The following is a 72,089-nucleotide window of genomic DNA, read 5'->3' as shown; positions in this document are numbered from 1 at the left end:
GTGCCACTCTTAGGGATGAAATTGCAGATAATGGTGGGTAGGCCTCAGTGCTGTTAAACTTCACTTAGTTTGGAATGCTGGCAATGAAAGGCCAATTTAATTTACATTTTTGGCCTTTTCTAACTTACTATAACTGAAGAATGAGTTCCCAAAGGCATATAGAGAGTAGTTATCTCTGCAGAATGCTATTCTGGCTACTGTGAAGAGGAAACAGGAACACATAAACTGCCTATTGATTTGCTGCATTTTTGCAGCAAAAGTTTTGATAACTCTAGCATTTGTCTTTATGTTAGGAGATGCTGTGGCCGTCTTGCCACTGTGCTGTGTGGAGAAGGTAGAACTTTGTAAATGTTGAAGTTTGGTTGCTTAGTCTCTTTGAGGGAAAATAAAAAAATGCAAAAGTGTATTTAAAACTGTCTCAAACTGCAGCAACACTTAAGTAATAGAAGCCGAATCAATAAATATATCAGTGACACTGTAGAATCCCCCCCTCTTGTCTCTGCATCTGGTAATGAATGAAATTTTTTCAGCCTGAAAGCATGGAGAACTCATGATTCTAACTCTTTTTTTCCCTCACAAGTGTCACTTTGAAGAAGATGGTGCAGGTACTAGGCAAGCAGGCTAAAGCTACAGGCCTAGTGAGCACAAGAGTGAATGCATCAAGCAAGTAAAACCAGGCAAACTACAGTATTTCATACCCTTATAAATCAAAATGATGGCTCAGCCTTTGCTTTGTGCTGTAGGGGACAATATGATGCATAGCAATTAACAGATTAATTAAAGAAGTTACAATATTTTTTGATTAAGGTTTTTATCTATCTATCTATCTATCTATCTATCTATCTATCTATCTTTCATATTTTATCTCCATCTACAGGAATTTAAAATCAACAAAAATAAACTGCTCAGTGATGTAATTTGCATAAAAATTCAGTAGTGTTAATGCAGATAAATCTAGGCAATAACAAAGAGATATTCTGGTACACGAGGTGCATGGTAACCCTACACATAAAGAAAAGTAAGACGCAGTAGGGATATTTTCTGCTTGTTGGAGAAAAATCCTGGGGAAAGATGCAATTGGAAAAAAAATCATTCATACACACACTGTAGATTGAAAAGTGTGCTGAGCAAATATAGGAAAAATTATCCTCCATTCCCAGACTGTCTGGCAAAATTAGACACCCCCTCCTGTGGTCCTTTAAGTCCAGGGCTGGTGTGACTGTTACAGTCACACTGCATGCAGTCAGGCCTGGTGATGACATAACCTGCCAGCTGGAGGGGACTTCCCCGAAGAAGCCCATGTCATCACTTCTTCTCAAAACACTTCAGAGGCTTTCAAAGACTTCTGGAAACTGGATATAACCAAGAGCAGCTGTTGTAACAGGTGTGTTGTTCAGTGCTCCTTCAGGGTTAGATCCACAAGGGAGTGAAACCACCACTAACTCCAATTTTTAGGTGCTAGCTCGTGAATCCATGATCCTTATGTCCTTGTTTTTTTCTTTTTTTTTTCAGCTGTCGTCTATCTTTGCATGTGCATAAAGCCCATCAGAGCTGGGTAGGCAGAAGAAGCTGCCAACTCAAGGCCTAAACTAGGATTTCCCTCTTCCTGGTGAAGGCTGCCAGTGGCTGGGGTTTGACTCCTGCCTGTCCTTGCCCGTGCAGACATTTTACTGTGCCACACAGATGAAAACAGCCTCAACATGGGAGATGTCCAGAGCATCTTCTCCTCTCTGATGGCCTAGAGTAAGATGGACAGCCTCCTCCATCACAAGGCACATCTTGGTGGCTCTCAGATGAAAAGAGGGAGTCAATCCCAGTTCACGCACAGTAACCACATCATAGATAATGGAGCTACTGACAGAGGCAGGCACAAGATACACCTCCCACCCAGGGGATCACACAGTGGAAGCATGATGCATTAGCTGTGAAATATGTCTTTTGGTGATTCATACTATAAATTAAAGGTTATCCTAATTCTTTTCAGTACAAAATGTACTTTAAAGAATTATTCTTCCGCTATGAATCACCAAACCAGTCTTCCCTTTAAGACAGCAACTGCGACCAAATTGCAACTGGACAGGAAAAAGAATATAATTTAACTTCTCCACTTATTTTGAATTAGAGAATATATTCTTTTTAAGATTATATTTTCAAGAGAACTACACCTCCAAAAACTGAATTCAGGTACCCCTAAGTGCATGCTTTTAGGCTATCCAGCAAGGATACCTATTTTGGATGGGTAGGTCTTGGTGTTGCCCCAGCCTGCACTGAGGTGGGATGAGGGCACAGCTGGCTGAGTAAGGAGCAGTTAACCAGAGGAACTGTGGGTTCAATCACCTCTCAGAGCCATTGTCAGGGGGAGTGAGGAGGAAGTGGAAGTCTCACTGTTGCATGAAGATATCAGATGGGCAATTTGGGGGAAAATATGGAGGGGCATTCAGAGCCTAGAAGTTTGTAGTATACAGCTGGTACTCTCAGGGAAGAAGGCAGGGAGAGGTAGAGAGGTGGGTGAGTGAGTCAATATTCTCTTAGGCTGCCTTCTTTTGATCAAAAACTTTGACTAAACTGCATATTCCTGCAAAAAAACTGAATATGCAGCTTTTTCCTAGGGAAATATTTCAACTAGTCTTCTTTAATTTCTTGATTTTTAATTCCTAGAGTCTTAGAGCCTTAAATGCAACAGTAGCAGATTTTGTTTACAGGTACGATCTTCGGCCCATTGACAGATCTGGCAGTGTGCTACTTCTGAATGTTCAGATTAGATTTGAGGTTTGGGCATGGGGACAGAGCAAGACGTCTTGATTTGAACTTGAAAGCAAAGGATGAGAGGAGTAGTGGGGAGAAGAACCACCCCCACACTAAACTGAGTGTGAATGGTATAGTTATGCACCAGAGCTGTTTTGAACAGCAAGGTCTTCTGAACTCTACAAAAGTAGGTGCAGTCCATCCCTGCACAGTTCAACTCCTTCAGAAGGATTTGACTCTCACTGCTGCATTGTGTTACAGAACCACATATTCATCAGCTATTCAAGCAGAGATGAGCCCTGGAGTCTATTCAAGGCTCAAGGTGACGGGCTGGGTATGTGGAAGAGAATAGTTTAGAAAGATGAGGATATTTATAATAGTTTAGTCACCCCTAAGACACTGTCAGGCACTAGATGCTTAGGTGGGCAAATGCTATCTTCAGTTTTATGACTTTAGATTTGAAGACATATTAATTAAATTTCAAATTAAATGAAGATAATTATAGAAGGAAAACAATTCAAAACCTTCTGAACAAAGTAGAAGGATAAGAAATAAAGGAACTGCACATGTTGAATTTTACATGAGTAGAAAAAGTTTTTCTGCATAAACATTTATTCTTGAATTGTTTATATTCATAAGTCATTCAACATTTATTTTTGTAGTCTTAATGACATATACTTGTTTGGCCAGAGATCAGTATGCAGGCCGTAAAGCTTGGAATGGTAAATTGCGTTACTCTCCAAAGCATTACTATTGCATTGCTATTTCTAGCTAAGCTGCTATTGCACAGTACTGTGGACATGCTGAGATGCTCATATAAACACATATCATAATACATAGGTATATCGAGTGTAGGAGATGTAGATGAAGAATTGATTGACCCTTGGAGAAGAATTTATGCTCCCAGGTCTGTTTTCATGTGTGTGATTATGAGAATTTTCCCTGTCTGTCCTTCTGTTCTGAAAAGATGTTCATGGAACTGAGCAGCAGAAGTTTCAGTAATAATCCTTTTAAGAAAACTTTATATTGTTCAAGAACAGATGCATTAGTCACATAATCAGTCCAGTGGATGTTTAGGATAATATGTAGACAGTGTTGATGTAAGCATTCTAAGAGTTGCAGGTGGTGGTAGTAAAGGACCCATGATTCAGACCCATGTAAAAGAGCAGACAGCACAATGGCTCTGTGAACACTAATCTTTGTACTTTTCTTCAGGTGTTAATTCCACCAAACTCTTTTATGGAGTTTTCCAAAAGCTCCATATACCTTTGCTAACCTGTTGTCTATCTCTTTTTCAATTTTACTATCCGAGGAGATGATACTTCCCAGACAATTAAACTGGGACTGACTTGAGCTCTGATTCGCCAATGATGATATGGGGATGATGGAAGACTTCCTGTGGTGCAGGTTGGTAGAAAACTTCTGTCTTCTTCGAGCTGACCTCCAGCCCCAAAGGCTCAACAGCCTCTACAAAGCAGGATGTTAAATGCTGCAGAGCTCCTTCTGTGTGGGCAATGAGGGTGACATCGTCAGCAAAGAGCAGCTAACAGACAAGGTGATTTAAAGTCTTAGTATGCGCCTTCAGTCGCCTTAGGTTGAATAGGCTTCCATCAGAATGGTATCAGATGTACATACCGTTTTCTTCATTGAGGTCTTCTGTGCCCCTTTGGAGCATCATGCTGAAGAAGATTGTAAATAGAGTTGGTGCAAGAACGTAACCTTGTTTCACATCATTGGTTATTAGAAAGGGCTCAGAAAGTGCATTGCCATATCTGACTTGGCTGCGCTGATCCTCATGAAGCAAAATGATCATTTTGAGGCACTTGGGGGGACATCCTAATCGTTCCAAAATCTGCCACAGACCTTTTCCGCTCACAGTATCAAAAACTTTGGTGAAATCAACAAAGGTTATATAGGGTCCTTTGTTCTGTTCCCTACACTTCTCTTGCAGTTGTCTGAGAACAAATACCATGTCTGTGGTGCTCCTATTGGCTCTGAAACCACATTGGCTTTCAGGTAGAAGTTCTTCTGCAATAGCGGGTATTAATCTGTTCAAAAGTATTGCAAAGATTTTACCAGCAATGGAGAGCAGAGTAATACCTTGGTAATTTGAACAGTTTGATTTATCTCCTTTCTTCTTATAAAAGGTGATGATGACTGCTTTACGAAGGTCTGATGGTAGTTTGCCTAGTTCCCAACAGCACACCACAAACTCAAGAAATTTAACATGGAGTGCTTGGCCTCCATGCTTCCAGACTTCAGGTGGAATTCCATCAACCCCAGCTGCCTTGCCAGTTTTTACCTGCTGTATTGCCTTAAGAGTTTCTCCCATAGTAAGGACAATATCCAATTCATTTTTCACTGGTGGTTGTGTAATGTACTAAATTGCTGAGTCTTGAAATACATGGCTAGTACTGAAAAGTCTGAAAATTTTCAGACCATCAATTCAGAACGGCAATTTTATCTATGAGAAGCATTTGACCATCTGCACTGAGTAAAGGGCTTTGAACCTGGTGTGTAGGTCCATACACTGCTTTCAAAGCCTCATGGAATCCTCTATAATAACCTGAATCTGCACATAATTGAATCTTTTCTGCTAGATTGATCCACCACTTTTTCTGGATGTCTTGAAGTTTCTGTTGGAGCTTACTGCATGCAAGATGAAAGGCTGCTTTTCTTGCATAACAAGATGGCTGAGCAAGCATGGTCATGTTGCTGAGAACACAGCTGTGTTGGGCAGGGTACATCTCCAGGATGGAGGACCACCGCCTTCTTAAGATTGTGCTCTATGGCAAACTTGCCACTGGATGCCACAAGAGAGGAGCCCGAAGAGTTGATACAAGGACTCCCTGAAACAATATCTCAGCTTTGGCCATATTGATCACCATCATTGGTCTACTCTGGCTTCCAATCGGGAGACATGGAGACACACTATTCATAACTGTCTTGGTTTGAGTTGCCTCCCCTGGGAACTGGGGGCCTAGAGGTGATGGGGTCCCAGGAGAGTTCCCCCTGAGGAGCCAATCACAGCTCTTCTTGTTCGCTCCTGTGAAAATTAGATATACAAAACAACTGGAAACTCTTGGCAGTCGGTCTCTGTGTGTGAGAGTGTGAGAGAGAGAGAAGCCAGAGGGGTGGACGGGGGCTCCCCACTGGGAGCTGGGCCGTGCCCCATGGCCCTGGCTTGACGGGCTGGAGGCAGCATGTAAGAGTGTGTGTGTGTTGTGAGAGAGACTCACAACAGCTGAGGTAAGAGGGAGAGAGGCAGGTTTTTGGCCGGGCCTTCTTCCCCCTCCCCAGCCAGACTGCAGAGCTCGGGACAGGTCATAACTGGACCTAATGCCTGTAGCCAGCTAGGGGGCTTTTTTCCCCCCACTGCATGGGGTGGATTTTAAGGTTCAGTATTTTAAGCTGAGCCAAGGAGATGGGCTGAAAGAAGCTCGGTGCCAGGAGAAGAAGAACTCCAGGCAAAATTGGAGACAGGCCAAGCACGCTCGGAGGAGCCTACATCAGTTTTGGATGTGGCTATTGAAATTGAAAGCTGCAGCAGCTGGAGAAGAGTGAGAGAGTCAATTAGCAGCAGGCGTGTTCCAGGTAAGAACTTCAAACAGCATCTTACTCCTGGGAGGAAACCTTCACGAAACCAAGGAGGAAGGACTCAGAGCTATCTCCTTGGACCTTGTGATGAAGAGGAGACTTCAGCACAGAGTTGAGACTGGTGGGGGGTGGTCAGAAGGAACTCTTTTCCCTGATACCCCAATGAGAGAAAGACTGCTTACCTATCAGCCTGAGGGCCTCTCCTGAACCGATTGTGGGAGGGGCTCGAGGGGTGATAGAAGTGTGTTAATATTGTGTATATATAATTGCTTTTAGTTTATACAGTATTTATTTTGTATAGTAATAAATTTATATATATTCCCTTCCCCATATGGAGATATGCCTGCCTGAAAATTTCTCTTCAGTGTTGAGGTAAACTGGGGGGGGGAAGCTTGGAGATCGGATTTTTGTGGGGTCAAACCCCCACAATAACGCTGCTGCTTCTTTTGAGAACACATGCAGAATCATTCTTGAGGAGAAAAGACAATGCAGAAAGAACCACGTCTTGCCAATACCACCTAAGGAGACATTTCACTGTGCCTTTTGCAACCGGACTTGTCTATCTCGCATTGGCCTTTTTCACCATCAGCACATTTGCAGCAAGCCTGGGTAGAGTCCTTCTCAAATCTTCATTCACAAAGCCTAGCTGTGATGATATCATGAATATTTCCCCCAGATTTTTCTTGAATCCAAAAGCATGGACTCTGTGTCTTCAGTTTTGTTGTGATCTGCACACCTGCTGTGAAACACAGGTACATTTTCCTACTTTCAGAGAGGATTAGAATTTATATAGAACCATCTGACAACCTCATAATTCTCTTAGAAATGATTGGGTTAGAACTTTGTTTTACATTTTTTATTAGTATCCCTTAAAAGAGCAGGATAGATTTCTTGGCAAGACTGTAGCAGCTTCATCAGTAGAGATCTCCTAGAACTTGCTAGACAAACATCTATTTCAAGCATCATAAACCAAATTAATCCTACTTTTGGTCAGAGTGATGAATTAGATAGCCCCTAGCACCACTTCCAATCCCATAATTAGATCATGTTTCTTGAAAAAGAGCATATAATATGATTTCTGGTTCTGAATCAGTCCGTAGGTTGACCCTGTTGACCAGATGGTCACTTTACAGAAGAATCAGAGGGTGTGCGGAAAAAAAATAGGCAAGGGTATTTACAGGTGGATGCTGAATAAAACCTCATGGAGAATATGATGAATAGCAGCAGGAGAGTGTAAAATGTTCTATCATCTGAGAATCTAAGAACTAACTCTTTAGCCAAGCATGTAGCCCCAGATGCTTCACAGAGATCAAAAAATGCAGAAAGAACAAATTTTAACTCCTCTTTGGAGTGGAGTGAAAGAAATTTTAAGAGTGCAGAAACAGTTTTTGCCATTCTTCTCAGTAGTTTGAAGAGGAAAACAGACACATGGTATTTACCACAGTGCTAAGGTTTTAGAACTGAAAAATAAGGATTATCAGACAAGGTCTGGAAAATTTGTTAGAACATTTGTTTTTCACCCATTATCTGTTAGCCTGTGAACACTGAGAATTGTACCACATTTCATAAGTTCAAAATCCTTTATATGGAGTAGAAATTACTCCAGCATTACTACAGCAGCATCTGGAGACTCTAAAAGAGTTTTTGTCTTTTTCTGGGTAAATACATACCTGCAATGCTCCGAAGCAATACATTTCCTCTAGAATTCAAATTCCAGTCAGAAAATCCAAGAATGACATTTCTAGTTTGTCTGGTGTTTGGTTTTTCTGTCTGTTTGTTTGTATTTCAGTGATAGAGTACATACATTGCTTGAAAATCATCCAGGAAACCTATATAATACATATCAGAACTGAGTTCATTACTGCCAGATGTCCTTCTGTAGGTATACAATAATTTTAATTATAAGTAGACAGTAATTTTGCAATTAGATCTACAGGCTGCAAGAGATCATTTGCAGGGATCCATGATAGGTCATACCTCTGCTCATAAACCATTTAGGAACAATGAAGAATGGTTGTACATATATTTGTACTTATATTGTTTGTTTAAATAGACTCCTGTATGCACCTGAAACTGAGCTACTGTTTACACAATATATGGCTGTTTAGTATATTTGTCAGAATAGTATCAACAGTGCTGTTTGTTGATAAGAAAAAAGTGAGCAATTGAAGTAGAAGGCTACTAGAGAGAAATATTTCTTGTAATGCCTTAGTAGATATAGAGGGAAGATTTCTGTATCAAATGTCTTAAGTATAGTCTGTAGATACTTCAGAATATTGAAGGAACTGCATTCCCAGCTTGGGAGGTTTGTCAGGAGAAATTAAAAATCTGCTATTTCATTTTAGAAGGTAATTATTGAAGCGAAAAACTTCATCAAATTAAACTGTAAGCACTTGGCCATTCCACGTGATTCCATAATTTGTTACTCTACAAGGTTATAGATTACCATGACATCAACAGGTCCCAGAAGACTCAGCTTGGTTGACACAACTGGGAATGACAAAATGACAAAAATTTAAGAATCACAGAATATTCTTAGTTGGAAGGGGCCCACAATGATCATCAAGTTCTTAAGTGAATGGCCTGCATGGGGATCAAACTTGTGACCTTGATGCTATTAGCACCACGCTCTCACCAGCTGAGCTAAGAAAGAACATATGGAGAATACTGAAAAGCAACAAGACCTGAGATGCTTCCTGTAGCCACACAACATATCACAAATACTGCATGTGGTCAAACCAGCATAATCTGTTTGATGAAGACATATGAAGTAGATGGAATAGGAAAAAGATATTTTGTGATTTACATAAATAATTAAAAATTTTTCACTTACATTCAGTGTTAGAAATATCAAAAAATAAAATCTACAATATATATTAAGTTTGTGGACAAACTGAAAAAGAAATTAAAAAAAATCTATTTTCTTTCATCTGAGGGAGGTTTTAGTTATGTTGAAGGCACTTCTTAAACTGTAATATAAATAAGTTTTACTATCCATTGTCTACCTGGTAAAATATTTTATTTGCAGATAAATGAGTGTCTATACACTCTAAATAGGATTTTTTTTTTTTAAGAAATCTGGCTGATCATTACTTAATTATTATGACACTTATTTATTAGAAAATGTCTCCAGTCCTTTGGCATTGTTTATTTAAGGAAATTAGCACAATGAATATAATTTTTAGAAATCTCTACCTGAAGAAAAAAAGTTCCTGGAATCGATTAAAATTATGGGGGAGAGCTTATTTGCTATAATAGTTAGCAGTTTTTGTTTATACTAGTGCCTTATAACACTTCCATAGACAGGGTAGCTTCATCTCTGTCAAAATGTATTTGAGTTTGTTCTATAGGCCATGCTCCTGCCAGTTGCCAGGCACAGAGGGACAGATAGTTGTGGAAACCGAAGTACTTGTTCACTGGTCAAGTATAGGGTTCCTGAAGCAGATCTGACCTGGACTGAAGCATGGGTCTATTTATATCTTGATGCCTACTGGGTTCCCAGTTCAGCATTCCTGCCTTGCTGCCAATCCATGGGTTACATTTTCCAACCAGTTTATGCTGTGAGAGACCTTCCCAACTGCTCTGTCAGTTACAGTGGGAATCAGATTACGCAAACATGGCAAAAAAATGAAGTGCAGTGAAGACGAAGGTGGAAACACTGGCTGTGGAAGGGACACCATCTGTCCAGCTGGGGGAACTCAGGTTTAGCAATGGCTGGTCGATGTGGTGTATTGGTAAAGAAGAATAAAACTTGATTTTGTGCTTAGAGCACAGTGCCTTCACTCTTCTTGGCCTGTGGGAAAAAAATTCCCTGAATGAGCCTATTTGCAACTCTTCACTCAGCAGAGGTATCCCCACCTGCTGTTGTTTGCCTCCAAAGGCTTCTCTTGGATAAAGTTTACACTAGTGTTTAACCAAGGCAAATGGCAAGGACACTCAGAAGTCTTACTCATTCCTGTCTCTGAGCAGGAACTCTGAACCAACTGCCAAACACTAGAAAAAAAAGGTCAAATTATTGCACACTGGAATATTTTTCAGCTACTGTTACCTATCTTGAAGGTTAAGCAAAAGGAATGTGACAGAATAGAAGCAAAAAAAAAAAAAAAAAAAAGGAATAGTACCGCCAAGTCATACAATTATAATTACAATTTAGTAATTAGAGTACCTAGCCTGTAGGTACCCATCTCCTGACAGAGGACAGAAGCAAGGGGTTTTTTATCTTACCTCTCTCCAGGTGCAGTGTGTGCAGGGGGTTGTAAACCTTGGCATGAAGCCTTTCATTGCAACTGAAGGACATCTTAGGCTACACAGCAGAGAAAGAGCAAGTTATCAAGTGAAACAGAGAAGTCACTGGTTCCCGCACAGGGCTGAGAAGCAAGGAGTGCACCCCCGTGATGCCCAGGACCTTGAAAGAGAGGAAGCTGAGACTTGTCTTCCAGAGATGGTAGTGCACTATGCTCTGAGCAGGGAGCTGCAATTGCCGTACAATAACATCACAGCATGAAGGAATTGCAATTCAAAAATTTTTGCTTCAGGAAGAGAGCCTTTACCACAAAGCTAGAGACAGAGATTGGCATTTCATGTCACTCACACAGATGTGCAATCATGAAATAGTAAATATCTGAGAGGGACAGGAAAGAAAAAAGAAAGAAAATGGAGTGGTGAGTAGGTTTTCCAGCTGAGAAGAGTGCACTGGCCATGCCAGCACATTTCATGGCAGCTGGGTCATCTGAGGAGGAGAAAGCATGTCTCTCTCCTGTTTTCATGTCTGAACTGCACTGGACAGCGGAGGGAGCATAAGTTTGCATGTGTGGGTTTCCTGACTGCCCCAAGGGGCTAGAAGGCCCTGAGATTAGCTCATTTGGTTAGAGCATGGTGCTAATAATGGCAAGGTTGCAGGTTCAATCCTAGAATAGGCCATTTACTTAAGAGTTGAACTTGATAATCCTTTAGGGTCTCTTCTAATTCAGAATATGCTGTGACCTAAAGAAGTTGGGTGCTCATCCACATCCAAAGCCAAAAAAATTTGGCAGAACCTGTCTTTCATATAAGAGTTTCACTTTCAGGACTCTCTTTGAGGAGAGAGAGGAAAGTTTAAATTCTATCTTCTTTGATTCAAAGTCATATTTCCCATCTCAGAGATACGTTTCCTGAACACTGAGGTCTGAATGGGAGGCGACATCCTTAGCTGAAACATACAGGTGAGTGAAAACTGATGCAAGGTTTACTGGGGGAAAAAGAGGAGATGAAGTGCATCATATAGAGCCTGATTTGAGCACCTGGGTTCCACGTCCTTAGTTTAGAAAGGAGGTGTCCTGGGCTACAATATTCTGTGCTAAAGAACAATTTCTGTGTTTTATATTAAGGAAAAACTCAGCAAACCCCTTTATACAGTGACACAGGTTGGATAGCGAGAAGAGTCAGAGTCAGAGAATATAATTTTCTCTTTGAAGCAGGGTGTGCTTCCACAGTTGAGACATTACTGTCTCATTATCTCAAGATGCAGCTTGTTTGGATCTGAAGACTGAATTGAATTGCAGGTTGTTTTGCCTGGGTGAAAACCTCCTACCCTCCTACTGTGAGGCTATTAAAAGAAAAGGGACGTTTGTTCTGCATCTTGTGCAAGAAAGTGTCTCCCAGTATTTCTTGGAAGGAATTGTTTCCCATTAGATTGTTTCAGGAACCCTCCAGCTGAGCCTCCCAGAATAGATCTCATGTTAAATAGCAAATATTAAGTAGAAGAAGAATGCTAAGTAGAGCAAGGCCCAGTTTCTGAATCTAAACGGGCCTTAGGCATGAGTCACAGAGACCTGGCAAACCTGAGGGTGTTTTAGACCCATATAAACTTTATTCTCCTCCTTCACTTCTCGAAGTAGAGTTATGCACGGTAACATCTTTTAACTTCTTAAATATTTCCAAATGCTGTGATTCTTTGCTCTGTTTTCATGTCCAGATATCTTCTGTTGAACCCTTGAACTCAGTTCTGCCTCTAGTTTGTTCTTTATTAGTTACCCCAAGCTGAGATCCAGATTCCTAACTGCCTGCTCAGAAAGAAGGTGAGTCTTTGGCTGCACTTAACCTCACCTTGGCCTGATTTTCTTCAAAAGGCCCTAGGTTAGGCCATATGTGAGTAGGGATTGTCAGGATTGCAATTGTGGTTGCAAGTGACTAAGTCCTTCTTAAAGCCCCTACTCAGCCACTATAAGGTTGAAATCAATAAATTAAAGCCAGGAGGTTCTGAGGCAGATATGAAAAGTATGAGGTAGGGAGTTAAAATAAATGCCTTATTGGTGGTTCATTTTCATAGGGGGGTAGGAATTCATTCATGCTGGAAACCTTTGTTATGGGAAGGTATGAAGTCTTTAATTAAGATGATAAATATGGTAATTTTGAGCTCTGTTAGTTTAGAATAACAACTTTTTCTCTCCTCACTCCACATCTGAAAACCTTTAAACTACTTCAGTGAACTGCAGCCTAAGTAATCCCACTCCTATTTTTAGGGACATAAGCCCTGGCTTCAGCAGGGCCATGGCAGTTAGAATAAGAAGATTTTGCAAGTGTGGAGGATTTGCCTTTGCAACAGTTGTATGACAAAGCAATATAGTTGCCAGTGATAACAAGGAGGAGGAAAGAATTTATCAGTTATTACATATTCATATTTGCATTTTTTTAACACAGAAATCTGCCAAAATATATGCAAAATTACTTTGGGTTTGGTTTTTTTTTTTTTTTTAATTACTCAGAGCTTCCAGTTCCACAAATGTTTCACCTCGCTGCAGAGCAGAATAGATGAGTACTGGATGCCAGCACTGTCCTAGAATTGAGAACACTAAGCGTCACACTTTTGGTCCTGTCTAATCCTCTGGTGTGGAGTTAACCTGCTGAGACCTAAAAGCTCCTCTCTTCCTGGGTACTGATCTTTGTAATTAAGAGGAAAGCAGCTAATTAAGTACACAGATGAAGGGACATTTTATTATTCAGGTCTTAAGTATCTGTACTAGCTTTACTCTTCCTCTAAAATCCATGCTCTGGCTGAGGAAGTGAACTAGTGCCCTTAAATTCTATGACATCAGCCCTGCCCTGGTGAACCTGCAAGATGACTAATGAGAGAAATTACTGAAACAGTAAGCCATCAGAGGATACCACAGAAGGCTCAGAGGTAAACTTGTTATTAAAGCAAAAAATGCCAACCTTCACCACCCCCCCAAAGCCTCCCCCAAACAAACCACTCCAAACTCAAAGCTCTGTTATAGTCCAACCGGTGAAACACACAGGGTTTCAGAACTAGGATGGATAACACAAGGTCAGAAATGTGTAGCTCTGTATTTTCACTGAGTTAGGATAAATGTGCCCTTTCAGTTGCAGGAATTTTCAGTGTAAATGACAACAGAGACACCAGATATTCTTGGTAACTTTCATTTAAATGTTCATCTGGCCCTGCTTACATCTCCCTGAAGTTCACTCTTTGTAGATTTTTCAGAGATCTCCTTTGTTGACACAAACATTTACAAACAGATCATTTCAGACCCACATCATTTACAGCTCCTAAGGGACACATCTCTCATCCTCTTTATGCCACCTTATGGTATGAAGAAACCATCAATTCAGATGGTTTGATTTTTCCCTCCCCACATGCCTCCACTCTATCCCCTCACCCCAAGATTAGAGCCTTCTTCAGTTTCTGCTTCCTTCTTCCTAGACTGCCCTGAGCACCACTGTACATGATGCTCAGGCAAGGCCAGACTTTAAGATAGAGTGAAAGTAAGTAATTTGATGTGAATAAATACCAGATAACACAAACCAGAGAGAAGGATTATATCAGAAAATGGGTTTGAGTGCTGAAAATAAGTGTTCAACTTGAAAAGCAGATTTCTGGTCCCAGGTCCTGCTGTGAAGCCTTCCTTAGAGTTTTCAGTCCATTGGCTAATAAGACAGTGAGAAACTGAGAATTACTGCCCAGGATTACCAAAACCCATTACACCTTAATATTCCCTGCTGGATCTTCTTTTCTCCTAAGAATGTCGCTCAAGTTTCTTGCAATGCAGTGCAGGAAAGACAGCATGTCCCCAGCTGTCCATCCTGTCAGGATCATGTCAGTCTCTTGGATATGTGGGTTGTACTTCCCTCAAGCTGAAGGGTCAGCAGAATTTAGGGCTATGTTTCCTAACTGTTCTGCCACGGAAAACATCTATTTCTACTGCTTCAACTGTAAACAAATGGAACCCTTCATTACTTTGGAAGTGTGTTCAATACCTCTGCTGGAGTGGGTTCTTCAGCAGGTGTGGCATGTGTGCTAGTCATTGGTGTACATACAATGTGCACCTAAAAGGACTCTTAATTAGGAGGCATCCAGTGAAGTTTAGATGCCTCGAAGTTTAGGTGACAGGAGGAAGGGGGGAGAATGTTGCCTTCTAATTTATGAAAGTTTCAGTTCCTAGAGAAGCACTTATCTGGTTCTTTGAAGCCTTACAAATTTAACTTTGGAGTTCTTCTGCCCTCTGAACCCTAAATAAAGAAATAGAAGCTTTTTGTTTACTTCTGCCTTTACTAACAGCACTCTGGATGGTTCAGTTCATCCTCTGTGGAGCCTCAATGCTTTACTTACTGTTGTGGCACTCCAGTCTGACATGTTTTTAAACCTAAACATCAGCATGACAATGCAGCAGAATATTAGTTATTTAGTTGTAATATAAAATTAAGGAAAAAATATTTCTGGGTAATTTCACATAATGTCAGAGACCCTATTCTGGCACAATTCCATGCCTTCCAGAATATCCTCCCATTAAATTGATTACAAAGCTTATATGCACTAGAAATTGAAAGGCAATGTGGGTTTATCACTTAATCTTCAATATTAGCTTTTCCCTTTTTTTTGCATGGGATGCTTTAGTCAGGTCTCTTCAGAGATTCTAAAATTTCTTTCCTGGTTTTCCATTTTAGAGTTGTCAGTGGAACAAGCATTTGTCATAGATCATTTTGACCTTAGGTCTCCCCATCAACGATGTACACATTGACCATACTCTAAAATACGTTCAGCTTTCTTTTGAATCTGTCATGACTTTGCTAATCTTCAGTTCACCCTCTATGTCACTCAGAAAAATTATAAGCCTAGAGAGTCTGCAAATGCTGAGCAGCATCTCTCTTTTTTTATTATTTTTCATTGCAGCAGAGATTTGTTTTATGCACGATCATTTTAATTTGTTTATCAGGATATGAGTTAGGCATTTTGAATAAGATAAACACTGAGCTGAACTTTCACCCAAACAGGAGCTAAATTAATCTTGATGTTAAGAAAATAGTCTTTAAAATACTAAATCTCTGTTTTGCAGAAATGGGGCAATTTCACAAGAAAATGAGAATGAGATATTTACAAAATCATTTATATGACACACTCAGCTGATCTTCATATTAGAATAGGCTTTTACTTTTTCAAGATTACCCATCACTGATTATATTGGTTCTGGCTTTTAATGTGCACAAAAATAAATTTCTATAAATCTGGTTCATTGGGTTTTTCACACTATGGTTTATTATATTGCTACCTCTTAGCTAGCTCCTGTTCTAGTGAGGTAAATCTCATGGGAGCTGCATTTAGATCAAACTATGCATACATAATATGCAGCTGACATTTTATATGAAGTGCTAACAGAAATGGCTGATTTTGCATCTAGTGAAGTTGATAAATGCAGAATAAATCCTGAAATGAGTATTTACACATGGGCATTATTTTGTTGTGCACACATACCCTTATGTGGCAGAAGTTCTAGGGACAGGCAACACTTCTAAGAGCTATGAATATGAAGACAGCACAGATTTTAGGAAGAATAACAATTCCTGAAATGTAAGAAGTAATGGTTCCAGCTTCTCAGATTACTTGTGCTAGGATAATACTGGAGTGCTATGGTTAATAGTATACATGTTTACTCCTAATAATATCTTCCTATTGGAAAGTACAAATTTAATGAAAGCAAAAGGGGTTAGTTGAATTTGCTAATTTCACTGAAATGTTGGTGAGGGGATGGGAGGATGATTTTTATATAAAATAATTTCATGCCTTAAAAATATTCTCCTTCCTGATCTGTAATATTTTGGGGTTTTTTTTCATTATTAACTGTCTTTTGAATTTTTAACATGCATAAAATCATAGACTTACAGAAAAATTCATGTTGTAAGGAACTTCGTCCAGCCTCCTCCTCATAATAGGCTCAACACTATACTCAGATCAGATTACAGTGTAAAAAACTGTAGGAAAAATTAAATGTGAGACAAAACATTGTGTTTAATCATAAACCAAGGAAAAAGAATAAATGATGCTTTCAAGACAATTTGAAATTGTCTGCTTTCTTTCTGGTAGGTTACGATCCAATATTGAAAAGATGAGTTTCCCAGGATGCAGAAACTCTTTTATAACTAATTTATAACTTCAGTTGACAGCATCACAATGTACCAAAGCCAATACAATAATACAAGAATCAGATTCAGCAGCTAAAAACCTCATGTGTGAAAATTAGGGCTAGTCAAAGGGGTACATTGTTGTAAATGTTATAGTTGATTTACTCAGAGTGAATGTTGACTTTCTGTATAGACCAGAATAAGTTTCTATCGTAGAAGAATAGCAATCCAAATTGCATGCTCAGCTCAAGCACAAATAATATGTCATTTCAGCATCAAATGGAAAAGTGTATTCCAAATAGTGAGGTTACCCAAACTCTTCTCTTTGAATTTCTCTGCAGCAGCATTTTAAGACAGAGCTGAAATTCTGGAATCAGTGCTCCTGGTTCCCCCAACATGCTAAATCCCCTTCATTCATCTGGTTCTCACACTCCTGGCATCCTTCTTGCAACAAATCAAAAATTAAAAGGATTAAGTGCTATCCTGAAAAATATAAAATGAAACCAAATGAGCCTTTCCATGTCCCTCTTCCCCACATAGTTGATATTGCAAGTTGGGAAAGGAGCATTGTCTTTAAAAAATCAACCTTCATGTATAAAAGGGGTGGATCTATTTTAAGCACCTAATACAATCCAAAATGCTTCCTTTTAGTGTTTTGACACTTTGATCAGACAAACTACTGTAAGCAACTTCGTACAATATTTTAATGGAAGTATGCTATGAACAAAAAATTCCTGTTGCCAGCATGACAAGAAAAGACAGGAAAGGCAAGAAAGCAGTCAGAATAAAGAGGAATAATAATAAAAAAAAAAGTAATAACAATGAAAGTGAATGGAGAAATAAAAAAAACCTCCAAAATAAATGGTAATGGAAGGAAATTAGAAGACTCAAAGATGAAAAGTGCAATGAAGCAGCAAAATGGGGAATCAAAAAAAAATAGAAAAGCAAAGCAAATAAAAGTGAATTATAGAAATCTATGTGCAATCACACTGTGCAGAAATAAAAAAAGTGGAACATCTAGGGAGATAAGGAAATAATCCAATAATAAAAATATGAATGTAAATTTAAATGTATGTTTTTGGAAGATGGGAACAGAAAACAAATTCTATAATGTAAAGTAAAAATGAAAAGCAATGGGAAGGCCAAGAATTTTGGACGAAATTTCTTGTTGACCTTTTAAAAAATGTTTCAGGCTCACTGATTTTAGGATTTTGTATTACAGCTGAAAAATCTTTCCATGGTAGTAAAAGACCACCACTTCCTCAGCTGCTCTCCCTGTTCTTTTTTTTAACTCTAGTGCTGGAAAGACTTGTTGGAAAGTGTCTCCTTGCTGTAACAATGCTGAGTCTGAAGTACCTGGGCTGAGGTCAAGACACAACCTCCGCGTTTGAAGGTTTGGGTTAGTTCATCCACCAAAAGCTTTAGGGAGAACCAAGACCAAGAAAAGAATGTTTATTGGATTGCAGCAAAAAGGGTGTTTTCAACAGCAGAAGCAAATAGAGGACAAAGGGAAAATAATCAGACCTGTTGACACTTCTGTTAGATGTTCATCCTTCTTAAATACTTGCAGTAATCTCCTTTGCTTCCCTGGGGAGGTGCAAGGGAGAACTCAAAAAAGTTCTCAGCGGGGGGGGGATTGAACAGCAAAGTTTTACTTGCAAAATTTTAGAACACTAAGGTAGAATAAGGTACTTGGCAAATTTTAAAGCAACATTCAATCAAATAAGGCACTTTCTCAAAACATTGACTTAGCAAACTCCAACCCATTCAACTTTAAGCTACCTAGATTTCAAAAAGAGGAAATTAGGAGAAGAAAAAGAGAGAGAGAGAAAAGAAAGGAACAGAGAAAGATTAATAATCACCGCTTGAATCCAATGTGATCTCAGGTACTATAAAATACAAAACAGCGGGCTATGACCACATGTACCTGTGTGCCACTGGTTTTATCTGATCTGGTCTCCTGAGACTCTCCCAACCCAAGTGGGGTTTTGGGGCTTTCGGTGTGCCAGTGGCTCAATAGCCATTCTGGGGCTGGACTAGAGACCCCAGGGGCGGGTTGTGGAGAAGTGCACCGTCTCGCCTCTGCAGAACTTGCCCTGCCCTCCTCCCCTCTGCTTTAGTTGTTTTGAGCCATTAATCATTTGCTTCAGTCTCTCACAGGGGTTCTCCCACCATACTACTCATTTGAGCATCTGAAAACTCTTGTAACATAGAGAATGATTATGATGCCCCAAGAGACTGAAAAACTTGTTCAATATCACTCAGAAACCCTTTAGCTTAGCAGAAAGCTAACACAAATGTGTCCCAATCCTGTATCACAGACCACTCGTATTTTTCATGATTCCCCATGCTTGCTCCCCTGATTTCTTTCACCATCAATAAAGGTTTCCACCTACTTAATCTAGTTGCTGTTTGGTCTTCCTCCACTTCTCCTCTTTCTTTTGTAAGCGACACATTGGTACCTGTTCCTTAGCAAAGGGGACAACTAGGGAAGGGAGCTTAGGAAAAGCAACTGGGAGCTGCCCAGAGGTAGTCAGTGAAGAAAGCTGGGCTAATTTAGAGCCAGAGCATTGAATAACTAGCAGAGACAAGTAGGGAACCAAAAGCAGTCAATGTGGATAACAGGTATGGTTCAAAAATGCTTTATTGATAAATAAGAGAAAATTAAGTGTCCCAAGGCTGTGTTGTCACTGGCTTGCTGTTCCGAAGGGTTTGTTTATATCCTTCCAGAAAATATACATTGAAGCCCTGAGATTCTTAAGAGTGCTACAATCTACATGTTAACACAGCCACGTTTTTTCTCTCCACACCATGAACTATGGTGCCTGCAAAATACGTACAAGCACCTGCTGTGGTAGGAAGTGAAGGCCGTGTATTAATGCGAATTGCCTTAAACAGCAAAGCCTCTGCTCTCCCTGCCTGCCGGTCACTCAGATACTCCATAAGAACAGCAGGTCAAGGACCACTTTTCTCAAACAGATCACAGATTACCTTTTAACCTGCCACAAGCTGCTCATCCCATGCCTTCCTACCAACCTGCTTCCACAGCCAAGGAGTCTTGCTCTCTGTATGCAGTGGAGCCTGTGGAGCACAGCACATACTGTGACAAACCTAGTCACTCACCTGGCACATATTTTTAACCAGCGATAAAAAAAAGCCCACATGGTGGGTAGTAGGATCAGTAGTGTCTTGTGCCTGCACTAAGATCTCACAAAGACGCTAGTCTGCTTGGTTTCAGCACAGCAGCAACCATGGACATAGGACTTTTGGAAAACAGCTGGTACCCAGTCAGCCAGCACAAGTATAGTAAGCTTCAGCCTGCAAAGGGTCTGTATCTGTATCTCCATTTCCTCCTATCATAGTCTTGTAAAATTGCTTCTTGAATCTTTCTACCATACAGCTACCTTAATGTAAGTGTATGCATCTCAAAATGCAGATTTCAACTGTGTTTCACAGATCCAAATGATACCAAGAGATAACAGATGAAGGTAGCCTGAAACACATCCATGAAGAAGGGTCTATCTCTCCAGCAGAGCACTGTTAGAGCTTTTACAACTCCCAGAATTCAGATCTAGGGGACAATTTCCATCTTCAGAGAGACTTTAGTACACATGGATTTCAAAAATATAAGTTAACACTAGCTTACCTTTTTGTTGTATGGTTTTTGGAGGTTTAATCATATTCACACATTATATTTTGGGAGACTCCCATTCTGTGTGAATAGCATTTTTTGTCAAAAACTAGCAGGGTTTATTGAATGAATATACACAAATATGTATAGATATATTTTTTTAATCTTGTGTTGAAAATTATTGAAAAAGTACCCCAAAGAAATAATAATATGCTGACATCTACTTTTCTTGTTCTACCCCAAGAAAAATTGATTAAAACTGTCTACAAATCTCACAGCAGTGAAAAAGTTTTCTTTTTTTCAATGACAATTTTGTCCTATCAGCTAATAGGATGGGAAATTAAACTACAACATACATTACTTTACTGCATTGCTCTTTAGGTATGTGAAAATATTAGCTTGTGGGGCTTCATGAAATCTAGGAGCAACAGAAAAGGAGTAATATAATTATCTTTAACCATATTAAAAGCTAAGGAAAAGAGTGTGAATTTGTTTTATTTAAACTAAACCATATTAGCAGCTTATGCCCTAAGCAAGGCCATTTTAGCAAATTCTATCAAATGAAACCCAAGTGGGATGAAGTGCCAAGTATTTTGCTGCCAACTCTGTAAATGCTGGCGACATTATCCTCTTATTTTGCCAGTGTAATAGAGGATCAATTGTAAGATGCTACAGAAGATCAGCTCCATAATCATGAATTATGGTTTCTGTATGAACTACAAAGAAAAAAAATTAGTAAAACCTTTCATAGTTTCAAATGTCAAGCCTGTACAAGGGCGATAAATGTACTGAAGATTCATTGCTGTTGGCATCGTTGTTGATTACAATAAGTACAGTGTTGTTACAGTTGGGAAAAAGTAAGGCAAAAGATTGTGAAATATAATAGCATTAAATGATGTATTAAACTTTACTGCAGTGTTCAAAGACTGCAGTGTTCAGGAAAGTGGAACTGTATACTATACAATTAACATGAAAACATCATGACTGTAAAAAAATTAAAAAAAATTCCAAACACATAATAATGCTCTAATCCTAGGTTTGATTATTGAATATAACAGTCCACATGATCTGAAAGTACGTTGATTTGGACAATTTGGGTTGCTTGCAAACCTATCTGTAAGCAACTGCAACAGGCCTTACTTTATCCATTGAACAAATAAGTTAGTCCCCTTTGCTACCTAAAACATCCTTTTTGTTAAGTTGGAGAAAGCAGCTTGAAAAGAAAAATCATCAGATCCCTTGAGAACAACAAAGAGGAAATTTCTCCTTCTTATTAAGAGCTCTCATGTGCAAAACAAGATTGGAACTCCAAGGTAGAGGTATCACAGCAGTGGGGAACTGATGTTATTCATCAAGGCTGTACCGTTGTCTTTTTGCTAAGATAAGTCTTGCTTTTGGGCAGAAAGGGAGATTCAGACAAAGCCACAAGTGACCCTGGCTTTGTGATTTTTATTGCTATATTTATGATGAAAAGACATTTGTGCTTTAGCCTCTGGGGGGTGTACCAAATTCCTTGAAAATATTAGGTCAGCCATTGATTTATAGTTTTACTTCTGAAGTTTTCTGGACAAAGAAAAGTAAGGCCAGTACTTTTGTAAATGTACATTGCATGTACCTTTCATATACAACATTTCAGAAAAAGAAATAGAGCTCTATGACTTGAGGCAATATTCTATTTACAGATAGTTTATTTTTAATTATCTTCTGCCTGTAATGCTTACTGTCAGACTATATCCTCCATAAACTTACACAGATTGGTAGTGGTTGAAACAGAAATAAAATGGTTTGAGTTTTTCTTAAACCCTTGGCTTTTTTAGGGCTTCACACTGCAAATGGAGAATATGGCATTACAACTAAAAAGTTTTGCTATGGAAGGCTGTCGTGGAATCATAAAAAGTTTATTGGTGTTTGGAAACTGAGGTTTTCCACTTATGGCAATAGCTGATTTCTCAGCTGGACAGTCACTGTGGTTATTTTTCCAACATAGCTAGCAGAGGATGATACCACTCTCTAAGCTACATGTCTCAGTGAAGCCTGATTGCCTTTTCAGGGCTGGCTAGTTTTGCTTTCTTAACATCTGGAGGGAGTATTATATGATTTGGACTTCAGTATAAATCAGATTAATTGCAATGTGCAAGTAGTAATTTGTATTTATGTACCAAAGTTTAGATTTTAGGATATTACACAAAATCCCAGACTGCCTCATTAAATGCTTACACTGTAGTATTTATTAACTGGTTTTCTGCTGACAGCAATTTTATCATACATTCATAAGGAGGAGTTGTACTTCTGGCATATATATGTGTTTGTTATAATAATCACAGAATGTCCCAGAAGGATTATCAAATGTGCCTGTTTCCACAATCTGTTTATGTAATGCTTATTATATGCGCAGCATATATCTACTTTTCAAGGAAATTGCAATAAAATGTGCAAATAGTAATCTCTTTAAGGCAAAGACTTCTTATTCCAAGTGCATTGCCAGCAGTCAACAATAAAAAAATGAAGTAATACATATAGAGTGTTGTCACAAGATACATCAGATGTGATCACTGCTACAAGACTCCTCTACCTAAATGCATTTTTTGTTAGGCTGTCCTCAAGAAAGCAAGCCTTTTGAATAGGTTTAGTAATTTTCTCTGCAAAGTCAGGAGATGTGCAAATTAGAAGTTGCCGAAAGTATTTCACAGGCCCCCACAGACTAAGACCTAATACTTGTCTTTAAACAGACAAAAAATCTCAAGTCTAGCAAGTAGACTAGAGACCTGTCAAGTGATGAAATTGAATGCGAATGTAAAAGCTTTTCTCTGCTAAAAAAGAACACAGCCTTTAGATTAATATTAGCAAACTCTACTATGTCACATTGCTACAATCAGCATCTCTCTGGGAAATAAGAATACATTAGTTCAGGTCAATATCTGCACTCCCATCAGACAAAATTACCTAACTGTCTTTGTCTGATAATGATAATGACATTGTTAGCCTCCAGGGAGTTGACGTCACACAACCAAGCAACTCAGGAAGAGCACTGTGTATAAGTGTATAAGTGAACCAGCAAAGACCTCCACGGGTATGGACTGATTCAGCTGAGGGATGCTATTCCAATGCTGCTGTGCAAAAATCCAAGTATGCCCCAAGGTACAATTAAAGAAAAAGAAGCAAATTGCAAAAGAATGTTTTAGTCATATAAACAGTTGTGAGTGACCCATCGGAAAGGAAAGATTTAAGGAATAGGAGGAGTACCTGAATCAAATCTGTTGTATTCAAATCACATTCAGATGTATATGTGTGTGTTTGCAGTTGTGATGGCTAACATTCCTTTCCCCTGTAAGAAATTGAAATCCTTTCTCTAATCTCTTTCACTGTTTGTATCTATCTACTTTTATATATGCACCTGCCTGCCTACCTATAAGTACATCTACACCTTCCAAATACAGCTAGGAGAAGGTAACTAAACATCCAAACCTGTGAATAAGGCTAACTGTAACGTATTATCATCATTGAAGTAAAGGTGGAACATGAAGTCTTTTGCCACTACATAAAGAATGACTGTGTACTGTTTGCACACTCTGTCTATTTAATAAGAAGGGAACAGCCAGTTTATCAGAGTAATCATGGAGGCTAAGGCAGGAGGATTTTTTTGATGTCTGTTCAAGGGTTTACATGAAGCTAATTTTCTCTGTATATTGCATTTATTTGATTAAAAGAGAAGTTCAGTCAATATTGCTGTAGAAAAGCTGAGGCATGTCTGAACTCATTAAAACAGGGTTTGTACACTGACGCTGATGAAAGACCTGCTGCTGGTGCTGCTGCAAGTCCATTTAGTTTTTATTTGACATCAAATTGCTTTGCCTGTACTGTCAGAGCTTGTATATGAAGCTGCAGTGCTATGAAAAAAGAGCATATCTAACAAGGAGCCAGGGATTTCTCAGATGACACATAGACACTGCCTCATTTGCCTGGTGTGTGGTATAACAGGTCTGGGTTTTCATTCACTTTCTTCCCCATCTCAAAATGGTCTCTCCATGGTCTCTTCCAAATAGCTGCATGTGGGAGAAGATACCTGTAATACAGCTTCTCCTACCCTCAATCCACCTCACATATGTTTGAGATGTGAAAAAGAAATGGGGCAGTCACAGACATCCAAACTTGGCACTTGTGAAAAGGAAGTAGCTCTGCTAGAGCTCAATCTTCTTCTGCCAATGGTTTTCAGCCCACTGGGCTGCCAGGAAAATCTGCTGTCAGCGGTTGCATTTTACCTAACCTCATAACTGCGTGGACAGACTTTTTGTAGGGCATTCATGAAGGCTGACTTAGCCTGCTCAGGCTCATGTCACCAGGCTGCTTCTATAGCCTGGGCTGGAGGAGTGAAGCATGCAGGACCATTTTGGGATACTGTTTCTCTCTGGTGACTGTAGAGATGATTAGCCTCACTACACTAAAGTTAACTTCAATGAAAACATTTTTAGTTGGACTTTTATCAAAACGACTGCTTCAGGGTCAAGCAGATTATATTCCCATAGTTGTATTTTGACATGCTGTTTTGCTTTATTTCTATCTTCATGGTGTTCCTTAAGCACTGCCCAGAATTTTTAGAAGCTTCAGATCTAATCTGATTCATCTGTTTTGAATAGCCTGGCAACATTAGCCAGGGAAGATCCTTTTTATTCCCTCTTTTATCTGCAAGCTAGGTTTCTAAAAGGATTTGCACCACTCTGTTCATCTGAAGGTTTCTTCATCAGTTCCCTTTAATGAATTCTGAACACACTGGTCAATTCTGATCCTGTTTGCCAGGGCACAGAAGTCTCAAAAATACTTGCTTATTGGAAAAAAAATGCCAAGGAGAGGCTGAAGTATTGGGGCTTGATTAAACTGGATAGGAGTGTCCCCCCGTACCTATAAGAAGGTGGAGATGGGCTCTTCACAGGATTGAAAGGCAGAAGAGGCATAAAATGAAACAGAAGAGTTTCATGCTGGATAAAAGGAGAAGCGGTTTCTCCAGGTAGTGTCCCAGAGGGGCTCCGCATTTGCCTCGGAGGTTTCAAGATCCAACTGAATGAAGAGCTGACCAACCTGTTATCTCAGAACTGACCCTGCTCTGAGTAAGGTCTTAAACTAGAGCTCTCCAGAGGTCCCCTTCTTTTCCCCTTGATTATATTGTGATTCTGAGTTTTATCCATAAAGAACCTTAAGCACTGCTGGGTTTAGGTAGAATTGCCTAACTAAACTCAAGGTGACAACTCAGTGGATTTTTTTCATTATACTTAGGAGGAAATATTTAAAGGTTTGTCTATTTTTTTTGAGCAAATAAACTACTTCAAACTCTCTATATTTATATGTATTAACCTGGAAAAGCTGAATTTTTTGCCAGTGAATCTCAGAACTACACATGACAGTAATAGTTTGAAATCATTCTTGTAGCCATATTCTGGGATTCAGGGTCCTTGCCTTCAGCACTGTATGATTACTTTCCTGTGACTCTAGCAACAGAAGATTTATATTCCCTCATCAGGCAGCTGCTGAGCCCCACTCTCTAATGAAAAAAATTCCTACCTGTGTATCCAATCTGAAAAAGCCCAAATCCTGTTGCAGGAACTAAGCCAAATGTCAAACCAAAATCTTTACCAAAAGAGGCAGTAGTAACATGATTCTGCAACCAGAATCAGATCCTGCTGCAGTCTCAGCTCTTTTGCTCCTCCCAACTCTTTCAGCAGAGGGCACCTTCTGATGAGAGAGGAATCAATCATCCTGATTGTGACTTGGAAAATCTTGTCTCTGACACTCCACTTCTGTAAAGCAAAATGGCATCCAGGTGAGCCTAAAATTCTCACTGTCTTGCCCTTCTAGCAAACCTGCTGTCATCAAAATGAAGGGCACCTCTAGGGTTGTTCTCTTGGCAATATAATCCAGCACAGTGCTGCTCTGATGTCTAGGCAGCATGTAGGACACAAAACCACTCTACCCTCTGAGGTTGTTCCCATGCTTTGTGGTTATGAGACCACTTGGAGTGAGATAAGAAGAGATACTCACACAGAGACACTTTCTCAATGTCTAACACAGGTACTTGCTGCGGACATCCTAAGCAGGTAGACCATCTGCTTATCCTGTCTTATCTTTCTTCCCCAGAAACCTTTTTCCTTCAACTCTCACCAGATTTTTTTGTCTTGATTTGTCTTGACCATCAACTCCCAGGATCCATCCTCAGAGGCCCATCCCCCTATCACACATTGGCAGAATTTCGTCTTTTTATTCCACTTGGAGAAAATTTGGCAAGCAGAAAGCAGAAGCCCAGCTTTGCCCTTTTTAGTGATGTTTTTAACTTCCATAGAATTCCAGCTAGGCAGCCTACCCAGAGCTTCTGCTTACCTCATACAAGATAATGCTACTGCAAACATAGTAAACAATTTTTGTTATTTATCTGAAAATTATATTTTGAGGACAAAAAAAAAATTAACATGTTGAAAGATTTACCCTGCAATGTTCTCTGTATTGGTGAATAGAAGCTGTGCCCTGACATAAAGACTACTTTGCAGGTCCCAAGCATGGACTACCAGTTAAAGATGCTAGATGTGCACACAGATTAAGAACTAATAGGGTTTATAAATATATTCTGCCAGTCAAACAATATTATTTTTAATTCAACGTGTAAATGGTGTTTGCATGCCACACATGTCTGTTTATATGAGTGAGTGTTAAAGTTGTTTTAGTAGAATGCACAGGCACGCATTTCATATTTTGGTAATAAATTAAGCAACAGCTAATTTTGACTCCCCAGATACTCATCCAAAAAATTAATTGGGAAATTTAGGTGCATATTACTTTCTAACTGTGTTTACATCACAAACTTATTCTTACTTGAAAGTCTTGTGGTCACTTGTGATTTTTGAGTGTTAAATATTTTTTTGGTTTTGTTTTTCTTTCCCACCTCAAGAAACTATTGTTTTAGGATTAACAAAAGGAAATTTATATTTTAAAAGATCTGTATTCTTGTGAAATTACTAGGTTTTGGTTTTTTTTTTTAGGCATACTGCTCAGACTTCTTTTGGCAAATATTTGTGCAAATTCACAATGAAAATACTATTCAATATTTGCTTTAATGGAACATCATTTTGGAATGATAATTTGAATGGTTTTCCTGTGGAAGAACTACCTCAAGTAGCAAACACAGTTATACCATCAGTCTTGAGAGAAATTCAGTGCCCCTCAGGCAAAAATTAAAAAGAAGAATGTTTAAACAAGAAATCTGCATGGTGTTTATCTACACATGGGCTCACATGCCTAACATTCCTACTGACAACCACGTACCTTTTCCCTACTGATTCCTTTCTGGTGCTTCATAGTGATTATCGTTGTTTTCTTTATGATTTTTCCATTTGTATCCAAAATTTATTAAGTGATTTATAACCAAAACCATTGGTCTAAATAATCTGAATGCTGAAAATAATGTTATACTAACATGTAATCAGATACTGAAACATTTCATTGTGTAACAATTCCTTCAGGTCATTAGATTACTGTGGCAGGTGCTGTTTTATTTGCAAATTCCAACAAAAAAGCTGGTTTACTGCAATATAAGATTGTGAGGATGGGAAAATTACAATGCTTGGAATATTTCTGCAACATATGTCAACTGCTTCATTTCCATGGGCTGGACAAGTGAAGAACCCGATACAACTGACCGTACGGTATTGTGGACAAGAGAAAGGGTAGAGAAGAGAAAGTGTTTGCGAAGACTTCAGAAGAGTTTGGTATATGCATTTAAATCTAAATACAAGGCTATCTTGATGTAACTCTGACAGTTAATAAGATCACTGTTATTGGGGTTAAACTCATCTGTCTGTATGTGTACATGCATGTACTATGTACATCTATATATTTAAGTGGCCAATTTCATCTGGTTCCTATTATCTTTGGTACAAAGACATACATGGTGAGATAGACCTGTTAATGGAAGATGCATTGGTGACATCGTATGTGTAAATTCAGAAGAAGTAACAGAACAGAAAAATACCTTTTCCAAGTTAACCCCCTGTCCTCATCACTATGACATGTCAATATGCCCACAAAAACGCTGATTGTGGAGTCTATTCTCTCTCACACATCTATCCCTCCCTTCTATCCCCATGCAGGAGTTAGGGGATGGAACTGGATGAATTTATAGATGTTATTACTCTATAATATGCAATACAGTTTTCTTTGTGAGACATATCAAGAAATCGCACCTTTTAATTTGAATGTAGAGTAGCTTAGTTCTTGTGAGAACAGGTCCTGTAATCTTTTGGAGATATAAGGGAACATGAACTGGGAAAAAAATATTTTTTAAAGAAAAGTTTCATCACTGAAATACTGAGAATGACACCGATTAGCACCTCTTCTCCATGTCACACCTTTAGAATCCAAATGAGACTGGTATGTGTACAAAGTGACACAGTAGCTGAGCAAATTACAGTAACTTCAGTATCTGAGCATCACTGTTCAGTGCCAGTAGAATATAGAGTCAAGTTGGGGCAGATAGATTTGGCAGTGTTGGCTCTGTCATAACCCTAATGTCATGGCAGCATTAGAGTATGATCAGCTCCAGAAACAAACTGGGAAGACTGGTAACGTCTCCCTCACTCAATATTAGCCCCACAGATCTCTCTCTGAAGTGTAGTAAGCTGAAGTGCATCTTTTTCCCACATCCCAGATGGCTCTCGTATAATCCCTGTAACTTTCAGTCTCTTATTCCCTTCCTGCTTTTCCTTCCAAAATGCCACTGACTATGAATAATTTGATTTGCCTGCCAGAGTTCTCCATCACTTTCTCCAGCCTTAAGAGAGTAACTTTCTAACACTGTATTTCAATGTCTTCTGGCAGAATATTTTCCATCTGCTTTTTAGATTCATGAGTGTGGGAGGGGCAGAGGAGGCTGGGATAACGGGGGTGGTGTCAAGGAATGACGCCAAGACATACTACTCTTGTTGAAATGATCTACTGTTTCCTTTCTGTTTCTACAGAGCTTGGTACACTGCTCTCACTTCCCTTCAGTGTGGCTGCTGTTCTTCACTTTACCCTGAGGTAAGGATAAAAAAGAAAGAGGAAAAGAAAGTCAACTCCTTAATGCATAACTTTCAGAATGGTTGGAAAAATCCATGAAATAAAGCTTTTATCCCATTATCCTGGGCTTTTCATCTCAGCTAAGACAGTATCTTGTATGAGAAGTATTTGAAGTATGAGCACTGATATGAATGGACAGAGGGAGCCTTCTGGGTACCCAGAAGGAAAGGGAACTGAACTCCATCTCTACCAGCAATCATTCTGGGCATCGCTCTGGGAACTGAGAGGACAAGGAGTTTTCTGGTTATCCCAAAAGGAAAATAACATAAAGCTGTAGCTGTTTTCCAAGATACTATTAATAGGAATAACAACACAAGGTTATTTGCCGTGTGGACTTTAGGTTTTCCCCTTTACAGTGAAGAAATCCTTACAATGAGTAGTTTTCCTCTCTTTGAGCTGGGAGGAGCTGATAAATCCTAGGTCTTCTCTACATCTAGATGTGCCTTTGGAATGATTTTCTGTGACAACTCATAAATACTGGGAAGCTGTAAGAAACATCCTGAAGTAGTCTTTAGGATTGTATTGAAGTACAGTTGTATAATAAGAAGAAGCAACTTGGATTAGCTCATGAAATTCAAGAAACATGATAGCAGGCATTATGCTTAAAGTGAAACTTATTAATGATAGATAAAATATTCTGTTCTCCTAAAAGACTACTCAGGCAGTTTGATGCCCGTGGTTGTGCTTCGTGTGTGTGGTGCACCCCATCACATTCAATCACAGATGCTCAGTCTGGCTGTGCAGGGTCTTTATGTGAATGGAGACCTCTTGGAAATTCCACCCACCTTTACCACAAGCCAAGGAACTGAACTCATTCTGTGGAGCAATATTAGATCATGGAAATGGAATGTTAAATCTTTGTGCAGTTTTACTGTTGTTGACATGTAACGTGGAAAATGGCTGCTAATTGTTCCATTTTCCTCTTGGTCTTGTGCATTTCTTTCTTCTGAGTTCTGTTAAATACAATTACAATTCATCTAAGTTATATAGCTACTCAGAGGATAATTGATTATTAAATATAGTATTGTTATATCCATATTATGTGTTTTCTTTAGTAGATAATAATTTGAGCATATCTGTGTGACTGACAGGCGATTGGATGAGATTTCCCATTCTTGAAAGTTGAATGTAAAATTATCTCACTGAGATGTTCATGGGATAAAGAAATGTCTTTTCCTTTTGTTTCTAAGAATCATTAAAGCTGAAGTATGTTCTTCTATTGCAAAGAAGCAAATTTAGCGACTGGTATCTATTCATTAATATTATACTACTGATATATTACCACTTTTTTTCTCGATAGTTTTAACTGAGTTTAACAGATGAAAATCTATATGCAGCTGAGTAATTAAGTTATACTTTGTCAAAGTTAAGAAACAGTTTGAATGGCAATTCAGAAGAACCTCATGCAATGGTTAAGTTAGATCATTGCTCCATGTACCTTATAGTGTGTACAAGACAAAGACCGAAATCTACAGCTTTGTTCTGTTTTGTATTAAATTGTAGGGTTCTTTTTTCCTTCTTTTTCTTCTTTTTGAGCATATGCCACCAAGCATGCTAATGAACCAGTCAAAGAATCAGCTGTACTAACAGTTAATGAGAATTCAAAGAGATTTATTTAGCCTAGCATCATCATTTCAGTGAAGATTCAAAGAGGATTAATTTGATTTGTGTCAAAATGGAGGAATCTTTATATAATCTGCAGTCAAACTTTCATGAATATATTTATGCAGACTTGCAAAGTTCTTCAAACTCATGGGTAAAAGGCTATGGGAGAAGACAATATTTATTTATATGTAAATTATTAATTTTGTGCATAAAATATATTTTAGGTTTCAAATGTGTTTATGTCTCCTCTTTGGGAGACTTACAGGATAAAATGCTTCAAAACATACAGGATAAAATGTGGAACTGTTGAAATCAATGAGTTCTATATGTTATTTTAATGGACTCCAATATTCGTTTACAAAATACTGATGGGCAGACACAGATAAGAAAAAACTGTTCAACATAATTCTTAAGGACATCCTACCATACCTCAAAGCAACATTTTTTCTGGAATACATATCATGAATACAGAATGCATATTAGTGTGCTATCAACATTTCTTCTGCTCTCTTTTGGAGAAGCTGCATGACTCACATCTTTCTCATACCCAAGTAAAGAACTCGTGCTAATAACGTCATTACAATGCACCAAAATTTCATGTACAACTATATTAAGTATGGAAAAGACAGCTGATTCCAACACCAGTAGGATTTGTAAGCACATCACTGTTCTTCAAACCTGATATCATTAGCATTCCCAGAAACTGTGCTTGGCATCCTGAAGTGGCTTTTCCTATGCCATTTCCATGGCCTTTCATGCACTACTGCTTTCACACAATGACCCCATATCATGCATGATGATACTGTGAGTCACAGATGGCTTTAGTACAAAAAGCCTTGTGTTGAGCCATTTTCTTCACACACACATTGAAATCCAAATTATTAATGAGTAACTGTACTTTTGTTAGACAACTTGGGCTACCTAAACTGCAAATTCACAAGATTATTTAGGCATGGTCAGAAAAGAAAGAAACTATAGCATACACTATCAAATGACTTGTCCAGCTCTTAAAATGCCCTTCCGGATTGCTTTCTTTATTTATTTTAACTTGTTGTCTAGTGGGCTTTTTAAACAATGGGGAGAAGTAACACGTGAATTCAATCCTTTGTCTGACTTGTTCTTTTCAAGACTTTAGGTGGACATTTCTAAGGCAGTGGATGTTAATCCAAGACCAACCATGAGAAGGAAAAATATTTTACTTGATCCAAGTGGTTTTTGGTAATTGATATTAACATTCAAATTAAGCAAATCTTCCAACTGATATGTGTTTAGGCATATAATATGAGGAAAACAGTAGATCCAGTCTTGTTTTTCACCAAAATGTCCCTTTCCCACTAACCTCACAGCACAGACCCTCTTTACTTCAGTATTCTTTAATGCTTAGTAAGGACATTTGTTAAACATTTTCTTTCTAAAGGACCTTTCATGCTGTCTGGCTGTGGCCAGTGTTCTCTGTCAGACACCATGTTCAGCACATATTAATAATGTTACACTTCAGTGATAAGAAATTAATGTTGTGTACTGTCCAACCTACTGTATGGACCTTGCACATAACCTTTTAGACACTCAGAATGAAATTTTAGCCTTGGCATTGCCTCAAAAAAGTGAGATAGGGAAAATCCATTTTATTCTTAATTTTAAATAGTCACATGTATTTACTTTTTTTACCAACAGAATTAAGATGTGCAGAGTGATGCATCATATTTGGCCAGGGAAACCTGAAAAACAGTAAGCATGTGGAAAGGATACAAGGCTGGTCCAGTGCAGCTCCCATGAGCATCAAGAGGCATTCTGCCATTGGCATCAGTTGGAGCAGATTCTGTGGAGTTCTGACCAATTAAAAAATCTAGTAAGAAATTAAAAAAAAAAAATAAATTTAGAAACTTCATTGGCAAAAGTAGTAAGATCTGTTCCTCCCTAAATCAAACCTTAATGCTAAAAACCATGTTAAAAGATTGTGTTAAAACACCAGGATGGAAGAATTCTCATGAATCTCATGAATCTGTATTTTCTGATTTTCATCTCTTACTAACCCAGTATTACATTTTTTCCCCTCTATATTCTGCTTACTAGTTTCCTTATGTCTTTCTACAGACCTGAAAGCCTCTTTTCTGATACCTCCCATCCTTCCATGCCCCAGGATTCCTGAATTAATGTTTTGCAACTGGTGAACCTTGAACTACTAGTAGTCCACAGGAATCCAGACAATTTCCAATAAAAACCCTGAAAAAATACCCCAAAACTCTTACATACGTGTAGTGGGTTTCTGTGGCTGGGTTTTGGTAGCAGGGAGGGGCTACAGGGGTGGCTTCTGTTAGAAGCTGCTAGAGGCTTCCCCTGTCCTGTGGAACCAATGCCAGTCAACTCCAGGATGGGCTTCCTGTCACTGGCCAAGGCCGAGCCAATTAGGAGTGATAGTAACACCTCTGTCATAACATATTTAAGAACATAAGGTTGTGGTGCAGAAAGAATTCCAGCCAGGGAAGAGCGGAGTGAGAACATGTGAACAACAGCGTAGACACCAAGGTCAGTGCAGAAGTGGTGCAGACCACGGTGGAGTAGCTGTGCCCCTGCAGCCCATGGAGTACCGAGGTGCAGAGACCCACCTGCAGCCCACGGAGGAACTCATGCTAGAGCAGATGGATATCCAAAGGAGGTTGTGACCCCATGGGAGGCCCAAGACAGAGCAGGGTCCTGCTGGAGATAGGAGCGTGGAGAAGGACAGGACAGAGACCGTGGCATCCTATGGAGAAAGGAGACCATGCTAGAGTGGGTTTTTCCCAGGTAGGACTTATGGCCCCCGTGGGGGACCCACGTCGGTACAACTCATTTATGAAGGACTGTACCCCATGGAGGAGTGACCCAAAGCACAGTAGTTTGTGAATACCGGTTGCCTGAGGGATGGACTCAGGCTGGAGAGATCCATCAAGGACTGTCTCCAGTGGGAGGGATCCCAGGGGAGCAGGGGAAGGACTCCTCTTCCTGAGCAGTGGCAGAAACAACAACTGACCGTAACCCCCATTCCCCAACCCCCTGCACCTCTGGGGGGAGGAGGGAAAACACAGAAGGAAGAAAGGCTGGGGAGAAGGTGTTTTTAAGATTATTTTACTTCTCACTCTTTTTCTCTGACCCTGTAATAAATTCAACTAACATCCATGTTGAGTCTCTTTTGCCTGTGATGGTGGATCAGTGACCTATCCCATCTCTTATCTCAACTCATGAATCCTTCATTGTTTTTTTCTCTCTCCTCTGTCCAGTTGCATAGGGTAGTGAGAGACTGGCTGTAGTAAGTACCCAGCATCCAGCCGGGGTCAACCCACTACAATATGCAAGCAAATGTTAACACAAAATTGGGTAAACAGAAGCAGTCAACTAAAATTCAGAGCTGACACTAGTTTTAGCTTAGTGATAAAGGAAAAAAAGTAAAAAAATACTCTTTGGCTGTCCTGTGCAAGAGGCAGGTATTTTTTTAAATGGCTAACAAATCCTCAAAACTAGCTGAGAAATAATATACTAGTCGTAACAATTTCATGACACATTCTTTGCCTGTCATATTAGGAACCACTTGTTGTGGCATGTTTAGACCTACCTATGAACTGACTGACTTACCGAGTGATGGAAAGGTGACAAGGGCTTCTGCAGGGCAAGTCGATCCCGAAGCCGCATTGGCACTGATCTGAGTCCTACCCTCCTTTCTAGCCACCAGCCTTTACAAAACATACAGGAACATGATATCTCTGAGACCTCTACTTTTGTCATATCTTGTTGTAACTAGCTACCTGATCAGATGGTTATTAGATAGTACTGACAGATGAATTCAAAGACCTCATTTACTAAAAAACCCATCCGAAAACAGAAGGATTGTAACAACCTTCCAGGTGAAAGCTTCAGTACAATCTTAGTTAAAGAGTCATTTTGGAACACAGATATACAAATAAGCAATCAGGTTCTTTTAATATGTTTTAAAAGGAAAGAAGAATACAATTAATTTCACTGACACAGGGAAATATAAATCTGCGTAGAGCAGTTAATAATGATGGTCTAAATATTGTCTGCTACTGCAAAATGAAGGTTCTGTGTTCAGTGAGTTGTGTTATGATAACTCTGTTATGTAAAATCAGGTCATGTGAATGTAATGCCATTTAGTGGGATAGGTTATAAAATCAGCTCTGATCTGAACAAAAATCCATTACAATTTCCCGTTCTCGCCTTGACAGGGGATAAAATTTTGGAGTGGCCTACATTATCTGAGCTTTGAACATATGGTGATATTGCATTACATGTTAAAAGAATGAATTTAATTTTCCTTGGACTAGAATGTAATTCTAAATAGCACTCACCTATACTGTCTTATGCTGTGATGTGTATATATTAAAAATATAGCAAAGTTAGTTTTAAGCTATACAGCCTGCGATCATTGGGATGGGGCTCAGTACAACTAACCTCTCAGTTATTTACTTTGCTTTTCAGCTTTTAACCTCTCATTGAGCCTAACATTTCCTCTTCACCTCTACCTGAATCAAAACAATTGATATAATTCTATCTCAGGATAGTTCCTCTTCCGTGCAGTGCAACAGCATTGTAATCAGTAAAATAAAGGAGAGAAAAAACCTAAAGATTTGTGCCTTATCCTGCTGGAGAGTTGTTAAACATGGAAAATAATACCGTTACAAATCATAACATTTAACAAAATTTCCATTTATTCCTTTTATTACCATGTGAAAGAAGTAGCAGGTTGCCCTCTTGCATGCCATCTGTATTTCCAAATCTTACATTCTTGTCCTACACAAAAAAAAGCAAACTTTACATAACTGAGATCATACCTTCCATGGAATGATCTAGAAGAATCATTGCAGTTTTCTCTCCACGAGGTAAAGAGAGAAAGAGTAATCATTGCACAGAAAAAGAAACATTAGGGACTATATTAGGGGCCTTGGAGTTTTTTGAGGCAATCTACTCAGTTTTCCAGACATCAGATGTAGAATGTTTCTCCAGGTCTATGAAAAACAGGTGACCCAAAAATAAGTAATCACAATGAAAGCAATGCTCTTAAATCAGCCATGACCTCAAACTTTTTCGGTGTTTGATCACAACAGAATTTTGATTATTTTTTTCAATTATGTGTAATGAGAGAAGATATGTCCTTCTTTAAAAATGTACTGTTTTTTATAAAATATGTAATGTGATCTTGTGCTGTATAAGTAAATTGTAGAAAGAATAATATATTACTTACTAGGAGAGATCATTACCTACTTAATTAACGTATCTGTTGAACTTCCTCTTAACATATACTGTGGATGGTATCATGTTCTAATGTGTTATATTTATAATCTGTCCTTTTTCTAGAAGTACAAATGAGACTTCAGTATCATTTTGGATACAGAGATTTGCTAAACAAATTAACTGTAAGGCTCCCCACATAATAATATTCCTCTGACTTTCAGACTGTGGCCTTACTTTTAACATGCATATGCTGCACATAGAAATACTTCCTATCACTTTGGAACTGAAGTGAAATTACATTTTGAGATTTGAAAATGTCAGGATATTCCCTTCCTGATTCTTCTGTTTCCTAAATTAATGCAAAGGGAAAGATTCACAGCTGCAGTTGTCATAGGGCCAGGACAGTGACTTTTCCCTTTTTTCCTTTTCTAAGTTTAATGGAAAGTATTATAAGATTAAATAGTTTCTGGGAATAGGAAATGAAATTTGTAATATCAGCCTGTAGATACTGGCCAGTTTCTCTAAGGGGACTAGAAAAGACTTTAAATCACAGTTTAACAGCATTGTATTTACAATGGATGCATTACTCAGGACTCCAGGGCTTCTGGTGTTGCCTGTGGGGTTTGGGAAACCACTTGTACTCTACTAATATTCCACTCCCACTTCTCTCCATTTACGGTTGGAAAAATTCATCTGAAGAAAGACTGTAATTCATCTGTTACAAGTGGTGTTACAGTCCCTCGTGTCTGCTTGGCATGCACAGTGATATCCTCACCAATTAAAAAAGACAATATATTCTCCTCATCATGGTTCTTACATTTGGACCAGAGCAGAAGGGATGACATTTTTGTGTTTTGCTTTCATATGAAATTTGCTTTCTAGGATCATTTGAAGCCCTATTTAACAAAATTTTCAGGGCCTTCGATGATTGGTGGTGGTGTCACTTACTTTAAGATACTAGCTGTACTAGTGTGTTCGAAAGGTGGTGCCATCTGCTCTGAGTCAGAGCAAAAAAGGAAGACATCCCTTACAAGAAACATCAGAACTGCTGAAAGATTTATTCCTCAAAATAGACCTTCAGTTTTCACCAACTTAAGTTAGCTATAATTTTTGTTGTTTAGCTTATAAGCAGATGCATTTACATACATGAAAATCAGTCATTCACTTTCATTCTTTCCACATTTGTTTATTATTTTAAGCAGTTTCTAATAATTTCTATGAGAACTACAATTCTTCTTGGTCTCAGCCTTCAGCCAAAGTACAAGTTTTTTAAAGAGTGTTTGTCTGGTGATATTCTTCCTAATAGAAATACATTAGGAACATTCAATAAAAAAAAAGGTGTTAAAGTTCACATTTGATTATCTGATTATTTAGCAGTCTTTGCTTCTGAGATGCTCTTTTTATTATTATTATAATTTTCTTTATTCTTTGCTTTTCAACAAATATATTATCTGGCCTCCTGGTTGTGGTTTTTTTTGCCTGAAATAAAAAAAATTTCACATTGCAGAGTCTGTATTTACATTGTTTTGTTAGTCTTCTATGTCGCAGTCTATTGTTTCTGTTGCTTTCTAAAAGGTCCCAAATAAGGTATTTTTAGAGTTGTAATTTTTGCTCACTTTTATGAGTTAATCTTAGATGACCAAAATATTTTTATTCACTTAAAAATATGGTGGTATGTGTGTATACTTAATTTAAAGCAAATAGCAACCATTTCTCAAGTAAAATGAGTAAACAAAACCCACAAAAACTTTCTCAAATGATACACAGAACATGAAAAAAATGAAATTGAATGATTGGTGTCTATGTTTGCAAATACGGTTGGAAAGATTCAACTGCAGTAGCTACAGTTACCATAAAGGAATTCCATAATTCCTTTAAAAAAGCCCCAAAGCAATAACAATATCATTAGGTAGTTTGAATATATTTCTAGCAAAATAGAATATGCTTCAAGTATTGGAATTTTTAAAAATTTTATTTTAAAGCAAGCTTCTCTGAGGCCTAACCTTGAAGATTATCATATTATATTGTTACACTGTATAAAACAATGTAAGCTTTATTAAAATTAAAAAAGTAGGACGTCACATAATACACATGAAGATATTTTGCTTAAACATTTTTCTAAATAATCTTTTGATGTTTTTTCACCCAGTTGTGTACACTACTCACTTATATTAATACAGCCATTGATGTCAACCTTGTAATTCCAAGCTTGTTGTCATATCCATATTCATAGTTGTCACTGGTGTAGCTCAAATCTGCATTTAAAACATTGACCTAGAAAGACAAAATAAATTTTCTTTTTAGAAATCACAAAATTTCATGTATCTTTACAAATTCGGGATACCTATCAGATTGTGCAGCCCTGCTAAATAGAGAAAATGCACACACAGACTACAAGTGCTATAAAGGAAGTACTCCTTAACCACATTGTGACAGTGGAAATTTGGAGAACCAGTGTGCTCCATTTGGGAAGGCCACTGAAATCACTAATACCCAGAACTCTAATGAGTAATAAAAGTGCTTCAGATATAAGACATTAAAATTTTATGACTACCCCATATTAGTGTGCTGTCTCACAAATGTTCCTCCCTCTATGGAGAGAAGCAGAGAGAGCTCCTTATAGTGTCAAACGTATTTAATAGCTATCTATATATAAACTTATCTAGTTATTTATAAAACTATATAAGGTTTCTAAACTATATTTGTATCTCTTTCTCTCAGCAACCATGTCTTCTGCTATTTTGAGGTGATAGTTGATACCCAAATATGTCCTATTTGCTATATTCAGCTCAACTTTATTTTTGGTCTCTTATAACTAATGGCTGTGGGTCTCATCAGTTTGACCCTGAAAAGACCTTTTGTTTGCCACATAGGACAATATAGATATGATATGCTTATGAAAGGGTAACAGAAGTCAGCAGTCATGGACAGGGATGAATTCAAACTGAAGATTTTGTATCATAAATGAGGCGGAATAGTGGACAATATGTTACCTGTAATTGGACAAAAAATCAGGACAGTCATATCCTACCTCTTCCACCATCTTCCTGTAGCCTGCAGCTCTGGAAATGGGCTATAGATTTTCATTTTTCGGGTACTAAGTTGGGACAGAAAATGAAATAATTCTCATCTAACTTTAGACCACTCCAGTGGAGATGCCAGCAAATGAGCTGGTCACCCCAGACCCCCTTTATAGTCACGTAGACAGAGATACAGTAGGGTGACACTCATGTGCTTTGTATGAGATGATTGTTCACTGATTATCCAACTTACAGTTACCCATATGGGTTCAAAGGAATTCTAGTCTTAAAACTCAATGTTCAGGCAGATGTCATCCTCACCATCCGCTGAAGCTGATGGAAGTTGCACACATTTAGCACTACTGAAAACCAGAGTCCATTTCTGACATACGTAATTTGCAGTGATTTTTCTGTGGTCATGCTGTGAAAAGCACTCTCATCTGTTATCATAAATATGTTACAGAAGGAAGTGATAAAAATGCAGTTTTAAATCTTAACTCAGCTACAAAACAGTTTTAATAGTTGATAAACTGCAATCATTTCATCACCTCAACTGTATTTATGACTTCTGAGAGGTGGTCAGAGTCCATATAGTGATGTGATGCACAGAAGAGTCTGCAAATGTTAAGACATAAAATTATGTAGCAAACATAGTCTTTTCAAAAGTGAGATTTATGTTTCCTTTTGTCAAAGCAGTAGATGACAAGTCTATATGTGGTAGAAAGTACTCTACATGTGCATACAGGATAGAAAAAAGGCATGGAAACATTTTTGATAAAGGTTTTATGAGAAGCTTAAGAAACAGTTAAAAGAGATCATAGGCTGACTTGAAGGAAGGAGATAAGGAAGAAGTGGAGTCAAGGCAATACCTCAGCTGTGACATGATGTGGTGGAGCATGGCACAGATTGAAGCAAAGGAAAACTTCATCTCTCGAACCTCTGGCTGATGAGATTATGTCTTGAGTGTAACAAGGGCTTCCCGATATCAGAAGAAAACAGATGAGACCTCACTGTCCTTTTGAAGGATGGTTTACAATGGTGATCTGTGGTTAATTCCAACTCCAATGGAAAACAAAACATACTGAGGAGATTGGAACATAGTTTGTGGTTTGACGTACTAAGATACCTAGAGAGTTAGAAACCTAAATACCTCAGCTCTGTGTGGACTGACTGCATGATACTGTGCTTTAGAATAAACCATGAAAATAGGAAGGGAAAACTTGTTCTTTTTGCTCTGCAAAGCTATGTATCTATTCAGCTTACTCTGTTGGTGCTACAGATGTATGACCTGAAGAGGTTATCCTGGACTAATTCCAATAGACTACATACATAGAGATGCTAGCTGGTATCACATATGGATTTGTGAGTATTAAAAGTCAGCTTTTTCCATCATAACAAAAAGTAGCTACTGGCTATTTCAGAAGATAGAAATACTGCTGAAGGTAGTTGCAGCGTCTCATTATATTGGACTTGAAAAAGCACACACGTAGTAAAATGGTTGCTTCAGTAGAGGAGATGTTAGTGAGCTGTAAGATCTTTTCCTTTGCCTTTTTTTCCAGGAAAACTGTGTAGTGGTATATTTATATTTGACCATGAATTACATGTAATGAAAAATATTTTAACTGTGAGCATGGTAAAATACTTGAAGTAGTGCAGAGAATCTCCATCAATGGGAATATTAAAAACTTAGTAAATCTTTGACCAGCCTGGTTTACCTGGACAGCTTCAAGCAGGGGCTGGACTAGATGCCCACCAGATATTCGTTCCAACCTCATTTATTCTATGATTAGAAAGTTGGGGATTGATTGTACACCTAAGGAAAAAAACATCAACTTCATGATGAAAATCAGATTGAAGAGCAAGACGGATTTCTGCATATATATCACAGAACAAATAGGAGAGCCTATTTTCTAGAAGATTTTTTCAAATAGCTATGAAAAATAGAGTTAAAAATATCTACCTTCATGTAAAAGTTCATTTTTCTACTTTAAGTTTCAGATGTATTTACTATTCACTTAAAGTTAAAATTATACTGATAATTAAATAAAAGATGCCTAAGCAGACTTTATGCCTTACCTTTAAGCTAAAGGTAGACAAGAAAGCACCAGTCTTTACAGTCACAGGGTTTTTTTGTGCAGAACAGAAAGATGAAAATGAAAAATGTTGAAGATGTGCATTGTTTCTGGGATACTTTGAGTTTTGAATGCTGACTAGGGCAGAGGTGCAATAAAGACTGGACTTCAGCAAAGCATTTCACGCTTTTCTGATGCCTTTTCCTGGACAAACTGGTAAGGCACAAATTTGATGGGTAGTCTGTGAGATGCGTAGGAAATTTGCTCATGGGCTGCCTTTATAAGGTGATGATCAATGGTTTTTACCAGCCTGTCACAAGTGGGATCCCCCAGGGATCAATACTGGGCCCCATACTGTTCAACATCTTCCTAAATGGTTTGGATAATGAGACTGAAAGAACCCTTATCAAGTTTGATGATGACACTAAACCGCGTGGTAAGGTGGACACATCAGAAGGGAAAGCCATCTTACAGAGTGACATGGACAGGCTGAAAGAGCGAATTAGCAAGCACTGTGTGAATCTTAACAAAGACAAGTGTGATGTCCTGAAGGTGGAATTCAAAACTGAAAGAGCCCAGACAGGCCAGGATCTGTGTGGTGGGAGATCAGCCTTGCTGAAAGGGACCTGGGTTAGGCTGGACAGGAGTCAGCAGTGCACTGCTGCCACAATGAAGGCAAATCAGATCCTGGGCTGCATCCACAGGGACATTGTTAGCAGGAACAGAGATGGGATCCCACTCTGCTCAGAACTTCTCAGGCCACACCCAGAATGCAATGTGCAACTGTGGTCCCTACAATTCGAAAAAGATGTGGACAGACTGGATAGGGCCCAAAGGAAGGCCATAAAGTTGGCAAGAGGGCTGGAGAACCTGCCCTATGAGGAAAGACTGAAGGAACAAGGTCTTTTCTGCCAGCAGGAAAAGGCTCAGAGGAGACCACATCACAGTACTCCAGTAGTTAAAGTGTAACTATAAACAGAATGGAGGGTCTCTGTTCACCAGGAGCAGCTGTTACAAGTTGCACAGGGACAAGTTTCCTGTCCATGTAAGAAAGTATTTTTTTTCCTGGGAGAGTAACTTATCTATCACTGGAACAACCTCCCCAGGGACATGGTAAAGATCATTGTTGAAGGTTTTCCAACAAACAGTTGGACAAGGTGCTACATAACCTCATCTAGACTCTCTTTTCCATGAAAGATTGGACCATGTGACCTTTCAAGGTCCCATCCAACCTAATTCTGTGACTTTATGAAAGAGGAAGAGATAAAGCATAATTAATATCACTTGGAATGCACTTCTGTGTTAAGGTATTACCTCATCAGGAAGCATGTGGTTAAAAGTTGATTTCAGCAAAGACTTATAAGGATTTGGTATCTGTGACCCCTGCTTATTGCCTATCTTGACTATACTCAACAAGTTCCTGAACTCATTGAACAGCTCTCACACAACTAGCACACACAGCAACAAGCACAGACTCTTCCTTGATCAATTTTCCTTTCAGTTGCTTCCCTGGCACTAAAACTGCAAACAAAAGACCGTCAACACTCCTCTTGCTGCTAATCCTCCTATGTATGTTATGAGAGGAAAGTTTCCCTGGGTCAAGTTTGAAGAGAAGGATATTAAAAAAAAGAGCGTGGAGCTGGACTAGAAGAATTGATAATTTGGAAGGAAAGGAGAGGAAAATTAGCAAATACTGGTCCGTATTCCTCTCTGTCTGTTGGTACTGAACACAGTAATCTTAAATCTCTCTTTCTTTTACAGTCCAGAAACTGTACTGCCCATATGCTCCCAGCTCATGGCAGAAGCAGAGCTGAACAGGAGATAATTTTTCTTTACTGTTAGTTCTACCCTTAACTCATGATGCCATACTATTAAAAACATTTAAAGGTCTATAGTATTCCAGTCCCTGTTCTGACATGTGTGCTGTTACAACTGGAAAAGTTAATGACATTTCAGCTGTTCCCTAGCAAGAAAAGCTCACTGGAATTGAATGCTATATATCACTTAAGTGCAGACCACCTTCCCATATGAGAATCATAGAGTTGCATTTTGCTGTGAACTTATAATTTTCTTCAGCTATCTTTATTTTTCTGTAGGAGAAAGATAGTCTTCATTGTCTGAGAATCTCAACAAATGATTCAAAATGATTGTTGATAGAATCACAGTATGATATATTGCAATTTCCAGAAATCGGGAAAGGATGCTTTCGGTGTCTATGGTGGCAACTTTCTAGTAACCTTCTCATGTTGCCTGTAGTTAAAAAAAACCCAAACAAAATAACAAAAAGCTTCTGGGATTATTTATTTATTATTCTAACAGAGGGCTGAATCATCCTGGAGGGATCCTGCCACCTCCTGAGTGAATTACTTCTGACATCTCAGTTGTAATCTGAAACATGGAACCAAATCTTGTTTCAGGCAAGTTTTACTAACTGGTTTCCTGCACTAAGTATACATTGCATAGAAAAAAAACAGGTTGAGGAGAGAAAAACAGGGCCTTCTATTGACACGGATGTTTAGCCTTCTGCTAGTCTTTCTTGTTCTTATAGATTGGTAATTGCACGCAGGAATCTGGATGGGTTTGCGGGTGACTTCACTTTCAGTTTCAGACATTTAAATTCTTGTGTGAATGAAGTTTGGTGTAGTGAGTTAAAGCAGGTCAGAGCTTAGTCCATTTGAACACAGTGGTGTAACAGAGTCCCACCTTCCTGTGCCTTTATGGAAGAGTTGAGGAAAACGTCCCAAGACCTGGAGATACTCAAGACCTGGAAATACTCAATGTCTTCAGGCTTTACAAATGGAAGGTGATTCTCTGCTCCTGAACTCACTGCACCTCCTGTATAAATCATGCCATGTCTCCACAGTTACCTTGAGGCATTTTAGAATGTATCTTTTTATTCATCTTTTATATTTTATTGACCATTATTTTCTTATAAAAAGACTGGATATTTGAGGTCTAATCCCACTACCGTAAACCAGGAACAATCAAAAACATATATTGTAATGCTTTCAAATTTTGTTCCTAATATATGAAGGCTGTGTGGGAGAAGACAACAATCTGTACCCAGGAGAAAGGCAGTGAATCAGCCTGTTCCTTATGGTGAAATGTTCTTTTAAGCAGCTGCTGTACCTTGTAGAAAAAAAAACAACCCAAAAAACAAATAAACTCCAGATTCTACTTAAATCAATTTCATTAAAAAAAAAAAAAAACTGTTGTTCTTACAACAAAAATACTGCTCTGCAGTCTCAATGCAATATTTGGTATTGTTTGGAAACTTTGTATAATGCTCCCTCCCTTTCTATTTGGCTGCAAAAGCAATACTTATTAATCACACTAGACTATTATGGAAGTTAGACAAGGGTACAGAGGGGGAATAGTGCAGAGACCTATTTTCCCAGGGAAGAATCTGGGAGGGGTTCTTCCAAAAGTGCCCCCACATGCAAACAATGCTGGTTGAGATGCCTTTTTAGGAAATTCAGAGTATTATCTGCATAGCCAGCTGGCCAGCTAAGGTCAGAGAGAAGCAAGCACAGCCCTCACTGCCTTTTTATCCACTGCTAGACAGAATGACCATCAACAGTTACCATGACTTGTCTTGCTCATCCAATGTGCAGGGACAGAAGAAATGATGCACACAGAGTCACCACAAAGAGTCATCTAAATAAGTTAGAGTGAATCTAATTTAATCTCAGTTGGATTATCACTCTTGTTCCCTACTCTGGGAAGTAAAGGACAATATGGAAATGGGCTGGCAAACTCAGGGATAGCGTAGAGTAGTGTCTGTTCCCCTATATCTTTTCTGAAACAGAAACTAGCTGAGGATTTAACACAGATATCATCAACATAAATGTGTTCATTTTTGGCCTATATTTACTACCATACAAGTGTCATTGTGCTAAGAGCATAAAAACATGGATTTCGGAACTTGATATAAAACCTGAGGAACCTTGGGATTATGTGACTCAGGAGACTATTTGAACGGTCATGTGCTCTGATACCTCTTCTTATTGTACCAGTGTGAGAAACCCCAGGAATAAGGCTGGAAGGTCTCCATTACTACAAACTATTACCACTGATGTCTTTGCTGGGCACAGTCCTATATGGTTCATATCTCTTGGAAGGCCTAGTACAATAATATTCCTTCTTGCACTTCACCTTCTGGTTGACCAGATACAGCAATGGCCAGAAAAGCTGATAACCTCAATAACAACTGTTCTTGTTCACTGTGGACATCTGCTGCAAGTCTCAAGGGACTTCCAAGGCTTTTGGCAATGTCTCCATTCCAGATTGTTGTTATGACGACACATATTTGCATTTTAATTTATATGAGGAGGAAGCGTTTTAAGCAGTTTTTCTTAGTGGCAGATCTAGCCTTGGTCACCTTGCCTTACATGGTCATTGCAGCCACACGAGGATTCATCAGACAAAAATAGCCAGGTCCTACCATCCATATATCAGAGATCACCAAGAACTGTATGTTCATACTCAGGACTCTTTCCTGGTGTCCTGGCAACTGTTGAATGAGGTATAAACCACTAATTGCACTAAATAGAAAATGGCCACTCAACGTTTCATAGAATTATACAATCATTTAAGTTGGAAAAGATCCTTAAGATCAAGTTGCCATTGGCCTTCTTGTCCACCTGGGCACACTGCTGGCTCATGTTCAGCTGTTGTTGACCAGCACCCCCAAGTCCTTTTCTACTGAGCAGCTTTCCAACCGCTCTTCCCCCAGCCTGTAGCTCCACATGGAGTTGTTAAGACCCAAGTGCAGGACCTTGAACTTGGTCTTGTTAAATCTCTTAAAATTGGCTTTCGTCCATTGTTCCAGCCTGTCCAGATCCCCCTGCAGAGTCTTCCTACTCTCCAGGAAATCAACACTCCCACCCAAGATGGTGTCATCTGTGAGCTTCCTGAGGAGCATGCAGATCATTGATAAACATATAAAGTTGACTCCAACACTGAGCTCTGGAAAGCCACTTGTGACTGACCACCAACTGGATATAGCACCATTCACCAGTACTCTCTGGGCCTGGCCATTCAGCCATTTTTTTACCCAGCAAAGGGTGCATCTGCCCAAACCATGAGCAGGTAGTTTGTCCAGGAGAATTGTGAGGGAGGCAGAGTCAAAGACTTTGCCGAAGTCTAGGTAGACTTGTCATCCACTAAGCAAGCCACCTTGTCATAGAATGAGATCAGGTTAGTTATTTCTAACCTTACTCTTCCAGCCGCAAAATTCTTTGTATCTAAAGGCAGGACTTACACATTTGCAATACATTTGACCCACTTCCAGCCTCCTCCAAACACACCTTAGAGCAGACCCATCATCAGGTATCATGAGCTACAATATGCTTTCCCCAGAGCAGGTTCACTGAACATATTCGTAAAGACATTCTATGAAAAAGTCAGTTAGAGTTAGACAAGTCAATAGGAATTAGGCACCAAGGCATATCTACAGATACTATTTGGTGAGGATTTGGATCTGGGCATCTGAAAGCTTTTAAGGTCCAGGACTTCATTCAGTGGTTTTGTCCTGTTTCTTTTCCACCTGCAAGGTGTGGAAGAAAGGCAATAGCTTTCTTTTGTCCCATTTTGCAGACATTCTAAGTGTTCTAGTTTACTGCGGTTACATACACGCTTTTCCCATCAGAACAAAATGGTTTATGAATTCAGATTCATGCAGTTGTCTCTACTGCCTGGGTTAAAATGTTTCAGAAAGTTAATCTGAAAAGCAACAGGAATAAAGTGATGATTCACCTACTTATGTTCATAGCTTATTTTACTGAGCCTTGCAATGCTTTAATTTCTCCCAGCAATACTCAGATATGTTCAAATGCAGCTGATACTGTACCATAGAGAACTTTTGTTATTGTGTTTAAATTCTTATGGGGGGCTCCAGCTGTAAAGTGAAGATCCAGGAAAACCATACTGAGCCAGAAAGTGTTTAGGTTGAGTCTGAGAAACCGAAAAATTGGAATGTGATTTTATTGCAACCTTTTACTTCCCTGACATTCAGGGTGGCAGCAGCTGTTAGTGATGGTGTTAATGACTTTGTATCCAAAACAACCCAGCAAGTGACAGATCGTTAATGATTATGTAGGGTAATCATCTTTCAAATGCTTCTAAATTATCTTTTTATTATTATTGGTATCATTCATTGTCAGTGACCAGATTTCAACCCCATCACTCACAAACAGGCCTCTTCTCAAAAGAAATCAGACTTTCCTCTAGGTGGAGCAGCAAATTTCTCACTGGGGGAAAAGAATTAATTCTGTTATTTATGTTAGACATGGAAATATTTTATTTCAGCCATGGAATACAAGGAGTAACATAATATTACAAACTCTAATTTCTACATATTTGCTGGTATTCCAATGTGAATAAGACATGACAAATAATGGTCAGAGTGTTGCAAGTACTTATGCGAGTGCTGAATTTTACACATGCATATAGTCCAGTGAAATTAAACAAGGATAGTAGCATGCAAGCAAAAAGCAATGCTGATATTTAGAGATGAAAAAGCCAAACAAACACTACTGAGTTACTACCACAGGATGTGGACTAGTAATGATGCTGTTGTAAGAACATATTTCCTAGGCATACTTCAGAAGCTGGCCATCTTTCAGTTGTCTGGAAGAAATCCTACAACAGAGGTATAATACCTTTCTGTGGGATCTATATGCCTCCATCTTCTCCACGTTCTCCTTCCCAGTTTTCATTTGCGAGTTGTGTGTGTGTTGGGAGTCAATTGGGGTCCTGCTAGTGTCGGTGAGTGCTCAAACAAACAACAAGCTCTGCTCAACCCTGCGGCAGAGGGCTGGGGGCGAGTCCAGAAGCTGAGTCAATGTGTTCTAACTGAGAGATTTACTGGGAATACGTCAGCATCAGAAAAGTGATGGCTGGAAATACATCTGAGCTCTAGGGTGGGCTATTTTAAGTATGAAGAATTAATTGCATCTGACCTCAGAATTACTCTATAGGTTGGACGCTCTTGCAATGCGTGACAGGCTTGTCAAGTACTGAGAACAGTAGTCTGATGCATCAGACTAGCAGAACTGGGCTTCAGATACAGTTTCATTTCCTTGGATGCTGGCACCCTATTTGCTTGGCTCTTTTAGAGGACATGAAAGTGAGTGGCAGTATTAGGGGAGGAAGTAAAGCTTTCACTTGCTCCTTTTTTTTCCTGAAAAAGTAGAAAGGTCTGAAAGGTCTCAGTTTTATCCCAATATGGAATGGAAAACCGTTTCTCAACTTGAACATATTCCTGATATGGGAATAAATGGTTTACTATTCATTTCTATTCATGGTTCTTCATTCTTTCTATTTAAAGCCATGGATTTCATATTATGAAATTCAAAGTTCAAACACCTTTGAACACTGGTCCTCCTAGGAGATGCTTAGTTTGGTTTTTCCTGTGTGAATGAAGATGGAGGGCAATTGCCTTATAAAAAGCACTGCTTTCCTTCTTTCATTTCCACAATATTCCTTTGGCCTTCAACTAACACCACCCATTTAGGAGAAGAAAAAAATGATGAAAGCCTGTCATAAATAATTATATAGTCTTTCAGTCCTCTTAGCAATGTTCAGCAGCTATTTTTGAAGCATGCCAGCACTAATACACAATTGTTAAAGTGCTTAAAGTTATTTGGTTTTTGTGTAGTGGTTAACTTTTTCCACTCATGTTTTTTATTTGATGAAAACAATACAATTGACTGGGAACCAAGAAGATCTTGTATTCCAATCCGCATGAGACAAGGATTTGACTGAGAGCCTGTCGTCCTAAGTGTGATTGCCCAGGCCAAAATTTAGGAAAAAAAAAAGAAAAAACCTCAAAAGGAAACAATGTTAAAAGTTAGGGAAAAAAATGCACAAATGTCCACTTATTGAATAATTGACACCACTGGTGAATGAACTTGGGCAAGATGATTCATAGTATGTTGATTTTATTAGATTAGGGTTATTGCTAATTAAGTAAGTAGCCACTGCAGATAAATGCTTTGTCATCTGACCATTTTTCTCTTATTGTTCTCTGGAATCCTGTGTCTATTATTACATTGTTATATGCAGATCTTGCAATAATTATCCATGCCTTTTCTACCTTTAAATTAATCTAATATAATATGTTGCATGGGAACCTTCTGCCAAGACATTTTAGTAAATATGCTAGTGCAGTGTATAGTTGGTCTCTTAGAGAGCAGCGCAGAGCTTTACCTCAGTGCTTCGTGATCAGCACCATCGCTTCTTCATTTTTGTGTGATGCTTAAAGTGTTGCTTTTAGCCAGTGAAACTGAACAAGGCCTCTTTTGCTTTGTTAACTTAAGAATCTCTCTTGTGCAATGTTATCTCCAGAAAAGACAGAAGCTAAAATACTTAAGTCTCTTATAATTACTATTAAAATGTGATATCTGGTCACATTTGACTTAACTGGACTCAGAAAATTTTAATGTAAAGGTACAGAAGTTGCAAGAAATACTAAACTGGAAAAAGAGAAGAAAAAAAAGGAAGAGAAAGTCTCTTTGATAGTGCATTATTTTTAAACATAGATATAATTTTTAACGTTATAGGAATTCAGCAGTGCTGTTGAAGAAATTTTACCAGTTTGTCTGACAAAAAAGTATTAAGAAATACTTATCAGTCTTTCACTATATTTGCTTGCAAGATGGAGAAAAAGTGCCTAAAATTTTCTTTTCTGTCACCTGGCTTGGAATCAATTGCATCGGTTGTATGTTACCTCTGCAAGAAAATTAAATGCTGCAGTTAGATTAGCAGAGTGCTCAGTTCAAGCCTCACAAGCCTTGAATTTCCTCACAGAGGAAGATTTCTCTTCAGATGACTTTAGCACTGGTAAAATGAGTCAGAGGACCAGAAAAAGAATTCCTATAAATCTTGAGAAGTATTCTGGGTAGGCAAATACCATATACCTTCTGCATAAACCACAGTTCAGTTCTGATTTTGGCCATGCAAATAATGTGATCAGATGAATGGCTCCAGATAATCTTCACTCTGTTACCAGAGTCTAAGATGCAGTGAACATTTTAATCTTAACAGGACAAAACAGTTTGAACTTCATGGTATTCAGCCAGACTGGAGTTCAAGCAGAATGAATATGTAACTGTCTGTACCTATCTGTGTAGATGTGTCCTACATTTGTTTACTTGCAAACACTGCAGCAAAATGCAGGTAACACGAGTTTCAAAGCTCAGGTAGGTACAGGAAGTACCATTTTGAGAAAAGGAAGGATCACCATACAAAGGACACAGCTGTTAAGGAAACTTCCCTGTCTGACCATTCATGAGACTTTCTGGTAGTCACACTTCCACTACCAGAGACTTTAATTGCTGGGCCTGAAGCTCCTTCACAGGAGCTCCAGTGACCCAACAGGGGCCCTCCTTGACTTGTTGCACATCCCACTCATACACAGTCAGACTGGGTTTCCTGACAGGTTTGACACCAGGTTTCCAATAGCAGAGTCTCAGACGTCTCATTCCTTGAAGCCATTTACTCATGGCACAGTAAACACAGAAACAACCAGAGCTGGTGCCTCCGAGGAGAGTCTCCAAAAGAGGAACACCTGAGCTTTTATACCCTCGCAGCCCAAGCATTCAAAACTCTCTCCTGAGTTCTCGGCTCCTGCCATGTCTCTCAGTGTCCAGTCATCTGTCTGGACCACAGGTCCCTGTGCCTTTTTTATGCAAAGGGTCATCAGTGCACGGTTCTTTACCTGGGACTGTTGCCACCTAGAGATCAATCTGCAGCTCCCACTGCAGCTGCACACCAAGCTACCTGCACTGAATGTATTCCTCAACATAAGGATTCATAGAACAGTTACACATATTTAAAGGCAACTTGCCAGAAGTTACCTGCTATAAAAATGAGCACATTTAAACAGACAGAACAGAAATAATATTACTTGAGTCCGAGGGCTATCATACAGTTTGTACACAGAATTAGGAATAAAATGAAAGCTAAATTTCACTGGTGAAGAACAGACCAGTTCTAGTTAAAATTATTGCAAACAGAAACATTAGATTGTTGAAGATGACGTATCACATTCAGGGCAGGTATAGGGGAGGGGAATAAAGAATAGAAAAAAAATACCAGAGATCTTACTCAGAGCATCATAAGGATAGAGATTAGTAAGCAGTTAGGGTTAGGCTAGAGTGCTTCTCCCAGGTGCTTCAAACACTGTAAATAATTTCAAATTTGTATTTTATTTTATTTATTTTATTTTACAAGATTGTGTTAAAATTTTGACTGGAGTTTATTTTTTTTTTTTGTTCCCAAATGGTTTTTGATCATTATGTGTGAGCAATAAAAAATGTGACTGTGTGGGCTGGCTGTAAATGAAGCTGGGATTTTGTGTCCATTCATCACAAGATGTAACTCTTAAGTGCATCTGTTGTCTATTTCAAGATAATTTTTCTTATGGGTAGCTTTATGGACAATTGAGTTAATGAGGATCTTGGTAGAAAATCATCAAGAAAGAAGGTACATAGAGGCTTCAACATGGTTTCTCTATGGTGGGCTCAGTCATGACAGAAGAATTACAGGAAAATAAGGTTTATTTCATACAGATTGGGTCACAGAAGCTTTAGTTTATGATTTCATACATCATGAGAACCCTCTCAATTAATCCTGCATGGAAATTTGTCTGTTGTCTTCTATTACTCTCTTATGACATAGAGAACTGGCTTGTGAAGTTGCTTATCCCTTTGCAATTAATATACAGATCCAAAATAGTAGCTTAGGTGAGACACTTCCAGTGACTGATAGCATGAAACTCACATTTGGAATACAACAAAAACCTCTCTACTAAAGTTAAAGCTCTGAGAAACCCCCCAAGGAGAGAGAAACCCACAGGTTCTACAGGGTCCTGGTGGAAGTTGGGTACAGACCTCAGCAGGTACCTGTAAAAGTCTGGTCTCAGGCATTAGGATGTCCCTCTTCCCTAGAAAAGGAACCATGTGGTAGCAAAAGCCTACATGCAAAAAAGCCTGACCTGATCTAAGACTCTCTAGTATTTGTTACTTATTTATATAATTACAATGAACTCCAGAACCAATGGAAGCAATGACACAAGGGAAGGGAATGGAGGTAGGCATAAGCTTGAACATGGTCACAGGTGTGCATCAGTGGAGGGTATAGATACTTATATTCATATTCTCTGTGCAAACAGCAGAAGCTGTTAAAGGAAATACCTTCTCAGTTGTTTGCTTACTGGAGGCTACTGTTCCTGTAAGTGTGCTGGTAGAAAGGAACATGAATGAATCAGCAGCTCCCACTCGCAGACCTGCATCTTCATGCAAGACCGCTTTTATTATCAGTGTCAGCTAAGATGACACTACAGTCAGGGAGATGTGGGCACAAACCAAATTATTCTATTATGAGGAGGTAGAAGCAAATGGTCAGCAGTGGAAGGTTGTAAATTAGTAGTCCAACGTCCATCAGAGATGGTTTCTCAAAGCCCTAAATTTGTGCAGAATTTGACTGTTCATCACCTTCAAAAGCCTCCCAAGTACTGTGATCAGAGGTTTGCTTATGGTAGCAGATACCCTTTGTGCTAGAGGAGGTCTAAAAGTATAAACAAAGATTAAATACCTTAACTTAGGTTATGCTGAAAGTCAAGAGGCTTAGTGTAATGAAGTGTTGCACTCTATCTTTCAAATGTTTCATAGTGGACCTCGATGCACTGTTTTTCAGTACATTTCTGAGATGCGTTTAGTCTTCTAGAAATTGCTGCACTATTTTTGCATATTCAGATCTCTGTATCATTCCAGTTTGGAAAGGCCAACTGTTCTCTGTGTTTCCATATGAAGATAGAATGAATCAGTGTTACTTCCATCCGTATTGCTGTTCCCCCAAATGCTTTCACAGATGTACTAGGAACATGGAGTTCTGCAGTCTGTAACAGTAATACCCTAGATTGGGCTGCTTTCAAAAACTACCCTGCAGGAACCGTGCAATTATAAGTAACTCAAGGCTGGTAGGAGTTATCACATGTTGCATGAGGAAAGATCCCATGAGGCTGTTTAGGTGATAGCAAATCTTTAACAGGAAAAAAATTTCACAGAAGCAAAATTTCACTGAAGGTTTCCAGCAATCTGTTTTGCATCCTTAGGAGAAGAAAGTTACTGTGTCTCCAAGAGAGGCCAGCCCAGTACCTACTAGGTGACTATAAGGGAATGTTATTGGTCAGCATATCACCTCTTTTCGATTTCTGGCGCGCATTTTAGCTTGCTGTCAGGAAGCCTGGTACAACTCCATATATTCTCTTCTCCTCAGATATATGCTAGAAATCCAGCATATATTCCTATGCATAAGAAGAGTGCTGATTTTATATCAAGCCTGCTGTGAGAATGAGTTCACATCACGGCATCATTGCACATCACTTGTAATAGCTCAGCACAGGTATCAGTGTGAGCTCAGAATGGAACAACTAATTAAATCTATATTCCTGATGAGAAAATTGGTGAAGGTAAAAAAGTGCTGTGGCCAGATGATGAAGACAGGAGGGAGAGGAAGGTCTTCAGCTGGTAGACCTTCAAACTCAGCCTGGGTATTTTCTTCTTGACACTTCAATAGCAAAAACATCAACAACAGTTAGGAATAAAGTGTAACATAAGAGTTAAGAATAAAATGAAGACCATGAAAGCCTTCCCTATCTGTGAGACACTTAGACTCCACCAGCTGTGCTGGCTGGCTTCCTACCTCTGGGCTCCAAAACGGGTAACAAGAAAACTCTGAGAGACCTATTTTAAGAACTCTGGCACCAAGCAGAGTGGAGAAAGGGAAAAAAAAGAAAAAGAAAGGAAAAATCCCAACTCTCCACTTCTTTACTGAAATCATACTGTTGAAAGCATTTCTGTTTGGCTGCCACAGCTCACCAAGCAGCCTAATGTGCCAACTATTAGTACCCAGCAGAGAGCATGTTTGCAGCTATTCAGCAAAACTATCACATGTCCTTAGCTAGGAAAGAGGGATCAGCTGCCGAACACTGGAGCTGATGAAGAGTAGAGCTATTAAAGCAAGCAATAAAAAAAAAAAAAATACAAAAACCCGCCAAAAAACCAAACACCCCTTCCCTCCCCCCCCCAGCCCAGAATGGAGACTGATTTTTATTATTATTTTTTTAACCTAATGGATGACATTTATAACTGGAAAGTATGAGTCAGTGTGCTGTGCCAGCATGGGGTCTTCATGATGTTTTCATCTTGTTTGTTCTTCCTCCTTGGCTAGGACCGTTCTGTCTTGTTGATTTGTAAGTTTTAGCTTCCTTGCAGTATTTAGGAGATAGGCACGCATGTGTATTTGTATGTGCATGTAAGTAGTGACCTTAGCTCAGTGAAATGGAAGTAAAGAGCTAAACCACTCAACTCAGAAAATTTTTAGGGAGTAGTGACACTACTTTACACTGCTGGGACCTCTTAGATAAATTATTGCTGCTAAAGTGTCATTGCTGCCAAATGTGGCAGTGATGTGGATGTGGGAGGTAACAACCCACTTGCTGGTGAGGAAAAAATGAACACGGCTCCCTCTCCGCAACCACTAATCTAACCCAAAAAGCTTTAAAAACAGTGTACTATTTGTCCTCTTGTACCACGCAAGCAAATAGAATCCATTTGACAGAGAGCTTCTCTGTAATACCGCATTTCTAGCTTGTAACCAAGAAACAAAATTATACTACTTGTTGCGATGGTATTAGAGTCTGGTTACCTCAGAAACAGCACACTCAATTCTAGATTCTGACTCCAGAAAGTTCTCTTTACATTGCAAGATCAACCCTGAAGCATTTCCCAGGATGAATACACCAAGGAATGCCTGGTATCGGAAAGTCCTCTTCTGACATAAAGCCAGTATTATTTTATGGCAGCTTCTCCTACGTTGCAATTCCCATACACAGGATTCAGATTGTGACAAGCAAACTCCTGCTAGCAGAGTAATTCCCAAGACCCATGCAAGGCAATGTCACCTAGCCACAGTTACCTGAGCTGGCACAGCAGCTGGGTCCCCGCACAGATTCCTGAGGACACGGGGAGGTGTGAGGGGCCCATAGAGCCTTTGCCTCCCCTTTCCCACAGCTGATATGGGTCATGCTCAGCACAGCTGAAAATTGAGCCCTCAGGCAGGGAGCTGTAATGAATTCACTAGATTAGGCAATGAAAGCCAGTGTGAACAAAACAACCAGCTGGCTCAAGAATATTTTGCGTTAGCATAAAAATGCTATGGGTGGGGAGGCAACAAGCTTTAAAACCATCCCCTTTCATTCCTGTGAAGATCATACCCATTTTTTCTTTTATACATATTTCTATAATCTACATATAGCTGTGAAAGCGAAAAGAAATAAAGGTATTTTCATCCTCTATGTACTGTTAGAGTCATTAAATGTAGTAGACTGTACCCTCATTTAAGAACATGATGCACCTTGTTAAAAAACTGTTCATGGAGGAATTCTACTTGAAGCTCTGGGGTGTCACTTTTTTCTTCCTTTTTTTTCCCTTTCATAATGAGTATTGGAATTCAACTCTGTTGTTCAACACTTTGTAGTTCTTTTTAAATTCTGGACAATTAAAAGTGTTTCTAAGTATTTATAATCAGTATTTCTAAAAAATCTAAAATAATAAAATAATATACATAGGGTAATACAATTCCAAAATCAGAAATTGAAAAGGTGTTTTAGCTTTGTTACCGGAAGTGGAACAATAATTTCAACATAGACTAGCATGACAGACTAGACTAGGCTGCAGTTTATTTCTTTGCTTTTGTCCTGTGACTAGGATTGTGTTGAAACCTTGTGTTTCAAAATGTTGCTTTTTCTTTATCTGAGAGGTGATTTTTCATATGTGAGCCAATCCACCCACACTTTTCCTGCGATTATCCTCAAGAAATAGGAAGAAAATTCCACACAATGTGCACACCCAATAGCATCACGAGCCTAGTTTTTCTTGATTAATAGTTTTCCTTCCTTTCCATTCCCTAAGAAATGTGTATTCTCATGGGGTGCTTTTGGAAAATATATTACTGTACTGGAGGAATCTCTCTCACGGATGCCACTTTTACCACAAGAAGACGTTGGTTAAAACAGCCTCACATTTGGCATTTGAAGGAGTGAAAGGCAACACTTAGGAATTCCTGCATGGCATTGCCCTCACAATCTCCTGAGGAAATCCAGCGTAAAATACAGTATGTGCTGAGAACAGGTTGGGGCACCTAAATATGGATTGCTTTTGGCTTCAGCTATTCAGAAATCCCCAGAACAGGTGCCAAATTAAGTCACCCTACTAGCTACTTTCCATGGCTGAAGGTCAGCAATAGTTAACACAGAGAGGAATTTGGATAGCACATCTTGCAATTCAAGAGCACTGTGACTGTTCAAACATACCAATGCATTCTTACCTCAGAAAACCTCAAGTGCAGAACAGTTTCTCTTTCCTTTGACATGGAAGCAGTTTACATATGGTAAGGAAAACATATTAGCCCTTTGTATCAATGTGAATTTATGCCACGTTTCCCATCTGTTTATAACTCAAGCATTCTAAATTGGAATTATTAGATGTAAATATATTATAATCTGACAGAAGGTAAAATAATCCATAAATTTGATTTGGAAAAGAGAAATATTCATTCATATATAGCTGACTAATGGCTCTACAGTCGCAATTTCAGAAACATGATTTTTTCAAAGAACTGCTGACAATCCATGTTAAACTTTGAGAATTAGTATGTTTAGCCATACTTTTGCTCCCATTTGAATTCTACTTTGTTGTCAGCTTGTTTCTTATTGTATTCTCTGTTTCTTAGAACACTTGCATTAATTGAGAATTTTTGTTTCTTGAAAGCTTTTTGATCTCCTTTTCATTTCCTACCTAAAATTATAACTCTTTCTGGGTGACATCACCCATTAGATGCATTGAAAAGAATTCTGATAAATAGCTGAAAAAAGAATTATTGATATCAAGTGGAAAATAGCCAGCTGGAACTGATAAACTCTCAAAAAGCCTGTCTGCATGCAAAAATCATAAATAAGAATTATTATAATCAGGGAAATATAGAAAAAAAATCTGTGCAAATATTCAATACAAAGTCCATGCTCAGAACTGAAAAACTCATGAAGGTTATTGTAAATGTAAAGTTAAATATTTAACCTGGTTAGCTAGAGAATACTGACAAGCATACTCACAGCAACAGTGATATATTATTATACTTTATTTCAGTAAACAATTAATTAACAGAGCCCTTGTAATTTCTTTTTCTTCTACATCTAATTAAATTCAAACAGGGTGTCCATACTTTTAAGAGTATCCTTCTGTACAGACAAATTTCATTCTCCAGTGAAACACACAGTAGGTGCACGGTAGGCCCGCATTTCTACTGGCTTGCTATTTTGCCCTTTTGCTTAGTCTTCAGATTATTAGTTGCATTACATCTAAGTCCAAACTCTGAGCAAGTATAAACCAGTATAACTCTCTGAATGTGAGTGGAACTACCTTTAAACTGTGCCAGTCAGGAATCTCCTATTTTTTTCTGAAGCAAGTACTGATATATACAACTGCTTTCTTTTTTGTGTAATCTGGAGTCATACTGATCTGAAGCACAGACTTTATTTATATTTACTACATGGACACAGAATTATGGATTGCAATTATGGACTTCCCTCTTTTAGACATGAAATATACTTTAAAAATAATTAAACAGCAGTTGTTGTCCCTGGGCTCTGTCTGCTCCCTTTGAGTGCTTCATAATATTCACAATACAAAACTGATGACAGGGAGCGCACACCATGAACCAGTAATACTAAATTTGGGCTCGTCTTCTGAAGGAATTGGAACAGAACAAGTTGTAGAGAGGAATTTCTGTCAGTTTACATTTTTGCCAGAGTGGACAGTAGAGTTATCTGTCTTAGTTTTGGAACTCTTAGTTTGCTGTCTAGACACAGTGTGATGGGTAATTCTAGACAATTTTCAGATTTACATGGAGTAAAATTTAACTCACATTTACAGATTACTTTCATTATAGTGCTTTTTTAGAAAAATCTACTGTGTCTTTCTTGACTGAATAATAAGACATAGATGGTACTGGACTCCACAGCATGTTGAAAGAACATGGCACATAGAAATTCAGTAGTAACCTCTAAAAGAATAACAACAGACATACAGAGTCTTTCTGTCACAGTGGGTTTGTGTCCACAATCACAAAGGTGTTTCCCATAGTGCTTATACAAGCACTGTTTACTAATAAGAGTGGATAATGTGAGGGCTTTCCATTGTACTTTGAAATTAACACAGCCTATCACTTCATAGTAGAGATGGTCCAAATGCATTCTCTGGTTCAAAAGTAGTTCCCCTCTGGAATTACTTAATTGGTGTTCTTACTTCAAATTTAGTTATTTCTAGTTACCTTTAAACCTAGTTTTATCTAGGAATCTCTTTCATATACAGGTTATATCTGCTCCAAGTCCATCAGAGCTACTGTGGGTTTATACCACAGTAAAAGAAAAAGAAAAAGAAAAACGGGCACTGTGTATCCTCTCATCCTCAAGGGTCTCTGACTCTCCCAGTTTGGAATGGCACTTTTGGGAAACCCATGACCTCTGCAGAAAAAAACAAACCAGATTTGGTTTAAAGTAGAGTTTTTGAGAGTTCAGGTAGACAGTGTATGTAAGCAAGGTGATGAAAACCACTACTAAGCTATCCCCGGTCTTCTGATGGTCTTAAGCACAAAGAGAGATGGAAATCAGAAAATGGCTTTAGAAACTCTCTCTGATTCTGACAGATGTGTTTTGCATACGACCCTTTAAAAAGTGTCAGCAACACTGTATTTGCCTTGCTTGATCTTTGAATCAATACCTTCTGGCTGCATAAGACACTAGCAAATATATTTTACATCGAAAACAAATTCTTTCAAAACTGTCACAAGTGATTTTTTACATAGATCATCATTTATGTGACATTTACAGTTCCTGGTAAAAGCAGGCACAGACATGCCCAATAGTACCACTTTTTTGGCTCTGAGAAAGTGAACCTCAGAATGATTCTTTTACCAAAGAAGGCAAACAGTTTGTTCCATGGCAGACTTTTACGTCATACATCTTATTTAAAATCATATAAGTAGTCATTAAAGGGAACACTGTGACCTCTTTGACTGCAATCATCAATACAGTGATGTCACTTAGCTCCACTTTTCTTCATATTGTCCAGATGACACAGTTCCTTATTTTAATTCATGCTGGGTTGAGATCATTGCTTGGGCGAGAGGTAATTACCTGAAGCACATCTGAGAGATGCTAGAAGACTGTCTGAGAGAGGTACCATCTGAGACCAAAAAAGTAATTTCCTTTCTTTTAGCCAAGCTTGTGGACTGAGAGTATCTTTTTAGGATATTTAGGTGCATCTTGATTCCTTGGCAGCAATAGCAGCCAGGGAATTGTTCTATTTTCTTTTTTGTGAACATATGTCTAAATGTAGATTTTCCAAAATTTTGCCTATCCAGAGTGAAGAATTTGAGAGACCAGGTTTTCTACTCCATGTTTTTTATGCATTGCTGCTTAATAACCATCCTCACTTCAACTTTCATTCTGGATGCACAATGATTATTGCCTTTTTAGTTCACTGCATCTGAAGGACACAGTCCCTTACAAGGTAACAGATAAGATCACAAGAGAAATATGTGCTTATGGTCCTCACATTTGGAGTTCTGGATAGATGAACTTCTACCCTGGTGTTACCTTTAATTTTTGGTCTAGAGTGCTGATTATCATCAAATACTACTGATATAAGTTATAACAACTTAGGATTTTATTTAGAGGAAATTTGTCTAGGTTTTTCTCATTGGGAGGTATTTGAAATTGTGTCAGCTTGATTTAATCAATAAAGTGAGGTTTTGTATATGTATGTGAATGTATACATTCATCCAGAATATTTGATACAATATAAATTGATCAAGTAATTACATAAATTACATAGCTGTTCCAGATATTAAAAGCTAGAGTTTATGAGAAAATGCCCATATAATGACTAGTGTAGAAACTGAGGCATGACTGTGGTTTATCAAACACACTCATCCGAAGGTGTCACTTTATTTATCTGTGCTACTAGAGAAGATAATACTACTTTATGCACCAGCACTGGGGAATGAAGCTATTTCACATGTTGATGCAAACACAGGAAATTAGCTGTAAGAGTTTATTGGGTTCAGAGCTCCTCACTGTTAACAATGGAACACAGCTGCTTTACCAGGTCAGAGAGTGCTTTTCTTTTTAGTTCACTGTTAGAGATGTATTATAATCTCTGTATTAGTTTTTCTGAACATAACACATATCCATCATAAATGTATTAGTCGTGCATTCAGCAAACAGGTACCACAGCTTGTTTTTGTAGACTACCACTGTCTGCTGCTGCTGGGGCAGGATAAGGACTGAATAAGTGCTCTTCCACTGAGAAACTAAGATCTCATTTCTTGTAACATTTTCAGTTAAAGTACCCCTTTAGAGCTGAAGAGAGTGGATGACAGTGTGAATGAAGACAGCTTTTACAGAAGAGGTGTGTTCCAAAAATGAGCCAATTCCGTAGTGGACTTTGTGGTTTCACAGTGTTTTCTTGGATTTTAGATCAAATATTCAGTGTAAATTTATTTCTCACTATAATTTGAGTGACTAGGCAAGACAGACATTTCAAATATATTTCTTTTGATTAGAAGGCCATGTATCTAATGTCTTTATTTTAAGCATCTGTTAATCAGTTATTGTCTTTCACTGTTGCATTAACCTGTAGGACTGATACTTTTGTTGCTTTGGTTTCTATGGAAAGACAGAAGTTTTCTATTAAAACAACAAATGTATGCTTGAGTATAAGTCATGAAGGTTGTTCTCACTTGAGTGTCAGTCTGTAAAGATAGCCAGATAACTAACATTTTACAGTCCAGTTTGTGTTTGGATAAACAACTATAAGAGCAGGCTTTCTTATCAGATTCCAGCACTTCCACTTGGCATCTCAGCTGGAAATACAAGAAGAAAAGCCTTTCTGTTAGACCATAGTAATTTCCAGCTCTAGTCCCTAGTGGAATTCAGAGGTACCAAATTACTTTTGCTCATGAAGGGTTCAGTGTAAGTTCAGGTCCAAACATTCATAAGGTTTCTTATGTATTTCTTCCTTAAAGCCTGGGACGAGGAGGTTGATTTGTAAGTACGGTAGTTTTTATTTGTTTTGTTTCATGTTTTAAACCCTAATTGTAAATCAGAGGGACTTCACTTCTAATTGCTGTCTCAAGATGTTACTTCAGTCAATAGTTCTGAAAAGGATTGCTGATTTTGCATATATGAATTGTCAGGTTTTTTATAAAAGAGAAAGGAAGTGGTTAAGGTATTGGTTGTAACTTTCTTAGAGCTAATTACTAGGTTTAACACTTTTTCACAAAGCATATTTTTCTCCTGCCTGAGGAGACTTGAGCAGTAATAGTTTTGATCCCCTGAGATTACCCCAATCATTATACTTCAGCACAGTCTGGGAGTGGGAAGGAGAAGAGTCTTCTTGGTCACTTTAGATGAAGTTATTTCACTTTGAATAAAAAAAAATATAAACTATATGAAGAAGTTTAATACACATCTCTTTATACTCAGACAAGTGATTAAGTTGAAAGACAGTTTTATTCTCAGTGTTTACCTCAATTAATATTTAAATGAGTGCATATAAAATAAAGCGGTTTCAGTTTGGGGTAGACTAGATCCTCTGCTTCAAAATGTGTTAAACCCAAATATTAGACTGTGCTTGCAGAAAGAGTGAATTCAAGACCTCTGAAGCAGATGAGGAATGTGAGTTGAAGACTTTCAAAACCTTCCTGAGTGCTCGAATGGCAACAGTAAAGATGACACTAGCACCTCTTCCAGCAATTTTTCTCTGTGTGCAATGACTGATCCAATAGCAGTGTTCTGTGAATTCCCAAATCATGAAAGGATGTTTAGTTAGATGTTTAGTTCAGTGGATGTTTAGTTCATACAGACATGTATTGAGTGGTCTTGCACAGGTATATGAGTAGATATTTGAGGTCAAATTGGGGCTGATCTTGTTTAATTCTCCTCTTTAGTCAGTGACTCACTGTCAGAGGGTCACTGGTCCTACATACCTTAGGCTCACACCTTGTGATATGATTAGTGGTCCGTTGAAGGTTTCTATTTCCCTTCATAGTAGGAACCTAGCCATATAGCTTTCATTATATTAACTTTTAAGGGTAACTGGTAGCAATACTGCTATTAAATACTCAGGAAGTGTAACTTGCAGAAGTGAATACATTTACAAAATCCAGACATTTATATTGTTTGATTACACAGTTTGTGGGGTCTTTGAAAATTAAAACTTTGCATGTCAGCAATAAAAATAGGAAGCAGATACCGCACTCTTTTTGGCGATGTAGCTCTGAGGCATCTACTCTCCCTAGGACTGAAGTCAGCTCTTTATGTGTTTTTCTAAGATAAATAGCAATCCTGATTTTTCTTTGTAAAGTGGTTTAGCATAAAAATGCCATGTAACCATAAAAATTATTCAGGATACTGCCTTAAAAACCTTTGATAAAGTTCATAAATATATTTTTTATGTCTTGGTTTCTTTCTTGCTCAAACATCCAAAACAGTGTCAGCTTGATATAGGTGTGCAGATGGACTGGCTGAGAGAAGGATTCTTTTAATAACATTTTCAGCTTTGCTCCAAATTAAAAATGTTGATTACTTTAAAAAATGCCATGAAGTTGCAATATCTGTAATTTTTTAATCAGTTTTTAAAGAACCTGTAAATCTCTCCATTCTTCATTTTGATTAATTCCCATTCACCCTTAGTTCAGGACTTAATCTGAAAAATGAAGCACAGCAGAACTTTCCGTTCTCATATATAGGTGGCAGACTATAGCTCTCCCTTATGGTTGATATGTGGAGGGTGTGCTCCTGATGACAGATACTGTGTTATCACTACTGTAGTATATAACCGTAGGTAAACATATACCAGCACAAGGCAGAGACAGCTAGTAACATGAGTTGCAAAGCTAAAGCTTATCTTAAAACCACTCTGGTTTAATTCTGATGTGTATGCTTGAAAAAAAAGGGTTATCTCATTCTGTGGACAGTCTTGAGTAAAGTGAATCAAGATTTCCCTGCTGCTTGAAACAGGAGAGCTGCTGATGAGCATTACTGGAAGGTCATCTAAGGTAACAGCTGCTTTAGCTCAATGTAACAACTTTGCCTAGAAAGCAAGAGTCCAGGCTCACCTTCTGCCTGAAATGACCTATTTTGCCATGTGCACCTTCTTGGATTCAGAAAAATTCGTGGATTGTACTTGTGAGTTGTCTCTACTGTGGAACAGTGTGGAAATGGGCTATGATCCAGCAACCAAAGTCACTAAGCCAGTTATCATGGCATTTCTCATTTCTTCCTTGTGGGTTTCAGCTTCTTGACTAATACAACAGTCTTCAAATACCAACATCATCAATAGCTGTGTTCAGTATGGGCTATACACTGCTGTGCTTATAATCCTTGACCTAAACTGTAGGAAAAGGAAAGATTCTTTTCGGTCCCTAACTACCCATTTGGCCCACTCAAGGGACAATTAATTTTAACAGCAGTTGATTACCTGACTGGAATAAATGAACTTTAGAGAAGGTCAAGGAAACAGAGCTGAGACACACATCTGTTCAGATCACAGTGCCAATGAAGTTTGTTAAATGATGTGTTTTTCATGTAGAAAATCCCAATTCTTTCTTTCTTTCTGCATAAAGTATGTATTTTTCTCTCCAGAAGTCAGTTAATTTATATTTATGCATCATAATGTTTCTTCTGTTACTAATATTGTAGCCTGCTGCACAACATGCTCATCAGGTGTTTCTTCTTTTTTTCAGGCTTTCAAACAATTGTAGCATGGCACTAGCTGTTTAGCAAGACAGAGAACATACTACCCATTGCTAATTCTTCTTCAAAGCAGCAGCTGAACTAACATAAGCTTTAAGTGGGCGTTATGGATTCATTTGCACATTTTCTGCTGCTACTTATGACTAGTTTAGCTGCAATCTGCTGCACATGAAAGGATTACTGCACCTATACAGAGCTTCATAGAAGTGACAGATGCTTCAGGTATCTCTGCATAAAGTCATGCAACACACTGCAGGTCATTAATTTTAAATGTTTGGGGGCAAAGAGATATAAATCTCTCTCTCTTTCTTTACCCACAGTCTCACCCACCATCAGCTAGATAAACTCAGTAAATTGGCATTTTCTAAAACCTACCTCATCATCATGAGTCTTGTTTCAGCTTATTGTGCTTTTTCTCTGTTGTCTATCATTCAGGTGAGATATTTGTTTAAAATATACCCAGGATATTCTGGTCATAAATGGGATTTCCTTTTTTTTTTTTTTTTTTTTCATTTACATCAGAAGACTGAACCTGGCAAAATGGAAGCAATTACAGTGCTTGATTCTCCACACACCTCTGCTGTAGTATCACCAGCCTGGAAGACTACATGAATAACCCCTCTGACTGTGCTGAAATAACTTTGTTAAATGAAAAAGATGAAAATAACAGTATCATTATCTGTTACTACCTATACAAGATTTGAATTCAGATTTTTTTTTTTTTTGCAGAAGTTCCTGTGATATCTCACAACTACCACTTGCTTCCTTTTTTCCTGGATAAGTGCCATTTGGAGAAAAAAATTGATACTGTTGTTCCCTGAATTCGTATTAAATCAGGCCATATTCTATTTCTAGTTCTGGAAAATATGATCTTTTTCTTTTTCCTTCTGCTTGGAAGTTATTTTGCATTCCTCTTTTTTTTTTAAATTATTTTTTTTCCAGAGCATATTAGCATATTACGTCATTTTGTTGCTGCATAGAATGGTAATTTCCAAGACCACATAGGAACAAAAGAAAAGTGTGTACCGTTTGTTTTGATGGTTTATCCAGTCATTGCACAGTGAAGGTAGAACTCATTTATGAATTGTTCTTTGTTTTGTATGAGTTACCACTGCGACACCTCTGTGCGAGTTGCTTCACACAGAGAACTGTAGAGGCATATTTAAACTCTTACCTCACTGAGAGCATTTCATAAAGCTTTGCATGAAAGGGATTACATAAAAAAATGTGTGGCCTTTTTTGTTGTGTTGTTTTGTTTTTTTTTTCCCTGGCCTACATTTTATATGGCATATGTCAGGTCAGCTTAAGCATTTTATAATACTACTTCAATATACACTTTCACTTTCAAACACCTTTTTCTACAGTCTGTGGTTGCAATGTATGAAAACCTGTTCACTATATCACTGAAGATATGTCAAATATTGAATGTCATGTGAGGCAGCAGAGGTATTTCAAGGACAGATGGCTAAAAGTTAGACTGTGACTAGGGTGTACTAGGCTCTAGTGTAAGGTAGCGAATCTTTTTAATATCTCTAAACAACATAACACAAACTGACTTACTTCCTCCACTCTCTTTGTTATCATTGAGTCAGGCTGTAGCCGTGAGAGACGACAGGAAGGATGGCTGGCAAACTGCAGAAGCCATTGTAAGAACTGAGATGAAAGGGCTGATGTCCATGTTTCAATGACAGCAATTATCTGTATGAAATCCATCTCTTGATATTCTCACTCTTCATTTCAAATCATGTTCCTTTTCCTTCTAGGCTAGTGTACTGTGCAGAATGCAGTTTCCAACCACTAACAGGTTGCTAGTTAGGAACCCTACTTGATAAAGAAAAACTATTAACATTTGAATTTCACTTTGAAATGTTACATATACATTTTTCAGAGGTAAGTAACTTTATATAGTCTCATACACTTCTTTTTTTTCATGTTATTGGCTACTTAATCTAATAATATATTTGTCCCTGAATATTATTTTAAAAAATCCCAGTGGAAATGGCTTGGATGCAGTGACTGAATGATAGGTTGACAGGTCACTTTTCAGCTGTAGGTGAAATGTCCCTGTTTTCACATATGCTGTTCGACATTCTGAAAACTATCTTTTGAAACCAATATTTTCCAACAGGGGAAGACAAAAATAATATCATATCCTAAAACAATCAGAACAAAGGAGTGAGTGCCACACTAAAAATATAATGAAGAGATTTTTTTCTTTGCTTGCTTTTCAATTTTTTTCATATTAGATTGTATATTTTTTTGAGTTCCTACTATGTGACACACCACATCAGTTCTCAAGCTTTGACATGGGATTGTATTCATCTCACCAGATCTTACCCATAAAATATGCACATGTCTAATCTAAACTAATCAAGCGGTCACCATTTGAGACAATTCCATACCACCTTAATAGAAGTGTCTTGGGCTGGTGGGATAAATGGCCCTCTCGAGATGCCTGCCTCTCAGTTAAAGGCAGATGGAGTCTAGATGTGATATCTAGACTTGATATCACATCTATCTTGATGAAAAAGGTTTGATGAGGTGAATTGCATGTGAAATCACATAAAGATTGATTGAACACAACATGAACTCAAGATACTTTTAAGTAGAAAAAATTCCACCATTACTTGTAATATCAAAGAACATAAAATAAATTAGATAACAAATCTTTTGCTATTATATTGCACTGCAATATGACTTCATGTGAAATAAGTCTACAATGAAGGAAAGAGAGCTGAATAACCAAATAAATTATCAGTTTCCTCAAGTGTTTGGTTTCACAAATGGTTCCAGGAAGGGTTGTGTGCGAGCTGGTAAAAGGCTTTCTTGTATCATCTCCATTTGAGATTTTCTCTTGTTTTGTCCAAATTATTTAGTTCACCTGTGGAAGGTTAATGCATAATACATATTTGTATGATTCCAAATATGCATAAAATCTTGTACCAACTCCCAGGCTAAATTTGGTTGAGTCAAAATTATACATGTATAAAATAAAAGTAAAAGCTTTTCCCACAACATTTTTTTTCAGTAGAAAGACAGAATAAACTTAGCAAAAATCAAACTGACAATACATAAGATAGTTTGTCTTACTAGTGTTTAGTTTCCCAATTAGTAGTTCATGATAAAACCACAAACAAATCAACAATTATTAATAAACTGATAATACAAGCAACTGTGGGAGCAGTTGTCCTTTCCACCTGCTGTGGCAACTAGAGACAAGACACAAACAGCCCAAAACAATGCTTGGGTTAAACTTTTACACACAGTGCAAAACTACCAAGACAAAACACATGCAAAAAGTCAATGCAGCAAAGAAGAGTGTAACTCTCCACTGCTGCTGCCATTTCATCTTCTCATGGACTACCTATTTGGAATGGTTTTAAAAAGGAGGAATAATTTAGGCCAGTTATGAAAATCTTAGGTACTCCCCCGAGGGGTTTTCATACCTGAGCCATCACGTAAGGAAGGCATGATAAGAGAGACTACCACAGCTGGCAGGATTTACCCCTTGTCAGCCTCTTCCCTTATTTATAAATCCAGTTTGTAGCTTCAAGTATGCTCGCTCTTTGACACCTGGGAGGCCACTCTGTGTATCACTAGCAAATGATGCCATTAGCACATCTCTTACAACACCTGAGTGGTTACTGCAGGTAGTTGAATGTGAGCAGTTCAATCTCTTGCACTGGTGGATACATTCTTCTCCTTTGACCTAGGATAGCTGGACAATAGTACTACCTTATCTTATCTCAAGGTCCTTTTGCAGTTCAAATATTAGGCATATTCAGGGCAGGGTGGGCTTCAGTGGATAAGCAGCTGTTTCTTTACATTTTGCTACAGCGGGCAACTCTTTCGGTGATCTTAACAATTTTTAAACCATTAACCATTTCGTTCTCTGACATCAAGAGAGAAAGACAGCTCTCATTCCTTGCTCTGTTCCCTAGGTAGACTAGTGATCCACATTTCCCTTCTATTCTCCTCTCTAAGTGTTTGGGCAGTAAAAGCAATAAAAGAAGAAAGTTGTCTGTAAGGAGCAAAGGATAGACCAGGACAAATTAGGAGGACAAAAAGGGTGATAAATTATGGGAAACTGATCTTCGTTTGAGTTTAATTAAGAAAAACAACAAGCCTATCTTGGTACTATTTTTTTAAATGTCTCTGAACTGGATCATCATTACCTGCCTAATTTTGTCAAAATGGTGCTTCCTGATGAAAATTAATTCAGCATTATTTTGATATGTGTTTTCTCATAGTGTATTTGGTAAACTCATCTACAAAAGCACTCCTGTTATTCAAGAACACCACCTCATGTAAAATACAAACTGTCATATTATGAAGTAAAATGAAAATGACAAGCAAAGCACTGTGATATTATATAAAAAAAATTGAATAGTTACATCCCATGCACTTACTTTCACTATAATTTCAGCCACATGATTCTTGTGTATATTAATTATCTCTATAGAAATGCTATGTATCATTAAGCAGCTGTATGGCTGGAGAGTGGTATTTCAGTGGTGGACAGTGATCATCCATTTGTATACAGGAGATATGTTTTGGCAATAATTTTGTTTCAGATATAAATATCAGAGAAAATCATTATACTATGGGGACTTTGCCTTACTTATTCTTTGCAGAAAACTAAGAAAATTCTTTTGAAAAACTTTCAGCTAACTATAGGATGCAAATCTGTGTATGCATCAGATTATTTTGATGGATGGTACTAGACAAAACAGAAATTCTAAACTACTATCTTAATGAGTCCTCTGCGTTCATTACTGACTGGAAGCATATTTTATGAGAAATCACTTTCTGATGGTGGAACCTTAAGCCATAATGTTCGGATGAAACAACGGAACTTAAACATATAAAAACTTATCTAGTTACTCATATGTCAAATCTTTGCTGATGTCATGTATTCAGAACTTCCACTGGCCTCTAGAGGAGTCATTTTATGGCTCAGCACCTCCAAAAATGAGGCTATAGGAAACTGAATTGGAAAACCCAGAGTAAGTAATACTGGCACAAAAGCAAAGACATTTCAAAGCCTAACATTTTGCTTAATGTATCACTCATTATAAATGATGATAACCTCCATAATTAGTTTTTGGAGGCATTTGTACTTTACACAAAGCAAGTACCATTACTAAATTAGCTAGTTTGAGCAACCATACTTTTTAAAGGAATTAACCCTGTGAATACTTGTTGAAAAGCCAATCTGAAGCCTTTCCAGCACATTCTTTGTGTCTAATGAACTATGGCTACACAGGGACCTACTATGATTTGGATATGTAGTTCCACCATAATCAGTGAAAAACCCAGAGAATCACTATTTGTTAATATAGGCATGGGTTTATTGCTGAATAATGATGGTTCAATAATGTAAGGGAGGGGGAGAATCCCTGTAAACATGTAAAGAAATAGTACACTGATTAAAACAAAAGTGTTTTAAATAGAAGCAATTCTATTGAATTCAGCAGAATAATTATCCCAAAATGCTGTTCTTCAAAGCTGCACTAAAATTTTGTCTGTAGAATTCCCATTACCTTTGATGTGAAAATTTCTGAGAGTGATTATTACAGTTTTCCTTTTGTTTAAGTGTTTCACCTGATTTTTTTAACAGAAATGTTACTTTCTTTTAAAAGTACTTCTCTAACAAGCTCATAACATTAGCCTTCATTCAGCAAATGTTAAAGATAACTACAGACAACACAGATTACTAGGAGTTTGTCTTCTCTAGATGATTTGATATTTGAGAGATCTGAAAGGGTGATGGTGATATGGGAAGGTAGCACCAAGACAGCAGGTTTCTCCCAAGCGTATAGTTCAGACTATGGCACAAGTAGCAGTTGTTACATCAACTTGCTTGAGGTCTCATTATGTCATTCTTGTACATGCTAAACTGCAAAGGTTGAAAAATAGCTCCTCTATTCTAGCAAAGTCCTGTAGTAAAGAATGGTTGAAGGGGTAAAAAATGTGGCAAGTACAGACTGTCTTTGCAGTTAAGGTTCAAATAAATATCCTTTTATTTTACTTTTAAATGGAAAAAAAAGAATGTATAGTTAAATATTATTTTAAAATGGTACCTCTATCTTGCTATTTAGAAGCAGGTATGTACCCTCACACATATATTTGCATATATATGGATATATGCCCTTTAAAAAAGGAAAGAAATTCAGTCATATGTCTGTGCAGCTCCTATATTATGCAATTAGCCCCAGGTTGTTAGGGTGATTTTGTGCTTTACGAATCTGAAGGTTAAAAGCCCACCCTAATCTGATCATTTGGGCTGGGATTCTACTTACTCTTCATTTATTTCTATATTCAGACTCAAAATTTGACTCCATGGTCACTGGTCATTTCCAGAGGACAGCTGATGCCTCCTGACTTCATCTCTCACCAAGGACAGAAGAGTCTCTCAGCAGGTGCTCAAACTTTATTATAAAATACAAGTACATGACTATTTTAGACTGTACTCACCTTTTAGATGACTAAAAGTAGTGAGATGAATCCTATCCATCTAGGTTCACTATCTCTATGTAGACCCTTCGTGCTGTAGTAAATGCACGCTACAAGAAGCATTATTCTCGTAAGATCCCAGAACTTCGAAGCAGAGCCATGTGAAGTTCTTTTCCTGTTTTTGTTTGTCTAAACTGGAAGTGAAGTTTACACATTTTCCTGAAGTTTGAATGTCTTCAGCACTGGGCAGGCATTTTCGATAATTATATACAAGTAAATTTTTAAAAACCTCAGAAGCTCACCTCTTCTGCTAAAAATATTGATTCTGTCTTCAACACCTTCTTGCAAAGCAAAGGAGATTATTGTGAAAAATGCATTCAGCTGAGGGTAGAGACAATGAGACTAGATATAATTGTCTTGGCTCAGAGTCTAAACCCTTGATTTTAAATTGGTAATTAGCTTTTTGGCCTCAAGAATTTTATATTTCTGGAAATAAAAAAAACCAACAGCATGATTTTCTTTATTTAAAAGTTTCAGTCTCTGTTTGATATGATTATAGCAATTAACAGTTTATAGCAAAATTGTCACCTGTGCAGAAAAGACTCATTATGAAAAGCATGTGAAAAAAGAGAAGTATATTACTATTAATTTGATATTGTCTCCACCAGTGCTTCTTAAATGTTAGGGTGTAAATAAGTTAGGTATGGTCATTCACTTCATATGTTCACACTTTTGGGAATAGATGAGTTATTTAAAAGCTCAGTACTGTCTATTCAGCAACTGACACCGTAATTGTTTTCAATTCAAGACTTCTGTTAATGTACAGGTTTTTTTCCTCGTTTTATTTCTTCTCAAAAGAAAGCATATGAATATCAAATTGATTGATTTTTTGCATATGATTAAAAAAATTTTAGCTTGGAAACCTGGGGAAATAATGTGTGACATTTACATAAAATCTGCCTCTATTCTAAAATGGTAAATGCTTTTCTGGCTTTTCACCTCTAGTCTTGATTAAAGGCATAGGAGATAAAAGTTTGAGTAGCTGACATATTTCATGTTTCTTTTTCCCCAGAACAAGCTGACTAACTCCACCTGGATTCTTTGGCAGCCCTACCATCCTGGTAGACTGAACATATAGGAGATGATCATGCAGCAAGGTTTTTGAACGTGAAAACTTGCACTTCTTAGAAGAAGATTAGTACATGATCTTGCCCATAGTAAATCATGGCCCCAGAGCCACATGATTTCCATTCACTTTCCCTTTAACAAACTTTCTCTTTAACAAACTTCTCAATGCATTTTTTGTTTCTATTTCCATTTTATTTATATTTTATTACATCATCTTCTTCTGCAGCCAATGGATAAGATGG

General features: G+C 38.2%; 2 long non-coding RNA genes across 4 annotated transcripts; both read right to left on the bottom strand.

Moving 5' to 3' along the window:
• Nucleotides 1-31,051: 31,051 nt before the first annotated feature.
• On the bottom strand, nt 31,052-33,708 carry LOC113955859. The gene is made up of 3 exons (XR_003530679.1): nt 33,673-33,708; nt 32,726-32,912; nt 31,052-31,225 (listed from the first exon to the last, which is right to left on the bottom strand). It is a non-coding gene; the product is annotated as an uncharacterized LOC113955859 (long non-coding RNA).
• Nucleotides 33,709-33,712: 4 nt separating this feature from the next.
• LOC113955853 lies at nt 33,713-48,130 on the bottom strand. 3 transcript variants are annotated; one of them, XR_003530678.1, is made up of 6 exons: nt 48,044-48,130; nt 47,573-47,632; nt 46,691-46,775; nt 38,456-38,563; nt 35,782-35,848; nt 33,713-33,809 (listed from the first exon to the last, which is right to left on the bottom strand). It is a non-coding gene; the product is annotated as an uncharacterized LOC113955853 (long non-coding RNA). The 3 variants fall into 3 exon arrangements; XR_003530677.1 differs by lacking the exon at nt 46,691-46,775; XR_003530676.1 differs by lacking the exons at nt 46,691-46,775; nt 47,573-47,632; nt 48,044-48,130 and adding an exon at nt 38,844-38,877.
• Between the last annotated feature and the right edge of the window lie 23,959 nt (nt 48,131-72,089).

The sequence above is a fragment of the Corapipo altera genome, unplaced genomic scaffold (genome assembly GCF_003945725.1).
Source record: "Corapipo altera isolate COAL_440 unplaced genomic scaffold, ASM394572v1 1, whole genome shotgun sequence".
In the NCBI taxonomy this organism is placed as follows: domain Eukaryota; kingdom Metazoa; phylum Chordata; class Aves; order Passeriformes; family Pipridae; genus Corapipo; species Corapipo altera.
This window is presented reverse-complemented; position numbering and strand designations above follow the sequence as displayed.